Below are 65455 nucleotides of genomic sequence, written 5' to 3'. Positions count from 1 at the left end.
GAGCGGAGGTGGGTCGCCAAGTGCAGTTAGTGGCCTTGGGCCTGCCCGCACTGAGAGCAGCTGGCTCTCCGGAATGGTTGTCTGGAACCCGGAGAGCGGATGCAGCTGGGAGGCATCCCCCATCCCCCGCCAATCGTGGCACCCCCGGAGGTGGCGCAGTCTCGCTGGTGCGGAGCTGCGGAGGAGGTCGGGGTGGGGAAAGGCTCTGAGCGGTGCAGCAGGTGCTTGAGGAGCCAGGGAAGGACGCAAATCTGGCAGGACTGGGGTTCTGAGGAGGAAATCGCGGGAGGTGCAGATGACCAACTCCCGGCTGCTGCGTGTCTAAGAAGGGCAATGCAGTTTACATCATCTTAAATTGAACAGGTCTTGGGCGCTGTGAACTCATCTTGGACGTGGGGCGGTGTAGACCGTCCTGGACAAGGCTCAGCAGCCTTTCTTGAGAGCGCATTGTTGGCCAGGCGCTGTGCTAAGCGTTTTGCGCACATTCTCCTATTGAATTCCCACCAATTAGCCACTTTACAAACCAGGAAACAGGAGTTCAGACAAGGTCGATAACTTCCCCAGGATCACACAGCCCCTACATGTATATATCGGAGCTGAATGCAGACCCCAAGTGACCTCACTGCAAAGCTAAATTCTAGCTCCCGCATTTCACCTCCCTCCGCCTCTCTCCCACATCATCCGCCCACTAGGATGTGCACAGATGCCGACGGTCCTCTCTCCTAAGGCCTGGCTGGGGTGCTTCGCTTCCAGCTCACCCTGTCCATTCCCACCCAACCCTATGCGGCTCCTTAGCTTCGCGCTTAACCCCGCTCTCAGCTCTGCCTCCCGCTCTCCGCACGCTCAGGTCCCCCACCCCAAAAGTACTGAGGGTGGAGACGGCGCTCCCTACGCCCCACCCTGGCCCTGGGACACGCCTGCCAGCCCCTCCTAGGCTCGGCCCGGCCCGTCCGGCTGGGCCCGAGGTCGCCTCCAGCCAGAGTTTCCTCCGAGCTGGCGAGGCGAAGAGGTGGCAGGCTGAAACCGCCGCTCACTTTTAAGAGAGCACAGCGACCCCCGCCTGAATCCCGGAGAGCTGCAGGTGCTCCCTTCGTGCGTGTCTTCCACTCTGAAAAGTTAGTCACCGCCCTATTTCCACCGTCTGGAAAAAGCCAGGGAAGATGCACTTATGAGTTAAAAACTTCATCTAATTTATTTAAATTCTCAGCAAAACAAAACAAACCAAAAAAACTACCCACAGAAACCCCCAGCCTTCAGCAAGATTCTAAGGCAGGTCCCAGAAAGTTTTAAATCAACTAAAGGATGGGCACTGGGATGAAAGTCCTGTAGCCCAGGGATGAATAAAATGCGGAACCGATAAGGGGACTCCAGGGAGAGGCACCTCCACCCCACCCCTGGGAAGGCCGAGAGGTGCAAAGCCGCCTGGACAGGGCCCAGGGGTCGGAGGCTCTCGGGCACGGTTAGAAAGGGGAGGTTTTTGTGCCTGGGGGACAGGTCTCTGCTCCACAGCGTGGAGCTGACCTTTTACACATATTTGCCTGACATGTCAGAGAAGACGATTTAAAACTGGTTCTTTGTTCGTCTCCAAGTCCCGGCGACAGCAGCCCGGGAGGGTAACTGGGCCTGGCCCAGGCGCCCCAGGCCTAGACCCAGGACAATTCCATCTCATGGCCACGGAATGGGACTGGCACCGTCTCTGGGAGAGTGTGGCCCGAGGCCAATCTCCTCACCCTCACCTCCCTCCTGGCCAGGTGCGGCTCTGGGAGCCCCAAATCCTGTGGCTTCTTTTAAAGCTCCCCTCTAATTAGAAGCAGCGGTGAAATCACTTCAGTGATTTTATCTGTCATGGGAAAGCAAACCCTAAACCAAACCTCAGTTGCCCATCCCAGAGCCACCAACGCCCCCATTCTTCCTTTAAAAAGTTCTAAATGGAAAAGATAAAGCGCTGGAAGCCATAGAGGAGTGGGAGAGGGGAAGGGAACTGTGAAAGTAGGAAGAAGGGGGTGGACCTTTGTACAGAAGTGCCAAGTGAGAGTGTGTAAGTGTGTAAGAGAGAGTGTGTGTGAGTGTGTGTATGTATGTGTAATGTGTAGAGTTTCTCTCTTTCTCTCTACGATGGGAGGAGACTAAACCTAGAAGCCAGAAGTGACACAGAATCATGAACGTCTTCACCTATTGAGCAACAGTTTCATGTGGAATCTAACGCTGAAGTGGCCCCGGGGTTGGCAGAGTCAGATCCGCTAAGGCCAACCGTGCCCTGCACCTCGTGGGCGGGTGGGGAGGCGGGGACGGCGACCTGTCCCCACTGTGTCCAGGTGCGCGGGGATCATGGGGTCTGGACGCTTCTAGCAGTCTAGCCCTTCCCCAACCCCCGACCCCCACCCGGGAGTGGAGACTCCCCCAATTCGAAAGTTCCGAGGGGAGGCTAGCCATGGGTCGAGCTTGTCGATGCCCCACCACTGGAGTGCGAAAACACACTCACACTCGCATCGCACCCAGCACATCCAGCAGTCAGTCAGCTTCGGTTCCCGGGCCAGGGACTGACCGGGAAAGCGGGTTGGGGCTGTTGGGAAAAGCTGGAGCTGATGGCAAGATTGCCGCGGCTATAAATCCATCACTTCCCAGGTCAGCTCTGTGCGGCGCTGGGACTGCAGCTGGCGGAGTGAATTCCTGGGCCAGCGCGCATGCGTCGGCAGGTAGCAACCCAGCTCTTTATGACCAGGTGAGATGTTGGTGAGCAGGTAAAAAAGGAGGATTTGCCTAAGCGATTCCAGGGAGCTGGCCCGACCGAGCCCTCCAGCCCATGCCCGGCGGGGACCAGTCGCCAGGAGCGCAGAGCCGCGATGTCCATACTTGCCAAAATGGGGGACTGGCAGGTACGGGGGGTTTGCCTTGGCTGGGGTTGAGGTGGGCAGGGGTGGAGTAGGGGAGGGGGCCGGAGCGGGGAGGAGGAGAGGAAGCGCCGTGGCCCAGGGCAGGGGAGTCGTAGGTGAGGCGCGCCTGGCAGCGCCCAGGAGAGCTCCCAGGAGACAGCGAAGACAGGAAAAACGTGCGCAGGCAGCGACTGCGGTGCTGGGCGCAAAGCGCGCAGCCCGCGGGGCCCGGCGCCGGGGAAGTCCGGCGCACGCTCCACAGGTGGCCTGGTGGGTCACTTGTGGTTTGTGCTGTGGCCGTTTCCCCCACCCCCCTCCCACCTCAAGTAGAAACTTGGGAGGATGACTAATTCGGAAGGGGGGAGGGAGAAGGCCTGGGGTTGTGGTGCGCGGCGGTGAAGGTTTTCAGCCTGCTGCGCCTGCGGCCTCGCCCTAGACCCCAGGGTTGAGTGTTGGACAGGTTCTGGTGCACCTGTCTCTCTTGGTACCCCCAGATTTCGGGAGATCTAGGATGTGTGAAGAATGGAAAGGGGTCCGGATGGCTGGGTCGCGGAGGCAGCGTGTTTCTTTAGGAGATACAAAGTTTGCCTGAAGTTTAGCTACCAACTCACTCCACTTCCTGAAATGGGTTTTTGCCGCCTGGGCTACGGATGAGGGAGTGTGAGAATGGTGGGTGAGGAGGCAGGGGGGTGGTGAATTTGCCAAAACCAACGCCTGTGGAACTTGGCCCTGCTAGGCCGCGGACACCACAAGGCATCCAAGGCTTGGCTCCTGTCCTTCCTGAGCCCCGGATTCCGACCCTGGCCAAGGAAGCATTTGTCCAGCTCTCTCCTTCCAACTTCCAGACACTTTCCCTTCGGGAAACAGAGCGGCTCTGGCCAGGTTGGTGGCGGTAAAAGGCTCTGCCTGTCGCCGATTTCATCATCAGAACTGCGAGGCCCTGTTTTCGCCCCAACCAAGAGGCCTGGTTAGGGTGAGATTCTGTGTGCCCAAAAGCCCGGGGGACAATTCGAATCTAATGCCCTGAACTTCCCCCCAAAAATCTGAGGCCTTGCTACTCCTGGTCGAGTTCTTTCTCTTGTTTCAGATTTAGGCCATTAAAAGTAAAGTTCTGAGAAGTGCAGTCTTCACTAAGCTACCTGGAGTTGGAGAAAGAAAGGCCTTTTGCGTTCTGTACTTTTTTCCCTTGGATTTATTACTTTTATCAAGAGTGAGCTCTTTTATATTCTTCTCCCTAGTTAAGCCTCACTAAATGGTATTTCATCCGCAAGTTTAGACAAACCTCGTGGTTTAAGGATGCAAATCCCATACCAGAGACAAATCCCGGGAATCCACACCTTTCCCTTCCTGACCCTGTGGGCTAAAGGCCCTTCCTAACTCTGTTATTTGGAGGCTGAAGACTGGGGGAGTCCTTTCGGAGCAGTCTTTGGGTTTTCTCCTCAAATTCCAGTGAATTTCGCTGCAGAATTCCTAGGCCGTGAGAAGGTGCCTGTTGAGTAGGTTTGGCCTTGGGACTGGGCCTTCTGTGGGTTCGACTAAGGTTTGAAAGCCGCGAGACTGCCGCAGGAGGAGGAAGGAGGGAGCCGCGGGCCTGGCTCTTGCGGGCTCACAGTTAGGCAAGTGGCTGGAGGCCTGGATCTCGGGTGGGGCCAGCGGATTTGGGGCCCGGAGGGGCCGAATCTGCTGGGCTGGGCCTGTTGGGCTCCCGGCTCCCACTGGGCATTGACAATCGGAGAAAAGAGAGTCGTTCTGGCCCCTCACTGTCTCTTTCTCTTTGTGACTCTGTCTCTCACACAAATACTCCCTCTTCCCCGCGACGCCCTTTTTATGCCCCTCACGTCAGGCCTGGATCTCCGACCTCCAACCCCAGGCCTGGCGCTGCTGTCCCGGGGTTCTGGCCCCGCCGGAGCATTGACATGCAATGAAGCGACTTAGCGTGGTAATGACGCTGGCATAAATGCAGCTCGGCTGGCTCCAGAGGCGACCCTGGAGCTCGCCCGGGCCTTTCATCAGCGCCTACACCGGGGGCTGCAGTCCAGAGCCGGCAGGTCCCAATCTGCACCTCAATGGCGCCCTCGGCGGGAATACAACAACAGTTTAGCAGCCCCAGCGGGTGCGGAGCCGGAGATCTGTTGGGCGCGGGGCAGCGGGGAGGTGGAAAGGGGGGTTGAAATGGGGTTGCAGAGGATGGAGGGCAGCCTTTCCAAGCCCGCAGAGGGCAAGAAAGCGAAACTTGGAGTTCCCTTAAGCACACCGCGGCGACGTCTACGGAGTGTAAAAACCCATGCTCTCAGGCCTAGGGTTTGGCCTGCTCAGGCTATGGCCGCTGCTGGGAGGGTGTCGGTGCTCCTGGAAGCCCAGATCCTGACTTCAAACCACTGCACTGGCGACAGGCTGGGACAGCCCTGCAGGGTCTAGCCCTGGAAAGTCGACCATTTTCTGGACGGAGGGCGGTGCCAAGCCTCCAGCCCGGTTCAGCCGAGGAATTGTGCTCAGTTCAGGTAGGGCAAGGGAGGCCCAGAGCATGGGGAGGGCTTCCTGGGTCTGTAAGGCCCCTTGCCAGCTCTGGCTTCTCCCTAGCTTTTTTGAGCCTTCTGCCTACTCTGCTAGGTTTGGGGAGTTTGCTGAGGTGTTTGGAGGGAGAATTCCCCTTCTGCAGCCTTGGGTGGAATGGGGAGTTCTCCCAGCTCCTGCCTTCCTTCCACCTGTGAGGGAATGCTCCAATCTGCCACAGTTCCCATCCCCTTTTAGGAACGCCCGGTGGAAATATGGGAGGCCTGTAGATTTTCGAGAAACAAGCCCAGATGAATCAAAGGTCCTTACTAGAGCAACTCTGAGGCGGGACCTAGTGTAGTTAAGGAGTTTGTACATATAGCAGAGAGAAAAGACAGAGGTAACTTTCTTTTGGAGGACAAACGAGGAAGCTCAGCCAGGAAAATTAATTACTCTGTATTTCCTAGTGTCACATTAGGTCCTTTTCTTTTTTTTTTTTTTCTTTCTTACTTAAAAAAAAATCCCAAAAACGAAAGGGATAAAAGCCCCAGAGGACCCAGCAGGCCCCGGTGAGGAGTCCAAAAGCCCGGACTGACCAGTCTGGATGAGGAGGTGGCTCCCAGGCCTCCAGGTTCCGCGGCAGCCGGGCTCTGCCTCGCGAGCACGCCCGCGTTAGTAGCATCACCAAATCATGAAGGAACTCTCCCTGCTTTAATTAAAAAGGGGAATCTTGGGAAAACTAGAGCAGATTAACACAGCTAAAAGTCGGTTCCCGGTGATTTATTTTGATGCACGCACGAGACGGTATCTAGACTTGCAGGCACACACACGTCTGTATTTAGGCTCAACTTCAGAAGCGGGTGTGCAGTTCCATAGGAGTTCTGTATTCGTGTCCACGTTGCACCCAGGAAACCTTAGCCTGAACACCAATTTGAACTGTCAGTTGGCCCTAGCTTCACACAAACAGGAGGAAAATTGTTTAACCCCTGGAGCTGTCAAGTAACCTCTTCAGGGTACAACTTTTATTTTACACGCCGCAATTAAGGGATTGCAAACCCCAGCAGAGCCACCGGAGCCGCTTGGCAGAATCTCCAACCTGGGGGAAAGCTCAAAGCCAATAAAACTCCCAAGGCGCTGCGGCCCGAGGGGGTGGCTGCCTCGAGCGGAGGCGATCCCTTGTTGGGAAAAAATCCTGGAGTGACTTCGCCGGTCTTGGTTTGGTGGTTATGTTTAATTGCGAAAGGGATAATGATTTCTAATAAAATTGCACGGGGCCAAAAGGGCAGCTCGGATCGTGGTAGCAGGGTTAAGGGAGAAGTGCTAGAAGCCGGGCACCAGGCGTGGCGCTTGGACCTTGAGCAGTGCCGGGCTTTGCAGAAGGCATCTCTGGAGAAAAGGAAGCGGAGAAAGAAAGGAAGGGGAATGTGGCGGAATTGGGGTAAGAGAGGGGGTGTTGGGGCAGGGCCTCGCGGCGGAGCTCGAGGAAGGTTTTATCAGTTCGCAGGCTGGAGTGCGCTCTAGAAGCAAGTTCGCGGCGTAGAGAGGCCTTTATACCTGTGTCGGAGCGGCCGGCGGCAGATTGTGGTACTGGCGAGCAATTGGACTATTGTTGATATGCTAATGAGGCGATTAGGCTGTTGGTAAAGAGCTGGAAAAGGGAAAAGTTTCTACCATTAGAGGGAGATCTCCGAGCGCACACGGGAGCTCTTTCCCTTCTCTCCTCCTCCTCGCCCTTCTCCTCGCCCTCCTCCTCCTCCTCGCCCTCCTCTTCCTCCTCGCCCTCCTCCTCCTCCTTGCCCTCCTCCTCTCCCTCCTCCTTCTCCTCCTCCACCTCCTCTCCCTCCTCCTCCTCCTGCGCTCACCGCCGGCAGCCAGCACTTTGCGCTCACCCAGAGAGTAGCTCCACTTGGGTGCGAGACCGAGAGGGGCATATCCGTTCACGCCGATCCATGAAAATGCTTTGGAAATTGACGGATAATATCAAGTACGAGGACTGCGAGGTAAGCGCGACGCCGGCTCGATCATCCGTGCGGCCACAGGCTCCGAGCTTGACCCTCCCTCTCCTCCTCCTCTCCTTGCAACCAGCTGCGAAACGCGGGTGGGACAAACTTTCCCCAGCGCAGCGCCCGTCCCTCGGATTCCTCCGAAGAACGCGGGGGAGAAGCTGGAGAGGGAGGACGTGGATGCTCCCTTCTTTGGTTTCCCTACTTTGAAGCTCGTGTCCCACTTTACTCCCCTTTCTGACCAATTTTGGCTGTGCCTAAGAATGGGGCGAAGAGAAGAACATGGGCTTTTGAAGCAATTGCTAGCAACTGGGCACTTGCCTGTGCACTCCTCGTGTTATCTTCCTCGAGATTGAGGGCCCAAGTCACCAGGAACAGAAAGGAAAGAGAAAACTCTTTTCTCTCTTGAACTTCCTCTCCGATCTTTAATATTCCTTCTTCTTTCTATTCATTCATTCATTCTTTCTTTCTTCCCCCCACCCCCACTTCTAAAGCGGTTCCCTTCTCGGCTTTAGAGACGGCCCCCCCACACTTCGCTGTGAGCTGGGCTGCATCTTCCTGTAAGCGGGTTCAACTTAAGACCACTGATCCCAGCTGCGGGGCTCGCTCCAGATCCTCTGTGCTTCACGAAGTTCTAAGTAGCTTCTCCCTCTGAGCTACAGGATCGACGCACCCCACGGGGGTGTGTGGGGGTGGGGTGGGGAGATGTGCTGCGCCGAGCCTGCTGGCCGCTGGGTGCGGGAGCACCAGCTTCTGCACCAGCCCAGAACGACCGTGGGAATCCTTGCGCGGCTGCAGACCACCTCTGGTGCCGCGAGCCCGCTGGGCCGACAGAGCGCGCCGCTTTGGAACCCATTTTAAAACCCAGAGTCCCCTGAGCTCGCCTTCTTGAGGCAGCAAGGGAGACCCTAGCGCGACCTGTCCACCCGCAGGAGGCGCTGGGAACGGTTACAACCAACACTGTAATGAGCAATGAGTCCGAGAGAGGGGTTGGGGTGTGTAGGGCTGGAGATTACCTAAATAAATAGGTGGCAGTCCCAACTTTTGCTGTTTTTTTTTCTTTTTTGGCATTTGCAGCTGAGAATGTTAGGCAGGAGGTGTGTGTGCAGGCGCAGGGGCGGAGATCTTGACTTCACTCGAAACCAGAAATTGGGTTTATGTGAACGATGTGTCACCCGCTCCCTCCTCCCTTTTCTTTCTGAAGATTATTTTAAATCGTTCTCCTTTCAGGGCCCCCACCCCGGTAGATGAGGACGGGGTGACATCCCACGGGTACTGGCTCTTCCCTGGGGGGGTCCTGTCGCGCTGGAGGAGGGGCGCAGGGACCCCACGTCAGACCAGTCGCTTTGTTTTCGAGGCTGGGGGCGAGCTTTGCGGGCAGGTAGGAATGAAACCGAACCCCTCAGTCTCATAGGACAATTCATACTGTACTGGTCTGGGCTTTGGCCGGAGGCTTGGGCATTTCACTTTCGCAGAGGCCGAAACCCAGCTCCAGGTGTGGGCGCCCTCGGCGGGCGGGGTCCGAACCTCCGTGCGGGTCTAGGTGCCGACTGGACGGGGTGGGTGGCTAGGTGGGGGATGAACTTGCACCCCTAGAGGGATCCTGTGGGGGCAAGTGTGAATGCGTGTGTAAGCGAGGCAAAAAAAGATAAGGAGAGAGAGAGGAGAATAAAGTCAAAGCTGTTTCCACAACTTTGGCCGTGGTGGGCAAGCGCCGGAGCGGGGATTTCGGGTTTCGGAGCTGGCTTGGGGCAGTCTGATTGTGCCGGGGCTCTGTAGGGACACGCAGGAGGCGAGGTGCCGCTTGTTCTGACAACCTGGCGGGTAGACTGGCAAAGGCAGCACGCCGGGAGAGCTAGTCGTGTCATCTGGGGGGGCGTCAGGCGGGAGTGGCCCAGCCAGTCGGACGGGTTTTTGCCGGGAGCCGCGAGCCCGTGCCAGCGGCGCCCGGGCTGGGCCGCCTAGCGTCTGTGCGCGCCCCGGCCCGCATCCCGGCTCCCGATCCGGAATCCCCGGCCCCAGAGAGCCGAGGGCAGAGCGACGGTGGCCGGGGAACGCACGGTGCCCCTGGCCGAGGAAAGCTCAAGAGGAGGCCGAGGAGAGGGCCAGTGCAGCGAGCGGGCCGGTCCCGGGCAGGGCGCCGGGTCATGGAGGAGCCGCGCAGCAGCGGGCAGCCGAGTCCCGAGTCCCAGACTCGGCTGCGAAGCGGCGGAGCCCGCGGCCAGACAGGGCCGGGAAGCGCCTGCCGCGCCGAGAGCCCCACGAGCGCCCGGACGCGGTCCCCAGCAGCTCCTGCCCGCTACGCACGACCCCCGCTGCATCCCGAGGTCTGCCCCAGCCTTTTAGGTCTGATTGTCCTCGCTCGCTTCCTCTCCCCTTCCCCCTCCCCCGCGGCCTCCCCCTCCGTGCGCTCCGGCTGGGCCCCCTCCCCCTCCCTCCTCCCTCCCTCTTTCCCTCCCTTCCTCCTCTCGGGCTCTCCCTCCTTCCCTCCCTCCCCTCTCCCCACCCGGGGCTCCTCTCCCTCGCCCACACTTTCTTTCTCACACACGCACGCAGACACATTCTCCCTCTCTGCGCTCTCTCCTTCGGTCTCCCTCTCTGCCTCTTTCTCTTTCACTTTTGCATGCCCTGCAACCTTTTAAAATGTTGCCCCTTCCCTGTGATTCGCCAGACGCCGCGCCGCGGCCCCCCGCGCGCTCGCCCGCTCCCTCTCTCGCTCGCTTTTTGTCTCTCGCGCTCCCTCTCCCCACTCCGATTTGCTACACTGAGACTCCCGTCAATGGACTGCATTGAGAGCCGGCTCCGGCGCGAGTTGCCTCTCCGCTTCACGCTCGATTTCCAGGCATTCTTCCCTTATTAAGTATTCGTGTAATATTAATAGTCATGAATATCTGCTATTAGGAGGCTCCAGGAACGCTGCCCAGCGCGGTTATTAGAAGCTCAAGCGAAGCCGCCGCTAAGAAAAGAGGGGGAGACACGGATTAAGGAACACGCACGCACCCACACACTCACACATACTTTTTCCTTTTTCCTTTTTTGGGGTTTTTCATTTTTAAAGAACTTTGAATCATAACCAGTCGCGGCAGGATAGAGACCGTGGGTTCGACCAGCTGAAGGCGCCGCGCGAATCGGTGGTTCAAGTTCGGATGGATCCGAGCCGGGCTCCCGCGCTCCGGGGAGCGTCGGCGCCGTGACTGGAGTCCTGGGTGGCGCGGGGCTCTCGGCGCCTTTTGTGTGGGGCGCGCTCGGGCGGCGGGGCAACCGGGCGCTCCAGGCTTGCTTGTTTTTTTCCACCCTGACTCGTTACCCCAGACTCTTCGCAGATGTTAGTTCACAGTTTTTCAGCCATGGTGAGTCCCATCCCCACCCCCGTTGCTGTTTCTTTAGGAATTGGATTCTGGAAACCTGGTGCCGTGGAGCTGCCCGAAACCTCGGGTTTCACGCCCAGCTTTCCTTCAGGACACCCTCTCCATTTGCATCCCCCACCCCACCTTCCGCCTTTCTCTCGCTCTTTTTCATCCCTAAATCGAGTGCATTACCCCCTACCCCAGCCCCCGCTCGACCTCTCCGAGCACGCAGACCTACCTCGCCGCGGCTTCCCAAGGCGTGTTTCTCCCCACGTTCATCTTGATTTCCTTGAGTCTTCACTTGTCCCCGAGATGTTCTCAACATTTGATGCTTAAACTGTCTGCAGGAAAAGTGCAGCGCGGTGTGCCCCCTACCCTCGGGGCCTGCGGCCGAACCGCCGAGGGTTCGAGGTCTCTGGAATCAACTCTCTTCGCTTATTTTGCAAGGGAATTGCAATAGAGAAACCTAAAGTCAGGCGTTTCTTCTGCCCTTTGGGGCTGGGGTGGAAGGGGCGGGGGGGGGGGGCCCACAGCCCCGGGGTGCACCTCTCTCTTTTAAACCCAATAAGGCTGAATCTTTCTATTTTAAACCTTGACTTGACGTCCCCCTTTCCCTATCCAAACCATAAATCGACTCTGTCGAGAAAAAGGCTCCTAACAGAGGAAGCGAAAAAGACAGACCCCGATCCTGCAGTTAAAACCTTCTTTAAGCTGGTAATTTAAACGTGTGTTTTTGTTACAGCCCCTCTGCGAAATATGTTTCTATTTAAGTAGTCATGAAACGGTAACAGTCTTTGAACGTTTATGATTTTTTTCTCTCCAAATAAATGGAAGAGAATAAACAATAACGCAGTGGCAGACAGGTTCAAATCGGGGGAAAAGAAAAGGCCGCTTCTGCTGTTTAGTATTTAGGAGGAATTTTAATTTTGCTTAAGAGAGATTTCACGCTGCAGTTTAATGGACTGTGTTCCAGGAGAGCCTTTTCTATCTTTTCCTCTCTTTGAAAGAAACCCCTAAATAGTCTCTTGTGCCCCCTCCATATACAGTTTCTCTGCGTTGTTCGGTCTGTTTCACTTGAGGGTATTTCCTGAAAAGAACTTAGAGCTGATTTTTTCCCGGCGGCCAGCCAACGGGAACGGGCGATTTCCCACGCAGACTTGTCAAGTGGATTTTGTGTGGATAGTTGTAGCTCGACGCCTGATTCCTTGTTCTTTACCTTTTCTCTCGCTCTCTTCTAGGACCGTCACGACGGCACCAGCAACGGGACGGCACGGTTGCCCCAGCTGGGCACTGTAGGTCAATCTCCCTACACGAGCGCCCCGCCGCTGTCCCACACCCCCAATGCCGACTTCCAGCCCCCATACTTCCCCCCACCCTACCAGCCTATCTACCCCCAGTCGCAAGATCCTTACTCCCACGTCAACGACCCCTACAGCCTGAACCCCCTGCACGCCCAGCCGCAGCCGCAGCACCCAGGCTGGCCCGGCCAGAGGCAGAGCCAGGAGTCTGGGCTCCTGCACACGCACCGGGGGCTGCCTCACCAGCTGTCGGGCCTGGATCCTCGCAGGGACTACAGGCGGCACGAGGACCTCCTGCACGGCCCACACGCGCTTAGCTCAGGACTCGGAGACCTCTCGATCCACTCCTTACCTCACGCCATCGAGGAGGTCCCGGTAAGAGGCCGCGCAACCAGCGCGGGAGGGAACACAGCCCCCTACTTACCTACCCCAGAAAGGATACCTGGAACATACAGTCGGTGGGCCCGGGTTCTCCCTAGTATTTCCTTATAAAAACATTTTATTCGGGGGCGGGGAGTGAGGGACGTTTTGAGGAACCACACAAAGTAGTTGCGAGTTCTACCCCAGAACAATGGTTTCTGGAGCTCCCTCAAACAATGCCTGCATTACCATTACCACCAACACAGATAAATCAGACGAATGTCACCATTAAAAATATCTTCCTCTCGACGACAGTAAACTGTCTCAATTGCTAAAAGATCTACTTCCATCGCTGAGTCTGGCGTGGAGATTTCTCCCTGTCCTGGGAATGATGTTAAATGCAACCAAAAGAGCTCATTAAATGTCCTCAAAATGTAAAAGGAAGTGTAAAAGACACACTAAGATCATTTTAACCGGATTTTATAAGCACAAGTGAAACCTAAAAGTTATGTGTACACCCTATCCTGATTAAAGAAAAACTAAGTAGCAAATCCAAGCAGAGGGACATTAAAATGCAGCCTTCTTCTTCCTAGGGGTGCTAAGTGGTGACCTCATAAATCATTAGCTAGGTTCCCAACGCCTATCAGAACCTGCTACACTCCATATTAAATTAAATGTTTCGAGACTATTGGGTAATACATTATTTGAGTTCTAATTTAGTTATCAATAAATGCAGTTTAAAATGATTTCTAAATAAGCATGGCATTAGCACATTTACTATTTACAATGCAAACCAGGCTATTGATAATTTGAAAATACTTTCTGGAATTAAACTTAAACCAGTACCTCTGCTTCAATTCTATATATTTATGGTTTCCTCACAACCCTCCTGAAATGGAATTAGAGCAAGCCAATAATTTTATTAAAGCTGTAAAGGCTTCTGTTAAAGCTGCTTTTCTTTGGAGAGGAAATGTATCTGGATGTGATTTTTACTAAAATGCTATTTCAAATTATTGCATCAAATATTGCAGCAGTATGTCCGTTGACAGTTTAATGATTACTACATTAGATTGTAAGGAAAATGGTCAGATGAACTTACCTGCTTGCTTGGTGAATTTAAAACATTATTTAAGTTCCGTAGGAAAATAGAAAATTTATTACATCTCTCATTTGGCCCAGTTAGTCACTGAAATTTGTTGGTTATGTTTAGCAGCCCTTGCATGGAAGGCAGGAAAGTGGGCACTTGATCCAGTATAAGGTTTAGTGAGCACTGTATGTCTGTATGTGTGTGTTCATACTTACATGTTTTTAGAAACTGATACTTAACAGTGCATTTTTTTGGAAGTGAGAGGAGCACTAATTTATATAAGAGCAATTTAAACATGAACTGGGAGTTATGATTATTTTAGTTCCCTTTCCGAAAGCACTCTGAATCTTTTCCTTGCTTGTTCTTTGAAAATATTTGAATTGCAAAATAATGTTGCAAGCTTTTGGAACTACTGTGAATGAGAATTGCTCTACTTTGCAAAAATTTCAAGGTGAATTCTTAACACCTGTATACTCACTCTTTGTGGCAAAATTGGTCAGTAGGAGAAATTAACTAAAAGATTAAACAAAAACAAGGAAACCCAGTTGCTGTTTTTCCCTCTGCCTCCCCCATCTTTTAAGAAAAAAAATTCTTTCAAAGGAATTTGGGTCAAGAAAAAGGTTGTTTTCAATTTTTTCCCATTGCTGCAACAGTTAACCTTTAGTAAGTATAACTGCTAAATATTTAAGAAAATCAAATCGATGGTGAAAATTATTTAATCATTAATATCTCAGTGGGGTTTTAAACTTAACAGTCTTCCCTGTATGGACAAGGTCTAGAAATAACACAAATAAAAGTATTATGCCACACTACATTTACTTTATGGGTTTAGGGTGCATGCATAAAGGGATCATATTTCCCCATATAGTTAAAACACAAGAACTGCAGCAGTAGTCATTTCTGAACATTTCTCAATTTAATTATACTTAAATCCAGAAGCACTTTAGGCAAGTTACAAATGAGAGCATTGAGTATAATAAAACCTGTAATAAAGCAACTTAGTACCATCCACCCGGAATCATTGCGATCAGGCACAATTAACAGGAGCATAAATCCAAGACAGAATGGAAAATGTTCGAATCAGTATTATTGTTGGACAAAGACTAGAGAAGGAAGTAATAGTTTTTTAAATGGTAATGCCTGTGTTTGGTAATGATTGCAAAATCTTCTATCTCAGCAGCCCTGGTGCTAATTTGTAAACACAGCCAGACATTATATTGCCTGTCAGTTTCTGCATTAGAAAACATGATTTCATTTTACTTTCTAATCACGTTTTGACTCTAGTGCGCACACGTATACCCATCCATCTGTAAAAAAAAAAAAGGAAAGAAAAAGAAAAAGAAAAACACCCCACACTAACAACAAACCTGCTGTTGGACAACAGGAAAGCAAGCTCAAAGGTTTTTTGGTTTTGGTCATTTTCATATTCCTATCATACCCAGGCTTAGGCAGTAGTCTTTCTAAAAATTTATGTGGAGTTTTCCATAAAGGTGTGTGTGTTTGCTCTTTATTATACTACCTAAACCTTTTCTTTTCCAACACTCTCCTGTTACTCCCACCCCTGTCATTTCTATTGTGTTTCCCTGGCTTTCGCTGCCTGAACACTGGAATTGCTAAAGTCAGAAGCCGCTGAGGCGCCAATCTAAAGCTAGGTACATTTCTAAACGTTGAACTGAGAATGATTAGGTGCTCCAACACTTGATTTAATTTCCAAAGAAAGTTTTATTCCCCATCTCCACCCCTTTTAAACATGGATTATTTGCTGGAGGAGGAGAAATTGGCCATGGGTGTGCAGTGAAACCTCTTGAGTTGCAAAGCCCCAAATTCCAATAAGCCAAGATGAGATGTTTATATATAAATGTCATTATATGGGAGGGGGAATTTTGATTCTACACCTTCCCCTCCTCCCATCTTGCAGGGAATATTCATTTCCTTTTGTTTTGATGATACACTTACATCCATGTGTATCCTTTTGTTGCAGCATGTAGAAGACCCGGGTATTAACATCCCAGATCAAACTGTAATTAAGAAAGGTAAGCCATTTCCTTCTGCATTCCAAGCATGTCCTTACAGGCAGAGTGCTATTTAAAAGAACTTGCAGAGATGTGTTTATTTTTTCCAAATAGGATTTCCTAAAGGCTCAGAATTAGCAAATAGATAGGCACAGAACAGCAATGCTTAAATAATCAGCCTTCAGTATGTTGGTAATGCCAACAGGCTAGCTTTGTTCTGACTCATGATTTGACCATTTAATTTAGTTTAATGATATTTGGACAAACACACAAAATGTACAGTAGTTGAACTGATTTGGACGTGGCATTTCAATTTTGAAACAGTTTGATAGTTTAATCCATTGCCTGGATGAGGGTTAAGAAGTGTATAATGCTAAAATAGTACAAATAATTTAACATTAATGTAAGAACAGATGATAAAAAGCACTCTTTAGTAGAGGAAAAAAACATTCATGTTCTTCAATTTAGTTTCTTGTTAGCTGTTTAAGGGTCTCAGAACTTTGTGAATTAGGTTAACAAAATTTTAGCTTTTGGTTAAAATTAGTATCTTGAAGATGGGAGGAATATTAGCATACTTGTTCAGAGGAGAAATTGTTAGAAAAGTGTCAAGTGATTTGCATGGATTTGTAATCTGTATTGTGTTTAGTGAGTAGAAATAAAGTTTACTGAATTAAATGCTATTCACTCTTGGTAGCAGCTTTTTTTTTGGTTATGGTGGCAATGTTACATTTCAGGATTCTAGGCACCACCAGAGGACGATGCTATATAAAACTGTTCTCATTTCTAACCCCAATCAGTATATTGTTAGCTAGTTTAAAGTTTCATTTTTGCATCTGTGAAGTCTTTGTCACGTCAAATTAGATGTGCAAGGGATAAATCTTAAGAGATGCTCTTTCCAAGTCGACATGATAATTGGCTCTTTTATTAGTAATCTCTCAAGAGTTCGTTTAACTCCTATTGTCTCTATTAGCCTCCCCAGAGCTATTAATGTCACAAGTGATCTATCCAAAACCTAGAGCCCCCCACCTCCCTATACCTCTAGCATATCCCCATTGAAGAACGCATAAGGAACACTGTGATGAGATTGTGTGCATATGATGTCTCCAAATGGAATTTTAAAATACAATGCATACTGTACTTAAAATGGTTGTGAATGCATCTGAATTACACTGGTGCTGAGAAACGTAATGCATTAGTATACTTTCTGCAGGTCTTCTATTTTTTTTTCTAACAATGGTGAGTCCAGCAATAAAGAGCTTATGGTTTTAACTAGGAAGTATATATACCCACTTTCCCAATAAAGGCGCTTTAGCAGAGAAGGACTGTTAAGTATTTACTTAACAAAAGGGCACATTGCTAGTATTCCACTGTAGGCCTGTTCTTCCCTCCCCACTCCGCAGTTCAAAACTGGCCTTGGAATGGATCTCCAAAACTGAGATGTTTTCAAAATTGAACATAGGAAAGGGCCTATTTATCAAAAAGACGGGACGTGTGGTGTGGACAACAAAATCCACCACTTCCCAGCGTGGTGCCTCAATTAAAACGCTCGTTTACAGGGTGCTTTAGCCATCTAAATTGTCGGCTGATTTTAATAATGGGTCTTTGAAGCAGTTTTTCCCCGACACTAAAACCCCACCCAGCAAAACCCCTGAAGTACAAGTAACTTGCTCTCGGTTTGCAAATGTAATTCCCTCCCCTGCACCCTGAACCCGTGGTCCTGGACCTCATCTGGGGCCCACTCCGCTCGGATGCTCAACGCCTCAGGGGTCACCAATTTCACCACCCATCTCTAGAGAGCACCCTTGACGGCGAAGGGGAAAGGGTCAAGGCAGAAACGCAGGCCAGGCTGGCTGGGGGAGGGCAGGGCCGCCTCCCGGCCGCCGGGTGAGGTAGGGAAGGGCTCGAGCCCGAGGAAGGGAAGCAGCAGAGCCACAGAATTTCAGAGCCGGACGGAAAAGCGGGGACTGTGGCCCAAAGCCTGGGATCCGGCCCTGGCCGGGATGAGGGCCGGGGTCGGGCAGGATTTGGGGGTGATCCACGACGCCCAACACGCGGCCTCCCCTCTGTCTCCGCAGGCCCCGTGTCCCTGTCCAAGTCCAACAGCAATGCCGTCTCCGCCATCCCTATTAACAAGGACAACCTCTTCGGCGGCGTGGTGAACCCCAACGAAGTCTTCTGTTCAGTTCCGGGTCGCCTCTCGCTCCTCAGCTCCACCTCGAAGTACAAGGTCACGGTGGCGGAAGTGCAGCGGCGGCTCTCACCACCCGAGTGTCTCAACGCGTCGCTGCTGGGCGGAGTGCTCCGGAGGTGAGGCCCGGCACGGCCCCGCCCGCCCCGCCCCGCGGCCGGGGGAACCACTGCGCTTGCGCCGGGGCGGTGGCGGCGACGCAAACCGGCCTCGCGCCGCGGCCCTCCCTACGCGGGAAAGGAAAGGGGGCGGGGAGAAGAGCGTAGAGCCAAGTGGGCGGGATCTGGGGGCGGGGGAGCGGGCGATGCGGCGCGCGCCTGCGCTCTCCGCTGCCTTCCCGCGAGCGAGTTCTGGTGCGCGCCTCGTTCGCTGCCGCGCGCTCGCGGAGTCCTCCGCTCCGCCCTCCTCCTTGCGCAAGCGCAGCTCGCTCCGCCGCGGGCTCAATCCCGGCCACTGCAGCCGCGGGGCGCCGTACAGCCACCTTTTCCCTCTTCGCGCACACCTTGCAAGCCCAGGAAAAGTTCCTCTCAGGCTCCTCGCTTTGCCTTACCTCTCTGAGTAGGGTCTCCGAGGGTAACCGGTCGTGCCTTGTATAGGGTTTTAATAGAATGGCTTTTAACTAAAGGAAGAGAATGGTTGTCCTCTTGAGTCCGCACGCCATGCCTTCCGGTCGCTGTCACCTCCAGACCCCCATACTATAGGCGTTTGCATATGATGATGATTCCCAATTTACTGAGGCCCTGATGTGTGCCAGGCTGCGTGCGAGCATGTTTACGTGCATTGTGTGTAGTCACTACCAAGGAATGCATCTGTTACATACATAGCCAGGGATTCTTACCTCACCCCTGCGAGGTCTGAGTGATTCGTTTAGTAGATAAGATTTTATAAGGGTCAGCAAGGTAAAGCACCTTCCCTTAGGGCAGTTTTCTCCCTGCTGTGGGCTTCCTACCCCTAGGATTCCACTGCACGTTGTGAGTTGTGGGGCTTGTGTGGAACTTACCCGGATAATATGTTTCTTCTCTTCTTTAATAATACTGAGAACTTCATTGTTTTGACTGTTATTCATTTACCTATGTGTTGATAGACCCACAGTTCCTTTCTAGTGGCTATATCCCACACAAAGCCTATAAAGATCATTTTTTGGAAGGGTTTAACATCAGCCATTCTAGTCTTTTCTTCCTCCTGCACAGTCATTTTGCTTTCCCTTTGTAATCTTTCACTGACACAGATCTTTTCCTTGCCCTCTGCTTTTTCCTTCCCTTCCCCCATCCCCAATATTGGAGACTGTTTACCTAGGGGAGTATAATCTAATCCACACAATTAAAGAGCACTTGAGTAGGGAATAAAATCTGAAATTAATTAATTTGCTGTTTTATTTAAACAATTTATCTTAACCACTTTCTGATTATGGGATTCTATTTAGACATCTGTTTAGAACTGCCTCCATTGTCTCTGAAATCAGTGAAACTTTTAAGGGCTGATATCAGCTTTTGACATTTCCAGTTAGGCTGGTGACATGGCACGTAAACAGTTGGCGAAACGAATTTCCCTTTGGGGCTAGAGCCAGAGCAAGAAACGTGAGAGTGATGATAACTTTGGTTACTCGGAACAACCTAACAGCATATCTTGCAAAGACAGTTTTAAAGACCCCATTGGGATTGGTGTGATTGTAACAGCAGGGAAAATATACAGGAATCAGTTGAACTCAATACCTCAAACCCTAGAGATGGGGCTGTGTTTGTTTGTGGTTCTTCTTTAGAGAGTTGGGAAATCAAAACCTTCCAACCTGCCACAAGAGTTGCAATAATAACTGAACATAGGGGGTGCTTTACAGTTTAACAGGCGTTTATCTCCTACGAACTTCTGTACTATTCCTAGGTTTCCCTCCTTTAAATGTCTTGGGGCCAAGCTTCACAGTTTTTGAAAGCACATTTTAGGAAGCTTTCAAAATGATTTTAATGTGGCGCAGAGCAACCCAATGTTTTCTAAATCCCTTTCTCGCATGTATTTGTGAAACAGGGCGAAGTCTAAAAATGGAGGAAGATCTTTAAGAGAAAAACTGGACAAAATAGGATTAAATCTGCCTGCAGGGAGACGTAAAGCTGCCAACGTTACCCTGCTCACATCACTAGTAGAGGGTAAGCGAATCCACTTGCTAACTAGAAGGAACTTCCTGCTTGGAAAATGGATAATATTTAGTGGCCAGATGTTTGGTTGTATTTTATGTCAGTTGGGCAGTTTCATCTTTGCAGAGAATATAGCCAGATGTGAATGGAATTATTTCATGGCAAAAAGAAACATTTGCATGTACTCCTATACCTCCATCCTTCTTCCTTCTTTTCCTCTACCATAAAGTTACACCTCCCCAGCCTAATTCTGAGCTAAACAACGCACAAGTTTAAGAACTGCACATTCTCCAAGTTTCTGTCTCCTTTAAAGGGCTCAGCAGTAAATAACTTAAGTTATTCTGACATCTGCGTTTGAGAAATGCGTGACCATTACTTCCTGAATTAATTTGGGAATCTTTGACCTGCGTCCTGATTTAAGACCATCCTGAAAGCTCAGGGTTATGTGCCCTTTCAGGTCTTTGTTTTCCAAACATATGCTCCCTTATCTCTTTAATTGTGCTTTTCTCTTGGAGAAGAAGAAAAGTGAGCAATTTTTGATTCTGGATGGTGTGGATATGGAAAGATAAATATAAGCATTGCAAAAAGTTTCTCCTGGTAGCTTTAAACATACATACACCCTTCCAAATGCCTCAAAACAAAAAGCCAACCCTTATCCTCACTCCCTGCTCTAGATAACTGCCACCGGAAGCCACTCATATTCCTGCTGCCTCTAGATTAAGTTTTTCTGATACAAGATTGGCCTAGGTTTTGGTGTACTGGAATGAATCTATAGCTCTCCTGTGTTTTTCTTTGTGTCCTATTGTAAATATCTCATGCTAACAGGGAAAAAAAAGTTACTTTAATTACCAGACAGATTTTAAAACTAGCATGTATATATATTTAAAGAAGTCATTTTATTTCATTCACATCTTGTATTTGAGGAGATATATTACAATTGAATTTAAGTTCTGGCTTTGTAAATTATTTTTAAAAATGTTTAAAACCATATATTTGAGGAGGAATCCTATGAATTCTCTTTGTTGATGATGTCAGAGATTGATAGTAATATAACTTTAGAAAATCAGCAATTGTTCAGTGCCAGAAACTCAACTACAGTACCATTACATTAAAAATCATAACAGTCCATAGAGAACCCACTATTCATACTCCAAAAGAATTATAAGCCAAGAAAATGGTAGTGGTGGCTTAAGGTATAGCGTGGAGTTCGTCTGGGTTTGGGGGTTGAGTTCTGTAGCAGGGAGGCAGTTTCTGGAGAACTGTTATTGTTTGTGATCCGCTCCATTTTATGGAAACAAGCTCTGCGGAGAGGGCTTTGATGCTCTAATTGGCGCATGCGTTCTTCCGGAGCTGGAGCTAATGGCAGGAAGCCCTGCAGTAAAAACCAACTGGTTCAGGAAATTAAAACCAAAGATTCGAAAATCAACAACACAGACAGACTCAGTGGAGTGACCCTCAAATCCTCTTGGTTAATCGGTTTGGATGAACAGATAATTTATGTGATCAAGTTAAAATGTAACCCCTCAGTTGTTCCCTTGCAGAAAAGCTCAAAGAGTAATTATGAATATCATTTATGAATGTGTTGATAGGTGTGAAGTTGGAATACAAGAAGCATTTTAAAAGAGAATTTGGAGAAGTGTCATGTAGGGTGGGGGATGGGACTGGAGGTTGGTGGATGAGATTTTCATTCTCAAGTCTTCTTGGCCCTCTAGGAGAAGTGGTCATTTTTCCTGATAAATGCATCCACCAGATCCTACAGAGAAGGAAATAAAATGCCTGAAATGAGAAAACAAGTAGTTTGTGTTTCCTGCAACATCTGGGGTGAAGGGAATTAGGGAGTTGGGAGTGGGGAGGAAGTTAGGATCCCCACTCTTCATTCTCTCGCACTGGCTCCCTCCTCTCCCCTCTTGCCAGGAGAAGCTGTCCACCTAGCCAGGGACTTTGGGTACGTGTGCGAAACCGAATTTCCTGCCAAAGCAGTAGCTGAATTTCTCAACCGACAACATTCCGATCCCAATGAGCAAGTGACAAGAAAAAACATGCTCCTGGCTACAAAGTAAGGCATTTACCTCTATGGGGTCTCTGTGTCTCGTTGTCAAGAGAAACAAAAATCGTTTTTGCTCTTCCTTCTCCCTTGTTTTCCTTTTGTGTTAATCAGCTTTGTTGCAGTTATAACACCATCTTATATATAGTCTATGTTAAGGAAGAAATACAGGTGGGATTCTTGGGCGCTCCCATCTTTTTCCTCTCATCTGTCCCATTTTCTCATTTTTTTTTTTTTAATGAGTGTGTATGGGAGTGGGTTGTAGGAGGGGTTTGACTGAAGTTAAGGGTGGATTTGTGACTATGTTGTTTCAGAAAGACCAGAATCAAATCCTCAAAGGGGTAACAGGCTTACCTATATCAGTTTTTGTATCCTATCAATATGTTCTCCAAGGGCAAAGATTAAACAGTGGCCTGCAAAATGTGCAAGCCAGAAGCTGTCCTAGTTTCAACCCTAATCCGTTATTCCATTTCTTACCTTCCTTTCACAACCCCTTCTCGAAAGTGACACACACACACACACAGACAGAGAGAGAGAGAGAGAGAGACCCACACCCCACATAAGTTTTAGCCCACAGGCGAGAAGTCAAATAGATTTCAAAATGGCCCAAGTTATATTCCCATCGGTGCCTGGGCTGAATAGGCTTCTCCAGGTGATGTGTGAAAAGAAAATGACTGTTTTGATATGTTTTCTGGAAATTAAAAGGCTTGTTTGGAAGCCCTTAATTATCAAAGTTGATGTCACAGGAGGGCATGGAAGCAGAGGGCAGAAGCTGAGGCCTTGGGTGGGACGCTGTTTCTGGCCTGGGGACATCAGCTGGCCTTGGAGAAGGGAGCCAGCCCAGGCTCCTCATTCATCCCCCTCCCCAGCCCCCCAGGCCAGGCTGCTGCTGCCCCTGGAAGGCCCCAGCTAGCCCTTGCTTCCCCGATTCAGAGACAGAGCTTCCTGAGCGCAGGCCTCATCTACCTCTGCGAAATTTCAACTTTCTCTTTCCCCAGGCTTCGTAAGCACACCCATCTTCACAATTTCCCTGCAGTATTTTTATTTTGAGCTATGTGGGGAAAGAGGAGGAATGGGAAATTGAAATGTCTGTTTCTTCTTCCCAAACACTACTTTGAATTATCTCCAAGTAACAGGGCTTGTGTGGGCCCGTTTTGTTTTTTTGTTATTGTTGTTTTTTAAAGGCAAAATAATCCCAAGTAAAGTTTTGTCTCTCTGTCCACATTCACCTGAATTTGATTTGAGGGTGAACGAGTGTGGACTTCATTCTAAAACTGCTGCTGAGGTCTCTCTAGAGGAGCAGGGAAGAGGGTCTTTATGACATTTTGAATAGGAAGGCTGATGGCTGCAGCATAATGTTGGCAAGATGCTACTGTTTCTGACTTCCGGTCTGCGTGACTCCTTTCTTTCTCTTCCAATGTGTGAAATGGTTTCCTATGTCTAGGATGTTTTGTGTGAGGGAGAAAGGTGGGAATAAAAGTTTACCATATCTGAGAGGAAAGAGAGAGAGAGTCATTTGTGAAGGTAGGAAGGGCTTGCATTTAAGTAAAGAGAGATGGTTTAGTGGTCACTGAAAGGTGGCTGGATCTCCCAACATGTGGCCACACTGTCTGTCTCTGGGGTCTTGGGTCATGTCAGGTACCGGCTGGATCCCGGCAGAGGTAGCTGCAGGGAGGGAGGTTTTCTCTTTGCTGCTAGTGCTGCCCAAAGTGGAGCCTTATGTCTCTCTCTCTGCTCCACTTGTGCTGCAGACAGATATGCAAAGAGTTCACCGACCTGCTGGCTCAGGACCGATCTCCCCTGGGGAACTCACGGCCCAACCCCATCCTGGAGCCCGGCATCCAGAGCTGCTTGACCCACTTCAACCTCATCTCCCACGGCTTCGGCAGCCCCGCGGTGTGTGCCGCGGTCACGGCCCTGCAGAACTATCTCACCGAGGCCCTCAAGGCCATGGACAAAATGTACCTCAGCAACAACCCCAACAGTCACACGGACAACAACGCCAAAAGCAGTGACAAAGAGGAGAAGCACAGAAAGTGAGGCTCTCCTCCCGCCCTGCCCCTCCCATGCCTCACCAGCCCCCGCGCGCCCACCCTCCGGCGGGTGACAGCTCCGGGATCAGCAACCCTTCCTGCTGCTGCTACTGCTGCTGCTGCTGCCGCCGCCGCCGCCGCCGCTGCCCTTGGGTCCCCCCGAGTCTCCGGGACTGCCCTCTCGACTGTCAGTGGGGCAGCCTCTCCGACTCTGCACCCGCCTCGACCTCCCCACCCGCTCCCACACCCCTGTGCCCTCATGTGGAGCCTAAGAGAACAGAACAGGCCGTGAAGCCAGCAGAGAAAAGTTCTGCCAAGTTTGTGAACCCTTTTCTTTTTAAACAAAACAACAAATCAACAACAGCAACAACAACAACAAAAATTAAAAACTTTTTTCTAAAAAAAAGTAAAAATAAAAAAAATTATATGCGCTTCATGGGACTGAGTCACCACCTTCCCTTACATACTTCAGTTCAGATTGTAGCCATACTTAAAAAAAAAAAAAAGCCAAAAGGATGATGACAACATTTTTATCAGTATTGTGAATAAACTTGAACACAAATACACGAAGTTCCATGTCATGTCTTCAGTTGTAGAAGTTTTTCCTCTTTAAGGTAAAGCGACCAACTTGAACTTTCTCTGGCAACACGATTCGCAGTTATATAAGGGAATCAGTGTTCACGTCTCTGTATATATTTATTTATGTGTAATTTAATGGGAATTGTAAATATGGTGAGTCTGTTTTAAGCCTTTTTTTTTTTATTTATCTGATCTTGTTTACCTCTTGTTTAGTGGGTTTTGACTCTTCCCTATTAGTTCTTCATGTGGTTCATGGTACTGATTTAGAAATCCAGTGTTTGGGGGATTTTTTTCTCTGGGATTCATGAATTTAGCCCTGTTGTAGCATGTTAAAGGTGACAATGAAACAGCTGGACAAATTTTTAAAAAGTAAAATAAAATTTTATCTATAATTAGTATTATTACATTTAGCTTTTCATTGAACTGAAAGAAAAAAAGTGATATTGGACCCTGGAAAGATTTTGAAACTTGAGTGGTTTGGTAACCCTTCTATGTATTGTAGGGAGAAAAAAAAAAGTTTATTTTATTCCACTGTCCTCCCTTAAAAGCATCATTTGAGCAATAAATGAATATTGTCTTTAAACCAAGGGTTAGGGAATTTTCCTCTCTCTCTCTCTCTCTCTTCTCTCTTTTTGTTCAAAGAACTTCAAACATTTGGGACCACCTGGTATTCTGTATTTTCACTGGCCATATTGGAAGCAGTTCTAGTTGCATTGTATTGAGTTGTGCTGGCAGTAGTTTCCATGCCTGTCAATGTATCATAGTCCTTTGTTGCCCAGATAAATAAATATTTGATACGCTTTATGTCGATTTTTTTTTATTCAGTGGCTGTCTTTACCCAGGCGTATTTTTGTTCTTGGCAGTATTTTTTATTCAGTATGGTTACAGTAATTGAGTTTAACTCTCCCTTGGCAATTGCTCCTTGCAATAAGCAGCTGAACCCATTGTTTCCCTCAAGTATAATAAAAACTTACTTTCAACTTGGAGTTCAGAGCAGGGTATCATTTAGATATTCCACTGTGTCTGTATTCAGACAAATGACACAATAAAACCCAATGTATTCTTTTGGATAAAAGATTGTTTGTACTGCTAAAGGAATGACATACTGTCTTTTCCTTACTAGAAACATTAATTTTATTATTAAAAATAAAGTTTTATTTTATTTATGTTGATCCTTTAGGTTTTCATTTGTGTTTTGGAAACCAAAATATAAAATCTCCAGGACCAAATGTTAAGGATGACAAGGAAGATGGAGAAGAACAGAAGAACCTTCCCACCAGCAGGCCCCCCGCCTAACAGCCCGCCCCCCCATAACTGCTTTGGAATTTGTCTCAGAGGATAACTGAGATTTAAATTGTTAGTTCATTAGCACAAAGGAAATACCGACTTCAACCTTCACTTGCTTGCTCAGGGTAGTCAGCGGCTAAGACGGGCAAATGAGCTCAGACCAGCTCTAGATTTCTGGCGGGAGAAAAGGAATAGTGGCAGAAATATACATGTAGCAGGGAAAGAGAGGGCAAATTGTCTCCCATTTATTTTCATATTTTATTTAGAGATGAATTTACTACTGTGCTGTTCTTCAGTAGCTCTGGAGGTAGAGAGGGGAGTGGGAAATGATGTTGATCCCTGGAATTTTCCTGCTTGCCCCTAAATGCCAGCCCACCCCTTCCTATCACCACAGGGCTCCTCTTAGAACCTTTTAGAAATACAAAACGTTCTCTGAGGTGGGGTGGGGAGGATGGGGGAGGGCTGTGAAGCCTGCCTCTCCAGACCTCTCCTATCTGTCTTCTACAATAAGAGGACTGTGTGCTGAGCTCTGAGAGAAGGAAAGACTTCCTGTGCATAAAGATGGCGAATCCAGAGCTTTTGTAAACTGATTTGGAAATTCTTTGCTTTGGAAGTGAAGAGGATTTTTAACAAGCAAAAGGAAGTGGTTAACTGGAAGGTTGAGAGGAAAGGCCACTGAACAAGTGTCTAGGTAGACAGACTGGTAGGATTTCACATTTCTTCCTGCGCTCTGACATTCCGAAGGACCAAGGAAGCAAAGCATTAGAGAGTGTCCATTTTGCAGCCTTTTGCTTTCTAATCTCCTTATGGAAGGCAGTGTAAAATCAATCTCGACAAACGAACGCGAGTTGGTGGAGTCTAAATTCTATTTTCCGAAGCCAGAGAATTCATAACAATGGTGGGTTTAAAAAAGAATTCAAATGGAAAGTGTATTCTCAGAACGCAACGCGGCAATTGTTTTTTAAAGCGGTTATTTATTATTTCCTAGAGAGACTGGTTAACTGTAACGTAGATGTAACAAAATAATGAGGCGAATGAACCCTAACTGTACATACTCTTGACAGAAATGAAATGCACACAGCATTGTAGCAGGTGAAGTGAAGCATTGTCTATCAGGGCTGTTTTTCTTGGCTGCATCTCAGATTGTGTGGGGGATCCTAACCTCAGGCACAATAGCATTCATAAACAGCCATACATTGCTGCTCTGCCTCCAACGACACATAAATACTCATTTTAAAACGAAAACAATCTTATTAAATACCATTCATTCATATCTGGATTTACAGATGCTTGTTATGTTGGAAAACCTGAACCCAATATAATCCTTGCATCCTGAGAAAGACAGAAAGGAAATAGTGGGTTAGAACATTACAAGGTCATAATAAACAATGGTTTCCAAATGCAGAGAATTAGTTATTTTTATTCGGTAGGTGGACATTTTGAAGATCATGATATTGTCACCCTTTTTCTTTTTTTTAAACAAAATTTTAAAAAAGTTACATATATTTTTAAGAAACGGGAGGATTAGAGAGATTATGTTAAAAATAACTTTTATTGGGCTAACCAAAGGCTAGGTGGATTTTGGTTTTCTCTGTGGTGACCAATGTATACTTTCTAAAACACATGGTGATTAGTTGACAGGACAGGTGTTTGTAAACTAACAACAGTGATTTTTTTTTGACTAAACTAAATTAGGATACATAGTTGAATTATAAGGATGCTTGCCAGGCTATGCTAATTACCACACCCAGTTTTTATGGAAACACAATGCTCCTTCGAGTTTGGTAGTCATCATTACCCCCTCTATTCTCTAACACCCTTTAAAAATTACAGTCCCATCCATTCCTCCCCAAAATCGAATATTAATACAATTTGCGTTCTTGATGGAACTACCATCAGGACTGCAATGCCCCGCAGCTGAAATAATATTTAAAATAGAAGGGATTTGACATTTGAGAAGTCAGTGGCTTGAAATACCCAGTTGTACTTAGCTAATTCAGTCCTTAACCTCTGGTTTCAAATAAATCAATTACAGTCGATTCCACTTCAGTTCAGAAGTGCACAGGGTTTTAGTTAATTGAATACATTTTATTCACTTGCTAGGAATATTCATTTATCAAAATTCCAAATTTAATGTACATTTCTTTACAACTCAGGTTATGTTAGACTGCACAGTCAGATCAAATTTGCCCTGGTTTCCCCAAATCCTGCTTAACATATACATTTTACCACCCTCTGAAAGAGACGATGTCTCCCCATTCCTTTTGTCAGCCAAAAGTAAATTCACAATAATTCCATGTCAGGCAGGAGAGCTACTTTCTCCCACAAAGAAAAAAATCATCTGTGGTCATCAGCCTTGCCTTAAGTGTAAATAGGTTAAGAACAAAGCTGGATTAATTAAGTTTTTTAAAAGTATAGACTTGAAATAAAAAAAATTATGCATGGTTTCCATGAGAGCTTAACTTTGCTGCAGCTGACAGGTATGATAGCATTTCGTGGTCTTAAAGCCACAGGCTCCTTTTCTTAACCCTCTCTCTTCCTCTGCTTCCCCCTTTGGCTTTTGGAGAAGTACTTGAATAAATACCCAATTGTTAACTGAAAGCAGTACAGTTAAATGTGCCCAAATGAAGTTGTGCTTTAAACAGATATTGATGTATGCAGTGTTTTATATTTATTGTTTGTAGCATCCTGCTGGCAGCAGTTTACTGTTTGGAAAGGAAAGGGGTTAATTAGCGTCATTATCAATCACTAACGCTTGCCTAACGTGTCCAAAGAATAATCAAGTTAGAGGACGGCATGAAGCCAACAGCTGCTTCATCCCAGTTACAGATCTCCTAAGCCACTCAGTTATAGGGTTGAGGGGTGGGGGGAAGTAGAGTGGGGAAGAATCCTCATTGCTTGGGTAAAAGGGCTGTAAAAATCGGGTCAACTCACAAGATATCTGAGAGGCAGAAAGTACAAAATAAATAACCAGCGTTTTCACTGTCTACATTACAGGTGCAGAGATGGCAGCGGTTCTGAGGCAAGAGTACTGAAATTTGCTCCATAATTTACTTGATTATCCAAGTTGTGCATTTGAAGAAACACATCCATGTTTCCGTAGTGCTTAGTGCTATGGGTGAAAGAAATCTTAAAGTCAAGCAGAGAAGAAAAAAATAAAACCCACGCATACCTCAGAAAAGCCCAATTCAACTCCTAACATCACCCAACCACCCCATCCCAGAAGAATGAAACCATGGAGCACAACAGGTAATATCAGTTTTCACACCTCTGCATCCCCTTTTAGGATGCTCCGGGATATTTTTCCTTGTGAATTTCAGTGAACGATTCTTTTCTATATTAAACTTGGTTTACTACCTGAGTTGCACAGGTATGCCATCTCAGCTTCCTATTATTATTACTACTCCCCCGCCCCACCCCAACTGACGGAGCCTGGCTCTGTCACCTAGGCTGGAGTGCGGTGGTGCGATCTCGGCTCACTGCAACCTCTGCCTCCAGGGTTCAAGCAATTCTCCTGCCTCGGCCTCCTGAGTAGCTGGGATTACAGGCACACACCACTATGCCTGGCTACTTTTTGTATTCTTAGTAGAGATGGGTTTCACCATGTTGGCCAGGCTGGTCTGGAACTACTGACCTGGTTATCCACCCACCTCGGCCTCCCAAAGTGCTGGGATTACAGGCGTGAGCCACTGTGCCTGGCCTATTACTACTCTTAATGATACGGTCCTCCCTGTGACCCACCTTAGGTGGGAAACTGAAAAAGTTTGACCCTGTTATGGATTCCTTCTTTCAATGTCTTTAAAAACATTATTTGCCAGGTTAGCCATGAGTTCAAACTGATGATCCCATTAATGATCAGAATTTGGTCAACGGTTTTTCTGAAGGCAAGGATGAACTTGTCTGAGGTGAAGTATTTATTCATAGTGAGCCCTTGTTTGATTGAACAAGACATTGACTTCTTTCTGCAAAACCAGTAGCCCAAACTCATCTTTGCCTGTGTGGACACAGATGAGAAATATTCACAATCACATTATGCACCGAGTCTTACCCTCAAAGAAGTAACTGATGTTTCCCATGGAAGGCATGAGAGTGGAAAGAGAGAATGCTGGGATGGAAAACTAGATAATTCATGTATATGGAAAGTTCCTGTGTTTAAAAAAATAAGGAAAGGAGGAAAGAAAAGTGATTTCAGGCTGAATTTGGGAGGCCTAAAACGAAACTTTGTGTGATTCATGTGTAAAATTTTATTCCTTTTTCATCTTTGATGCCCGAAAAGGATAGCGCAGAACCAACTTAGTTTTCACAGAGATGTTTATTTCTTAACAAAAGAGCAACACTTAATATATTGCTGGATAAGTCTGTAGAGAAGCAGTGGCCCAGGGAGATGACCTCCCCACATTGGACACTTGCAACAGATCGCCTTTTTTCTCTCTCTCACCAAAAAAAAAAAAAGGGGGGGTCTCTAGGACTTTGAGGAAACTTCCTAGTCTTACTTTGACTTTCCTTTAACGCCCATTTAAAGGGGTGGGAATATTTTCATCAGCAGGGCGGGAGCTTTAAAAAGTGACCCAACCCATGCTATGCTTTTGCTGCACGTGATTTTTCTATGGCAATAAAGATCACGTCCTTTAAATTCCAGTAACAAACCTAAACACACGCCCTCAACTGAAGGTGGTCCACAGCCCCTGTATGAGCAATCGATCTTGGCGTGTCTATCATGACTCTCAAGTTTTACAAGTCAAAAAGCCCAGGCCCTCTGGGTTTTTGTTTTGTTTTTTTCTTTTTTGTTTTTGGACTGGGAACAAATCTCTCCAAACTCTCTCTAGAGTTGGTCTCATCACCGTTTTAAAATCCAGCTTATCCTCAGGATATGGATATACACACACTTGTGGGGTGTGTGTGTGTATGTGTGTGTTTGATCAAACTAAATTTAGCTAATATACCTTAAGATAATTTTCCCCCCTGGGGCACCGAGTTAACGCTAGGATCAAATTTCCTTTTGCTTGGTCAGCTACCATATCCTATTTCAGGATTCCCCCCTGTCTTTTTGGAGTCCCCAAGTCTGGGTTGCGCCTTTGTCCACAGCATGGAGTCAGTCCCCAGCGCCAGAGCTCAGCTCTGGTCTCCTGGACCCCTGCCTGGGAGGAGGCAGCGCGGTGCGCACCCCCTCACTGGGTCCCACCTGCCCCACCCAGGACCCCACCCACTGGCAGGGCGCTGCCCTATTTGAATTCCCCGAAAACATCCTGCCATGCACCCCTTTGTATTAGGAGCTATTCGCTACTTGATTTGGACTGTCTGGCGTTGGGCGTGGGGGTGGGGGGATGGTAGAGATTGCGTGGGACGGGAGGTTCGAGTCTTGCCTGGGCTTGGGCGGCGGGGAGAGGAAGGACTGGTAGGGGCTCGAAGGACAGCCAGGGAGGGAAATGCGGACGGCCTGGGCAGCGGCCACCGGCACTCGCGTCCAGGATAGACCCAATTAAACTGCAGTAAAACCCAGAGAAAGAGGTTTGGGACTTGCTTGTGCCTCCCGTCTCCCTTAGCGCGCTTGCGGGTGCAGTGAGGAAGAGCCGGGAGGCTCCAGGTCAGAGTTTTAAGGGCCTTTTTTTTTTTTCCACGGGAAGGGCGCTTTAATTAATGACTGGAGGCAGGGTCTGGGAAACTTTCTGGCTCCAAACTCCCAAAGCAGCGCGAAGTTTCAGCATCCCTCACCCGGGTGTCTAAGCAGATAGAGCTGCGTGGGGATCCGACTGCCGCACCCGCACCCTTTCTCTCCCATGCGGCCTGTCCGAGCTTTCCAGCCCCGACCCATTTCATCAAATATCTCACTGTGGGACTCGTCTCCCGAGGCCTTCCCCGACCTGGACCCAAGGAATGGCTGGAAACCCGCGCTGCCCTCCAAGCGCCTCCTGCCCAACGCAGCCTTTTAGGCACTTGCATCTTTACAGTCATTAAAACCTTGTTTCATTGCAACAATTCGGCTGACCTTCCAATACGCGTTGAGCGGACATCCTGGACCGAACTACCTTAGCAGTGGGAAATTCCATAGGGGAGCATTTATTTGACCCCCTCTGGGTTTCCACACCCAAGGACGGACGCGCCCTCGGGATCGCCAGAGAGGAGAGCCTGGAGGACCGCTCCTGGGGGATCCCAGGGCCATTTGCACCTCTGGGCACCTACTCCCCTCCCTGGCCGCTCCTCCCCTAGCCCTCTCTTCTCCTCTCCTCTTTGTAAAAATGCACTCCGACTTTTCCCGGGCGGGGGCGGGGAGGCTGGCGGGGTTGGGCTAGAAGGGGGGGCTTCGCAGATAGTTGATATTCCGGGTCCAGCCGCTCTCCGCGCTCCCATTCTCTAAGCTCAGCCGGGGGGAAGTGTCGCCCCGGGCCAAACATATGCTTCTTTCCAGCGCGCTAATCCACCTTCAGCGTGGAGGCATAATTGCTCGAGTGTCCATGGATTCTCGGCGCTTTGTCCCTCGCTAGCTCCCATCAGCCCTGGCACACGCCATTTCAATCAAATCTTTTCAGAAAACTGTCTCCTTTTATCAAGTCCCAGCCCCTGCGAACGACGGGAGCATTTAACAAAACACCCTCCGTGTTCCGCCCGCCTCCCTCGGCCCTGGCGGAGCAGAGAGCTGCGATTATTGGAACAACTTTTCACTTAGTTCAGTCTCCGAGAAAGGGGGTGAGGGGGATGCAGAGAGAGAGCGAGAGCGAGCGCGAGCGCAAACGAACAACAAAAAAGCAACATCAGCACCCCGCACCCGAAACGGGTCTTTTCTAAGCCCTTTGTGTCAGGTGTATTGGAAAGAAAGGTCAAAGGTCACCCTCAAAGAGAAAACATGTTTCATCTGTTTTTTGTTTTTTTTTTTTTTCTTTGAAACCACAGAAATCGACTGCTTATGTGGAGTGTTTGGGCAGTCCAGTGGGATAAAAAGACAGGCAGAAACAAGCTCTGTGAAATGGGCCTAGCACCCAGAAGGGTCCTGTCTAGAGGATATTATTGGTGGTTTCTGACTCAAAATGCTGTGACAAAAAATTCCCAGCGCTGATTTCCACGTACATATCCGATCTCTCTTTTCTTGCTGGCGACAGGCGTAAATAAAAGTTGGATCGGAAGATTTCTGCCTCGGTTAATGTGGAAGTCTCACACACTCCTGATTTGATATTTTGGCTGAATTCCTAGCTTCAGGAGAAAAAGCTTTTAATTGATTAGGAGAAAAAGAAAGGAGGAATGATAGTGAAAAGATGGATTCTCAAAAAGATCTTAGAAGCACATAGGAAATATTTTTGACGCTGGAGAAAAAAAGTCAAATGCAAAAGACTGGGCGTGAGGTTTGATTTTGTGTAGCAATTATTATGCAAATAACACACAAACAGAAGAGATTGTAGTTCCATTATGAGAACACAGCCTTGCTGCTTGTTTATAAAATGAGAACGTCAGGGTAATATACAGTTTTCTTCAAATCCACAAACACTCCATATTGAGACCGATTTAAGTGACTTAGGTACTTTCTTCTGCAGCATTTTCTTTTTCCATGATGATCAAGGGGAGGAAGGCAATGTAAATGGACATGGTTCCTTGTTCTACAGTCCTAGAGCATAGTGGGCCTTTATGGCATAAAGCTCCAAGTAGCTTCTTAATTATTCCCCTCCCTCCTCAGATGTCCAGGCTAAGGAAGACTGTGAAGGGCTTGAAAGTGATCAGTTGTTTCCTGCTCAAATGGACCCTTCAGTGCCAACCCTACCGGCCTTGGTCCACTTTCAGATTCAGATGAAATCATTGCAGTCTCCCGGATTAACTAAATGGATGAGCCAAATTCACTGTTGACATTGATGCCCAGGTGTTCAAGTCAAACCTCCATGATCACAGTTTTAAGATGTGGTTGGCAACATGCTGCCTTAAGTTCTCTAAAGTGTTCAGGCTGTGGGATGAGAAGTGATAGGACTTTGGAGCAAAGGCTGTCCTGACTCATCCTGAAAACTGGAAAATGGGGTACATTTCACAGCTCAGTAGCTTCATGTCTTAAGAACGAGAAATCACTTCGTTATGGTTATAAAACAGTAAAGGATGGATAACATCCTTCAAAACCCCAACCACAAGAATTGCCAAGAGAAAGAGTGATTTTTAAATTTTTATTCATTTGCTTATATTATGATCTTTTTGTAATTACAGAACAAAAGAAAGACTCAGTAACACCAAGACCTCCTCCAGCCCTCATTTCCACATCCCTATAGTTACCTGGGGGTGAGGGTGGGAGTGGGCAATGGATTCAGAAGGAAGCAGTAATCTTCAAAGGAAAAAAGAAGTTAAATACTAACCACCAGAATGGCAAGGGCTATGAGAACCCTCCGCTGGGGGAGACTATACTCAATATAATGTAGTTGTTGCATATTCTGTTTCCTACCCCCATACTCCATAGCCAGTTGAATGGAAGCACCCAAGATAATGGTTCCAAAAAGGGTAACTATTTCCATGGAATATCAGGGAGCATGGGCGTGTTGAGTCTTAACCTTGAGGATGTTGCTTCAAGTCAGAATGATCTTGGAGGTTCCCATGAAGTTCAGAGACTGGGACACTGAGTGGGTTTCTCTTCTTGCAACACGAGACATGATCAGGTGGTTCCAGCTTCTTGGATCCATGAGAACAAGGTGGGCTTGGGGGAGACCCATTATTAGGAGATAATGAGTTATAGGGAACCTCTAACCAGTCATGGGACTGCACCTATTAAACCATAGGTTAAAGTTCTGATGAGAAACTTCGAAAATTAAACCAGCCTCATTATTAAATGAGACCATTCTTGGAGGGCTTTTTCTTTTCAAACACTCAAAGAGATGAAGGTCTCTCCAAACCTCACCTCCACCACTGCTTTCCGTCTCTGCACTCTATAAGGTTCTGCAGCATCTTGCTAGTTTAGCTCAGGTAAAGCCAGGGGGAGAGCTGGGAGGGAAGGCTGGAGTGGCAGTCCCTGACACGCTCTGGGAAAGCCTGTGTTCCTCAGTGACATAGCTTAGAAGTGGGGAGAATCCACCTGCCTGTTCCTGCAGGGACCTTTTGCAACTAACTTGATCAGGAGATTTGAAAGGAAGGCTGGTGCTAACTGAACAGGGAGGTGCCTTGGGGAATCCTGGGACTGGAAAATCCCTTGCTATACCCTCTAGTATAACTCCCAGCCCTTGGAAATTAGTGCCATTTCAAGAGAATCAAGTCACTGGCCTGTGACTGCGATGCTGGGCTACTTAGGAAAACCATCTCAATTGGTGTTACTAAGTTTGAAGAAAGCTCTTCTAAGGAGAGGAATCTAGAAACAAGAGTTGAGAGAGCCCTCTTGAATTTCCCTCCTACCCATCATCTCCCCTCCTCGCCTTACTGAGCATTTTGGCTGAACTTACTGTTTCTTTGTTTTTCCCTCTTTGCTGAGAAAACTTTAAGAACCTTCTACTCGGCTTAGATTTAACCACAACCTTTACTGAATCTGGCTTATGAAAACCAGACTTCTCTAAGAGACGGGTCTTCTGGCAGCAATTAGTCTGACTTTTCTTTAACAAAATTCTTTGTAATGCCATTCAGAAAACAGGTCAGTTGGTAGGAGTTTGTGGCAGGGAGTGCGTATGTGTGTGGGTGAGTACAGGAGGGAGTAGTTGGGGTGGGAGGATGATGTTACAGAGGGCCAATTTGTATGATTTGGTGGAAAAAAAGTTCCAATGTTAACACATTAACTTTGGGAGCTGTGAAATATTTAATTAGTGCACGGGTTGGGATCCTATTAAAACTGGCTCTATTTCTGAAGGCTGCCCTGAAAATCTGCTTGTCCCTTTTTCTATGTGCAAAGTGTAAAACAGCATTGCCATCTCTCCTTGCCACAGAATTATTTCAAACGGTTTACTACAGCAGTTTGTCTTTACATGCAGAGCTGCCTAGAACAAACAAAAGAAAGATCCAATGAGTGAATTTTCCAATGTAGAGGATTCCAGGGGTAGATATGAGGGAAGGGAGAGAGAACTTGGAAGAGTAAGGAAACAATACTGTCATCAGCCCAGAAGCAGCTTCTCAGTTTCTGACTCCTGGGGCAGCAGCATAGCCCTAGAGATGCCCTCCTCCTCCCCACATGTATTTAAAAATCCAACTCCACAACACACACACAACAAACAAGAGACCTATTCATTGAGTCTGCAAAGCCACCTTCTTCTCGTGGTTATGCAAATACTAAATTGAATCAACCAGCTATAACTGTTCAGTCCATTGCTGAAATATGATAGAAAAAAAGTTGAGTATTCCGAGGAAATTGATTCCAACAGTTCATTTTCAGTTAGTGTGGATGTCTGTGTGTCTGAAGGTGGAGACACAAACACATTTTTTTTTGTTAAAGTTGAGGCTGCCATTCTGAAAAGCAGCCTACAATTTTACATTTCCCCTCTGCTTTCTCTCCTGGGGAGGTAAGAATTTGAGCCATTTGAGATGCAATGCAGCAAACTCTGGGCAGCCCATCCCTGGGGGAGAGGACTCCTCCCTGAACTCCCTCCTCCTCCTCCTCCTGGTTTCCTTTCCTTGACAGGACCCGAGGTCCAGTTGAATTGAGAGCCCACCCCAGGCGGGAAGACAGCCAGCTCCTGCATTCAATTCTGCCTGTAGGAAGCAAGGGTTGTGGAGACGGCCGGCGACCCCGCTGGGAACAAACACAGGCTCCCCTTGGCTTTCCTACCTGGGGCGCAAGGACTTTCTTTAGGCTACGGAGAGATCTGGGTCTTGTTCTGGAAAACCCAGGGCGTTCCCTCCCTTCTCTAGGCCTCTGGAGTAGCTGATTTAGCAAACGTATGGACAGCCATGCCAGCAGTACCTCAGTTTCCCTAATGCGGAGACCAAGGAGGGAAGTTTTTGAGAAGACCTGGGACACGCTTGTTTCTCGGGAAATCAACGTGGGGGCCGGCAGGAGGAGGGAGATCAGTCTCTTCCCTGTAGTCCAAGGTGGTGTTTCCTGGCGCGGGACCCTGGGCAGTCCCAGTAATCCAATCCCAGCCCAGAACAATCAGGGCAAGACGCGGCGCAAGCTCTCCGCCACCATCTCCATTTTACACATTGTCAAAAAAAAAAAAAAAAATCCAATCTTTCTGCACACCCAATACATCATTTCAATAAGAATGACTTCACTTTAATAAAGATTTAATACGTTAAATCTGTCTTTGTCGCTGATTGATGCTCCTTTGTCTTGAAAACGATTTGGGTTTTACTGATCAGGAATTCTGGGGGGAATGCTGTAATTCGGAGTCGAGGGTAGCTATTACTGTTTGATAACACTTCCCGAAGAGGAAAACACCCCCATGTACGCGCTGACACGCACACGCGCTCACACGCTCAGAGGCCTGCTGGCTCCTTCTCCTTGGGCTTTCCGGCGTGGAAACCTAGCAAGCTTTCCTGAACTGCCCGGGACGTGGGGGCCGGGGAGCGCGAGGACCGGAGGGGGCGCGGGCTGGGAGGGGTGGGATGTGGAGCCCAGCGTCTGTCGGAGAATCATTTGCCCTGAATCGCAAATTTTCACGGCTTAAAAAGAAAAGGTAAAGCTAATGTCTGGCTCAATTAATAAACATGGTAATTTCACACCCGGAGAAGGACATAATTTCATCCGAGCGCTATCGGCGCCATCACAAAGGGTCAGGGCGCAGCTGCGGCGAACCCGGGTCATTACGGAGTCGCGGAGCGGCTCCCGCGCCCCGGCCCGGCGCGTGCCTCGAGGCGAGGAATGGCTGCGGGCGAGGCCGGGGCTTCCCCCGATAAAGGACTTACCCACCGTGCGGGAAATGGAGCCGCTTTCAGACGGGGAGTAATCAGCTCGCAGACGTAGCGCCCGCCACGGCTCCCCCTCCTTCCCCCTTCCCTATTTACTTTTAAAAATAAAAGATGAAACAAGCAAATACCATCTCCCCATCATCTCAGTCTTTCTCTTCCCTTCTTACGTCTTTTTAAACAAAACCACGACCAACGCAATATGCAGAAGCACATATACCTATTTTTATTTTTTAGAGGTTGTCTTTGATTCGCTGTCAATAGAAACCTATTGTATTTGTAAATTTCAGGACAGTTGTAGTTGATAAATTTCTGGTGTCAAGACTTGGGGCCAGGAGCTGGGAGACAAGATATTAGCTTCAATCTCATAATCTCTTAATCACATTACACTTTAAGTGAGAATGTGTAATTTCACCCATCAATGATTTATTTAAGCATTTGCAACACAATTACTTGTCTCATACACAAATAGTGACTGGAGCATTGTTTGCTAGAAAGACACCCTGAGATTTGGGAAACAGATCATATCTTTTCCGTTCCATTACGTACCCCACCTCGGAATAAAAATTCATCTGTAATCGAGACCCGCAGGGCCAGTCTCCTCAAAGGAAAGGGTCCCAAAGGCAAACCCACCCGAATCACAAGAGGGGCGCCCCTCCCCCCTTCTCTGGGTTCAGATTTTTAAGCAGATCTTCAAAGCTAAAATAAATGCCCATTAAATAGCCTCATGCAAATAGGATGGAGCCGGGCAGCTAAACACACAAAGCCCATCTCACATAAAACAAAAGCATGATTGATGGCAACCCGGATGCTCGTGTGTTTGGAAAAAAAATTATACTTGTCCAGTCTCCCAGTTGTCTAAATTATTGAATAGCGATGTGCATATTTCAACGGGAGAAGGTGGCTAGGTTAGGGACCCATGGTCGGCGCGAGGAACGCCACAGTGTGGTATATTTGGGCTGGGAAAGGCTCCCGTGCAAAGAATTTTAACACATTCTTCTCTGGGCGGCCGAGGAGGCCACGCTAACCTGACAGCTCTGGGGCAAACGGTTAGAGAAAATGGATCGCTTTCCTCGGCCCAGGATCCCCCACAGCCCCACCCCGTCCCGGCCCGGGGCGGCGTGTCCCTCGGTAAGGCTGACCGCGACGCCACACACCCCGCCTAGGCTGCAGAGGGCGGCGGGCAGGGCCTGGGTGGTGCAGCCTCTGGGCGGGGCCTGCGCAGCAGGCGGTGCTGATTCCGCGGTGCCCAGCCCAGGCGGGAATATCCACCCGCGACGTGGCTGGGAGCCTGGGGAGCTGAGCTGAGTCTGGGGTTTGCTTCGTCAGCAGGGCCCAGGGTGCTCAGTCCCCGAGGGAGGCGCTGGGGGAGTCGGCCTTTGTTCTGGCACTTTCAGGGCCTAGGAGTTAGGCAACTCTGGGGAGGTGCGAGGGGACGCCCCGTCGGGCGGGGGAGGCCTGTACAGTGGGGGCCGCGCTCTGAACTCGAGGCACGGCTAGGGGAGAACGTACAGGAACCTGGCAGCTCTTGGGGATTTACTGAAGCAGAGTGTGGTAAAGTAAGTGGAAACTGAGGGAACTTTGCAGTATCTCACTTTAAATCTAAAAGGAAACATTTGAAAATAAACAATAATCTGTTCTCTCATTCTCTCTTCATCTTTGTGTTTTTCTCTGAGCTCTTCCTTGTCCCTCTAATTCCGTTTCTCCTCTATTTCTGTCTATTCTCAACTCTACAGCCCATCTCTCTCTGTGTATCTTTTTTTTCTCCCTCCCTTTCTCCGCCCCTCTCTCTGCCTTTATAAATATGCTAGAGAGGAAAACAACCTCGGCAATTCATGCTCGCAGCCACACGGAGAGTGGATCTGTTCTGCGGGGATCAGGCGTGGCCGCCTGTTATCCGCCAGGGCACCCCCGGCGCCCCCTTTCTTGCTGGGCTGCGGGGAAGAGACGCGTGGGCCCCTATATTGTCCTACGCATGGGGAGATGCCAGTTTTTCCCACGCATCAAATCCTATCTTCAAACTTGAATCCATCTTGCTGCTAAGAGTCAAGCTCGGTGGATTCATAATAGAAACGACAAAGAGTAATTACATATTAGAAAACAAAACAATAATTACACCACCAAGTTGACACACCAGTCAGCGAAGCACAGTCGCTTGTGCTGGAAACACCAAAGCCCGCGGCGCCCGCGGCTGACTCAGCAAATCGGAAAAGCCCCCAGCCCACGCCCACGCCGGTCCAAGCTGGACAGCCGATGCGCCCCTGCCCCTGCCGCAGTCACCTGCTAACAGGCCTTCGAAGTCTCCCTTAATAAGATGTGATTTGGGAGCTGTCTGGCAGAAAAGCATCTCACAAGTACCATAGAACCTGTTTCTTGGAGAGATGTTTTGTTTTTTAATCAAAATGGACACCCAGATTCTTGAGTTTGAACTCTTGTTTTACATATTCACATTTAGAATAGAAAAAGCTGGTCTTTTTGCATGTTAATTTCTCCCGGCACCTGTCACTCGGTTCCTGGTTACTTTATGGAGCCCTCAGGCAGGAGTCCTCGGGTTTCCTCTTTCTCCCCCTAAGAGTCAAGGCGGCAGGGGCGTTTTTTAACTTCCTGGGTGGGGATGGGGTCAGAGGGGAAGGAGGTTAGAGGCTGGTGATTGGCCTGGGTGATTGGGCTTGGGACCCAGCGAGAAGAGCGTGTCCCTAACCTAGGCCCCTCGCAATCGCTGCCACATCCCCGGTTCCTTTGGACTGGCGGTCGGGGAGGCTCCCTTTTCGGGCATTGTTCCCCCTGACCCCCTTCAGGGGCTCCAGCGCGTCCTCGGGGTCTTCCCAGAGCCCGGGCCTGGACGATGGATTAGAGATGGGGGCGGCTGGCGAGTGTCTGGGGGCGACACCCGTCCGGACTGCGCAGCTCGCTGCTCACTGAGGCGGACTCCGCTTGCCGTCCCGGTGTGAAAGCAAACACATTCTGTTTGGGCCAGGAGCCCGCGGCTGGAAGATGCAACTGAGCTGGAAACACCAGGCCTCCGTCTGGGAAAGATTGAGCCGGAACCTCTATTCGGGCCTCTCCTCTCGCTTCCCCCAGGCCTGTCTTCCCAGGGTTGAAGCCCGCCCCAAAGGCAAGGGGGGTTGAGCGGAGGGCGCCAGTGCGCTTGTGCCAAGGGGGCGTCGAAGGACAAGAGCCTATCTTGGGACTGTGCCTCGAAAGGCGCTAGCATGCCGCGCACTCTGGGCCTGGGAAAAAGCCCAGAGCGTCCTCTCAGGCCCCAGATAGGAGGAGTGCTCAGGCCCGGGGACCTGCCGCAGGCTGCCCTTAGCCGGCGATGCCATCTGCAGGCGGCGAAGTAGTCGGATTTGGCCAAGAAGGGGAAAGGCCGCAGCGACCCACGGTGGGCACCTGGGCTTTGGGGAGGGTGGAAAGCCGGCGGGGACAGCCAGGAAAGCGCGCGGGGCCCAGCGCCCTCTAGGGCACACAAGCCCCTCGCTGGGTGGACGGCTCTCCTTTCATCCCCCAGGGCTTAGGGAAGGACAAAGGACCTATAAAAAAAATCTAAGAACAAAAAAAAATCAGCTTGACCCCCAAAAGAACACTGTTTAATGAGGTGGAAAATTCTTCCACACAAATTGCTTTTTCTACTACTTTATGAGAGTTCATAAATGTTAATGAAATCCAGTTACCAAAAAGTAACATACATCATTGCAGCTGAAGGGAGGCAGAGGAAGGAAGGTGGTGGTTAACGTACAATCATAATTAAAATAACAGCAGCGGCAGCAACAATGCTGCCCATGGCTAATGTGGTTGGAGGCTCAGTCCAGAGCCGCACCATTGTATCCGATCTGGGTTGGCCACCGGTGTTTCCCTGGACAGGAACAACAGTGGCAGCAATGGCACAACGACAAATGTAGAAGTGCAGGAGCCGCTGGGTCAGAGTGGAAATAAAATCACAAAACGCTCCTGTTTCTTTTCTTTTGAAATAGAAAGCTTGTTACAGACTCAAACTTCTTCAAAATCTATGCAGAAAGAAGAGCCCAAGGCAATGCCTGGGAGAAGCGGAGGGGAGGGGCAAGCTCATTGTCCTCCACACCTGCCCTACATGTTTGCTTTTTCCTTCCTCTCTGCTTATCAGAGGTACACTCCTATAGCAGGTGATCTTATTCTGACAGTTTTTTTTTTTTTTTTTGAGACGAGAGTTTCACTCTGTTGCCCAGGCTGGAGTGCAGGGGCACGATCTTGGCTCACCGCAACCTCCACCTCCGAGGTTCAAGAGATTCTCCCGCCTCAGCCTCCTGAGTAGCTGGGATTACAGGTTACTGCCACCACGCCCAGCTAATTTTTGTATTTTTACTAGAGATGGGGTTTCACTGTGTTGGCCAGGCTGTTCTCAAACTCCTGACCTCAGGTGATCCACCCGCCTTGGCCTCCCAAAGTACTGGGATTACATGCATGAGCCACCACACCGGGCCTTCTTCTGACATTTCTATGCCCAGCACCCAGCCCAGAGTTGGCACATAGTAGGTGCTTAATAGGTGTGTATTGAATAAGTGAATGATTGAATGGACCAACAGCAGAAAATTACTCAATGAACAATCTCCTTGATAATATCTGAAGATGAATTAAGATGCTCAAGCACACGCCTGTAAACCCAGCACTTTGGGAGGCTGAGGCGGGCAGATCACGAGGTTAGGAGATCGAGACCATCCTGGCTAACATGGTGAAACCCCGTCTCTACTAAAAATACAAAAAATTAGCCGGGTGTGGTGGTGGGCGCCTGTAGTCCCAGCTACTCGAGAGGCTGAGGCAGGAGAACGGCATGAACCCGGGAGGTGGAGCTTGCAGTGAGCCAAGATTGCGCCACTGCACTCCAGCCTGGGAGACAGAGCGAGACTCCGTCTCGAAAAAAAAAAAAAAAAGATGCTCAAGCACTCAATATTTTCAATATTCACCAAACATTTTCTGATAACATACTATGTGTCAGGAACTGTTCCAGGCCCTGAGGATACAGTAAGTAAACAAAACAGACAGAAACCCATCTTCTTATGAAGCTAATATTTTGAATTGGCCTGTTTTGGCTGATGTATTATTTTACATGGCTGGGCAAATGGCCTCTTACCTAACTTTGGGAAAATAACTGTTACCCTCCAGATTCCTCTTTATGAAATGGAGTTGAGGAAAGGAGATGCGAAGTCTGTTGATGAAAGTCATATAAAGAATATGGTTTTAAGGAAGATGTTTTATATTTCCTTAATGGGATCATTTCTCTATGTCTTTATTTGTTAGGAGTCAAAAATAGATATATTTTTTGTAAATAGCTAGGACAATTTGAATATTTTTCTTTTCCCCTTGAGAGCTGCTGGAATTGAATCATTTTAGCTTTGCACATATTGCTTAATATTTTATGTAATCTAAATACAAGTGCTTTCTTTCTTTCTTTTTTTTTTTTTTTTTTTGAGATGGAGTCTCCCTCTGTCACCCAGGCTGGAGTGCAACGGCACGATCTCGGCTCACTGCAACCTCCGCCTCCCGGGTTCAAGAGACTCTCCTGCTTCAGCCTCCTGAGTAGCTGGGATTACAGGCGCGCACCACCACTCCCGGCTACTTTTTGTATTTTTAATAGAGATGGGGTTTCACCATGTTGGTAAGGCAGGTCTCGAACTCCTGACATCGTGATCCACCTGCCTTGGCCTCCCAAAGTGCTGGGATTACAGGCGTGAGCCACTGTGCCCGGTCACAAGTACTTTCTTAACAAAATAGGGAATAAAAAAATAAATACAAGTACTAATACTAATAACTATTTTTTTTTTTTTAGCTATTATCTTTTGCCAGTTACTGCACTTAGTGCCACATAGGCTTTACCTCATTTAAACTCTTGGCAACCCTTTGAGATACGTGCTGTTTTTCCTATATTTATTTTTTAAATGAGGGAAACAAGGTTGAGAGCAGGTAAGTGATGGGGCTTAGGCCACCAGTGAGTAATCGGCAGTGCCTCATCTGGAACTCAGGTATCTGTTACACTAGAATGAAGAGCCTATGACCCTAGGAGTTCCAGTCATTTGCCTTCAGCTTTCTTGTCTATAAAATGCAGTTAATACCCATCTAGTCTCTATTGTTCACGGTGTGGTGAAATTAAAATTCCATCTATTTATGAAAACACTTTGCAAATGTTAGATTGCTTCATGAATATACTATTGTTTTTGTTGTTATTATTATTATATGCTGTTTCTTATCTGTAATTGTTAGTAGCTACAATAACCTACTCTGCAGCAGCAACCGCTGAAATTGATTGAACTTTGGCTGAGTGATTGTTTTGGAACATGAGCGGTGATGGATCTGTTGAGAATGAGACAGAGAGACTCCTGGTTTAATGGAGGAAATACTGTTGGAGAAGATTTGGCTGTTCCCAGTGAGTCTCCCTGCATCCTGTGGGATCTCAGGGTCTGGCAGGAGTGGGTTTCTGGCATCCCCCACCACCATCTTCTTTAGGGATATCCTTCCTCCTAATTGCAGGGTGCCCTGTTCTGCCTTGCCTGGACCATTAGCCCTGCTCTCGGCCATCACTCTAGGCAGCCAGTCCAGGCACAACAGTGAGAAAGGTTAAGTGTTCATTTTTGTACGTAAACTTGCAATGCTGCTTTGAGACAACATAATTACTACTTCCTATACCCTATTGTATCTGGTAGAGAAATGGTCACAAAGACATCAAACAAACATCAAGTCTCTGTCACTGCCTCCTGCACCTGTTATCCTCCAAAAAGTGGGCAAGACTTTGTGGATGTTTGGAAACCTAGTGCCATTTCACAGTAGTCACTTGTCTGAGGCAACACCTGCAGATGCCTTTATTGTTTGAACCTCAGATCAGTTAGTCAAGGAATGAAGAGGCAGAGCTATTAAGAACATACTGGCTTCTGGATTGTGCCAATCAATCTTTACATTTCATTTATTCATCTGTTCATTCATTTATTCAATCCTTTTGAGCTCTTTTCTAGGAAGTAAAAAAAAATCCCATTGAGAATTTTATTGCCTGGTGGGAGGCAGACGAATACAAATATAATTACAGAACAGTGAAGTAAGTTCCAATAAAAGATTTATACACAGAGTGGGGCTGGACTGGTTACTCATTTTGATATACGGAATTAGGCCACAGCATGCATTCTCAACTGGGGTGATATTGTCTTCAAGAGGGCAAAAATTGCTTCCTGGGAGATGAAACAAATCTCAGATGTTACAATGGTCTGTGGTCCTTCAAACTAACCCTACCTGACAAAATGTAACTCCTTCGTATTCAATTTCTCTTGTTAGACTTTATATTGAGGGAGTGATAATAGTGAGAAATTGAGAACCACTGGGCTAGGTAGGAGAACTTGACTCACTAACTCAGGCTGAGTGTGCTTAAGACTACTAGTTTAGGCTGGGCGCGGTGGCTCACACCTGTAATTCTAGCACTTTGGGAGGCTGAGGCGGGTGGATCACCTGAGGTGAGGGGTTCGAGACCAGTCTGGTTAACATGGTGAAACCTGGTCTCTACTAAAAATACAAAAATTAGACGGAAGTGGTCATGTATGCCTGTAATCCCAGCTACTCAGGAGGCTGAGGCAGAATTGCTGGAACCAGGGAGGTGGAGGCTGCAGTGAGCTGAGATCTCGCCACTGCACTCCAGCCTGGGTGACAGCAAGACTCTGTCTCAAAAACAAACAAACAAACAAACAAAAAAACCCACTACTAGTTTAGCTATCATGGCTGACTTGCTCAGTTGGTTAAAAAGCAGCAACTGGCCTGGCGCGGTGGCTCACGCCTGTAGTCCCAGCACTTTGGGAGGCCGAGGTGGGTGGATCACGAGGTCAGGAGATCGAGACCATCCTGGTTAATACAGTGAAACCCTGTCTCTACTAAAAATACAGAAAATTAGCCGGGCGTGGTGGTGGGCACCTGTAGCCCCAGCTCCTTGGGAGGCCGAGGCAGGAGAATGGCGTGAACCCAGGAGGCGGAGCTTGCAGTGAGCCAAGATCATGCCACTGCACTCCAGCCTGGGCGACACAGCTAGACTCTGTGTCAAAAAAAAAAAAAAAGCAGCAACTACTTTGGCTGCTTTGTCCAAAAATCTGTTATTATTTTACCGATTAAAAAAATCCCCGTGATTCATGGCTTGATGTAGGGAAACCCCACACCCGGTGCCTCATAAAACAGGGAAGTGAATTCTCAAATATTCCTTTAGTTCCCTCAGAAATTAGTTAAACCTGGAGAAGCACGGAAAACCAACATTTGGCCTCAGTTTCCCTGCTTCAAATCAAAGCTGCTAGATAAAACGACACCTCTAGAAGGGTGAGCTTTTGGACAGATGAATTTCCCTATTATTAATTACAAGTTAAGAATATGTTGATTTATTGTTGAATTTGCAATCATGTTTCCTTTTATTTATGCAGAGGTTAAGATATCTACTTTTAAAACACAGAGAAAGCAATAAAATCCCTTCACAAGGTTGTCCGTAATTTATTCTTTTGGTTTGCAGTTTTTATCCTTTGGACTAACTATAATTACCACTTCTACATCTTGCCCAAAGCTTAACCTGAGAAATTGCTGAGCCCAAGATCTGAAAATTTAGAGACAGCTTTGGAAGGAATTTTTCACTATATAAAGACATTTAAACAGTAGAACATAAGACAAGTTGGAAAATATACTAATAGACTCTAACAATCGAGAAAGCAGAAATGATCATAATTACTAAACGAGTGAGTGAAGAGGGGAAGGAAAGGTGGCTTGAGGGAGAAAAGGGGGTGAAAATGGTCACAAAAATAGCTTTACCTGAAATGGCCTCATTTACAAAGAATAGTAGAGCCCCCTCTTCCCCCTTCTACCAAAATTTGAAAAATAAAAAGCACTGCCACCCACAAAGACACCCTGGGTAGTCCTAAGGAGCCAGTGAGCACATTAGGGTATGCTAGCAGAAAATCTGGCTTGGGACTCATTGCCAACAAAGGGCAAAGCCCAGTCAGCTGGAGTTAGTGACTTCCCAAAACAGGGCTAAGGGGGCGGGGGTGGGAGCCAAACCACAGTAATTCTCAAATAGCATTTCATTCCATCTGGGGCAGAAGGCTCTGTCTGGGGCCATGGGTAGATATAAACCTTTATATATAAACCCTTCTTGTGTGAAGTAGCCGCTTGTCCAGTTACATACCATAGTCACATAGACAGGGACACAAAAGCCATTTGTTAATGCTTCAGACAAGGCTGTAGGGGAAGCATGAGAAGGTTGACCCACATTCCTGAGCGAATGTAACAAACAATTCTTCTCATTCACACCATATAAGTATTGACTGTTTTATTGTAGTCTTGTTATTGTGGCTGTTATTCCTTTAATGACACCATTTCCAAAAGTTTAAAAGTTGACTGCTAACATTTGCTTCGCTCTAAATCTTGGTGAACAAGTTTTGGTGTGTGTGTGTGTGTGTATGTGTGTATGTGTGCGTGTAAAGAGGCAATTTTGTGAAAAGGAAACTAGTTTTTAAACTTCCAAATATTTCTATCTTTTCATCTAAAACATTAGATATCTTCAAGGAAATAACCCCCACTCTAAAGTAAAGATGGACATGCTTGGAGTTGGCTGTGGTTTAGTGGAAAGAGGAGTGGGTTTGGAGGCTGAGGAACTGGCAGTGTTGTGCTGTGGGTGAGCCACTTACAATGGGTGTACTTCCATTTCCTCATCTGTAAAATGACCATTGTAATATGCACACACACACACACACACACACACACACACACACACACACACAAACCATGGGAATTTTGGGTGGATTAGGTGAAATAAAGGCTACCATAAAACTACAGAGTGCTGGCCGGGCACGGTGGCTCATACCTGTAATCCCAGCACTTTGGGAGGCCTAGGCAGGCAGATCATGAGGTCAGGAGATCGAGAACCAGGGTGAAACCCCGTCTCTACTAAAAATACAAAAAATTAGCCGGGCGTGGTGGCGGACACCTGTAGTCCCAGCTACTCGGGAGACTGAGGCAGGAGAATGGCGTGAACCCAGAAGGCGGAGCGTGCAGTGAGCCGAGATTGTGCCACGGCACTCCAGCCTGGGCGACAGAGCGAGACTCCGTCTCAGAACAAAACAAAACAAAACAAACAAACAAACAAAAAACTGCAGAGTGCTTTGACAATGTAAAGTGGTTTTATAATCAGGCTGGAAATGAGCTAACACCAAGACTTTCCCTCTGAGAGCCTCATATCCAGGTATTCTTCCCTCCAGTCCGTTTGCCACACTGGGTTAATGCTGAGTATTTCATTGTGGCCTAGAATTATATTCCTAAACATGAGTCCACTTATATAAGTTGCCTCCCCGAAAAACTGCAGCAGTCCTTCTTTTGTAAAAATTAACCTCCTCTTAGCCTGGCAGGTAAGCTCTTCCCCAATCCTACCCCAAACTGCCCTTCTAGACTTTTGTTCCATTAAATTCCTGCAAACACCCTGTGCTTTGGCTGCTCCAGGCTTCCTGCTTTGCCTTGAATATGTCAGGAACTTACAGGACTCCTGACCTTTGCTCAGCCTAGAATGCCATTCCTCTCACTCAGAAAACAAAAAAAACTTTCTTACCCTCTAAATCCCAGCTTACAAATTCATCTCATAAAGCATCTCTAATCTCCCCAGTCAGAAGCAATTGTCTCTTCTCCTGACTTTTTATCGCATATTTCTTGTAACTTTATTTAACCCTGCTATAACTCTGTTTAACCTCTGCTGCTGTGATCCTGGCATCATCATCATTGTTTATCGAACATCCTTTATAATAAAGTTAATAAATGTAATGTTGTTCATGCTTCAGCTACAATGAGGCCCTGTTTAATAAAGCGTGGGGAAAAATTCTCGTTCTGTTTTGTGTTGGGTTAGTTGTTTATGTCTGTTTCCTTTACTGGGTGGGATGACAAGTTTATTGAGGGTAGGGCCTATGCTTTATTTATATCTGTGTTCTCCATAGTGACTGGCAGGGGATGTTGCATCTAAAGTAACTAAAATAAAATTAAGTTAATCAGATACATTTTGTGAAGGTTTAGATCTCTTGGCTGGAAAAATGTTAAACAAGAGACAGTAATCAAAGGAGATTTGGAAATGGGTGCATTTAGAGAGAAAAATGTGTTCTTAAAAAGCAGTGACTAAATTCGGTCTCCTGATTTTTTCATTTCAATAGATCTTTTTAAAGAAAACCAAGTGTTGAATTTCTCTGTCAGTGAAGACTTTGTGCTGAATTTTCTTGATGGGTTTTCTGTGAGCAGAGAGTCCTCATCAGCCTTCCCACTTCCCTGAAACCCCCCAAAACTCTGAATTTTTGCCAGCAAACACATTAACTGTTTTTTCATTCTGACAAAGCAAATCCTCCAGAATTTTGCAGTAGAAATATCAGCCACTTCGTGGATGATGGCTTTTTCGCCCTGAAATCTCCTATGGCTTTCTAAGTGAATGGGTGTCATCTGAATTAATGATGGTGCTGTTAGGTTTTATTGATTAGTTAATAAATGCTGGGGAGGGGAATCCTGGGTGATAGGTATTTGCTCCTTCCTATATTTGCTGGACAGAAACTAAACCCAAAATGAAGGATGCTTTGTGCCAGTTGTGTTAAAGTGACTGTGTCAGTGGGATCCCACTATGACTGTCCCAAGGTAATAAAAATATCAGGGCTTGGGCCAGGTGCGGTGGCTCAGGCCTATAATCCCAGAACGTTGGGAGGCTGAGGCAGGAGGATCACGAGGTCAGGTGATCGAGACCATACTGGCCAACATGGTGAAACTTCATCTCTATTAAAAATAAAAAAAATAAAAAAATTAGCTGGGCGTGATGGTGCACGCCTGTAGTCCCAGCTACTCGGGAGGCTGAGGCAGGAGAATTGCTTGAATCCAGGAGGTGGAGGTTGCGCCACTGCACTCCAACCTGGCGACAGAGTGAGACTCCGTCTCAAAAAAAATAAAAATAAAAAGATCAGGGCTTGTGTAAACACGTGTATATTTATCTTTCATATTTTTTACTTTCCTTTTGTATGCTGGGAACGTGCTAAAAGTAAAGTCAACCCCAAAGCAAGCACACCCAAGTGCAGGCAGAATTTTCCACAATAGGGTTTCAGAATACAGCCTGAACACAGAATGTCCCTTTTCCAACCATGCACTCATTTGTGATGGCAGTCTTTTAAAAATTTAAATGTTATGCATTTCTTTTCTGCACATGGCATGAAAAAATAAAACAGTGTAAAAGGAAACCCTGCAAAAAATTTCCGCACCCTGTTTATTACAAGTTGGATGGTGTCTCCCCAAAAGATAGGTTGAAGTCCTAACCCCCAATGCCTCAGAATGCAACCTGATTTGGAAATTGGGTTGTTGCAGATCTAATTAGTTAAGCCAGGGTCATACTTGAGTCGGGGGTCCTTGATGCAATACGACTGCTGTCCTTACACGAAGGGTGGAATTTGGACACAGACACAGACCTGTTAAAGACAGAGGCAGCGAGTAGAGTGATGCATCTGCAAGCCAAGGAGCCCCAATGACTGCCAGCTCCCCTGCCACCACCAGAAGTTAGGAAGAGGCAAGGAGGGAATCCACCCAGAGTTTTAGAGGGAGCATGACACCTTGTTTTTGGTCGTCTAGGCTCTAGAACTGTAAAATAATAATTCTTTTTTTGTTGTTTTGTTTTGTTTAGAGACAGGGTTTCCTCTGTTGCCCAGGCTGGAGTGCAGGGGTGGGATCATAGCTCACTGCACTTTTTTTTTTTTGAGTCAGAGTTTCGCTCTTGTTGCCCAGGCTGGAATGCAATGGCACGATTATGTCTCACTGCAACCTCTGCCTCCCAGGTTCAAGCGATTCTCCTGCCTCAGCCTCCCGAGTAGCTGGGATTACAGGTGCCCACCACCACGCCCAGCTAATTTTTGTATTTTTAGTAAAGACCAGGTTTCACCATGTTGGCCAGGCTGGTCTTGAACTCCTAACCTCAGGTGAACCACCCACCTTGGCCTCTCAAATTGCTGGGATTATAGTCATGACCCCCCGTGCCCACTTTTGAACTCCTGGGCTGAAGCAATCCTCCCGCTTTGGCCTCCCAAGTAGCTGGGACTACAAGTGCATGCCACCATGCCTGACTAATTTTTCTATTTTTTAAATTGTAGAGATGGGGCCTTGTCATGTTGCCCAGGCTGGTCTTAAACTCTTGGCCTCAAGTTAGCCTCTTGCCTTGGCCTTCCAAAGCACTGGGATTACAGGCATGAGCCACTGCTGCCTCCAGCCTAAATTTCTGTTGTTTTTAGTCACGTGATTTGTGGCACTTGCTTATGGCAGCTGTTAAGAAACAAATACATCATTTTTCTACCTTTTGGTTTCTCTGCTCAGAGGCAATCAATGTTAATACTTCTCACGGTTATACATATATAATATACACATATATATAATATACACATATTTTTTTTTAATTTAAAAATCAACCTGTTAGATTGGTTTTTTTTGAGTCTCGCTCTGTCGCCCAGGCTGGAGTGCAGTGGCTCAGTCTTGGCTCACTGCAACCTCCGCCTCCTGGGTTCAAGCAATTCTCTGCCTCAGCCTCCCGAGTACCTGGGATTATAGGCACCCGCCACCATGCCTGGCTAATTTTTTTGTATTTTTAGTAGAGACAGGGTTTCACCATCTTGGCCAGGCTGGCCTTGAACTCCTGACCTAGTGATCCACCTGCCTTGGCCTCCCAAAGTGCTGGGATTACAGGTGTGAGCCACCACGCCCAGCCTAGATTTTTGAATAGATAATATATTCTCATGGGTCAAAAATGAAAATATACAAAACATTACACCGTCAAAAGTCTCTCTTAGTTCATCATTTATCTGCATATTTATTTATTTATTTATTGAGACATGGTCTCGCTTTGTCACCCAGGCTGAAGTGCAGTGGTGCAATTATAGCTCATTACAGCCTCTAACTCTCAGGTTCAAGTGATCCTCCCACTTCAGCCTCTGGAGTAGCTGGGACCACAGGCGTGTGCCACCACGCATAGCTAATGTTTGTATTTTTTGTAGATACAAGGTTTCCCAATGTTGCCCAGGCTGGTCTTGAACTCCTGACCTAAAAAGCAATCCTCCCGCCTCAGCTTCCCAATGTGCTGGGATTATAGGCATCAGCCACCATGCCCGGCCTTACTATAAATTTTTTATTATACAAACCAAAAAAGCTTTTTTAACCTTTTGGTCCCTTTGTAGTAATACTTAGCTTAAAAAACAAATTGTACAGCTGTACAGTATCCTTATTCTGTAAGCTTTTTAATATTTTTATAATTATTTACTTTTTTTTTACCTTTTAAAACATCGTTAAAAACCTTAAGACACAAACACACACATCCTAGTTCTACACAGTGTCAGGATCATCAATATCAGTATCTTCTGCCCCCACATCTTGCCCCACTGGAAGGTTTTCAGGGGAGCTGTCATCTCTTGTGGTAACAATCTCTTCTTCTGGAATCCCTCCTGAAAGACCTGCCTGGGCTGTTCCACAGTTGCCTTTTAAAAATACAAGTAGAAAGGTGCACTCTAAAATGACGATAAAAAGTATGGTACAGTAACTACATAAACCAGTAATATGGTCATTTATTATCACTATGGAGTGTTGTGAGTCATAATTGGATGTGCTCTGCTTTCATATGACTGGGAGTTGAGTAGGTTTGTTTACACCAGCATCACCACAAACACATGAGTAATGAATTGCACTAAGACATTGCAATGGTGACAACGTCACTAGGCAATAGGAATTTTTCAGCTCCATTAGAATCTTATGGGACCACCATGGTATACGCAGTCTGTCATTGACTGAGCGTCATTTTGTGTCACATGACTGTACATGCTACAGATTTTTATCTTCCTTTTCATAATAGAAATCTATTATACACATTGTTCTTCACCTTGTCTTTTTGTTTTGTTTTGTTTTTGAGTCTTGCTCTATCACTCAGGCTGGAGTGCAGTGGCGTGATCTTGGCTCCCTGCAACTTCCGCCTCCTAGGTTCAAGCAATTCTCCTGCCTCGGCTTCCTGAGTAGCTGGGATTACAGGCACCCACCACCACGCTCAGCTAATTTTTGTATTTTTTGGTAGAGATGGGGTCTCACCATGTTGGCCAGGATGGTCTCAATCTCTTGACCTCGTGATCTGCCTGCCTCAGCCTCCCAAAGTGCTGGGATTACAGGCATGAGCCACTGCGCCCAGCCACCTTGTCTTTTATTTTATTTTTTTTCCTGACGGTAAAAGTATTTTTCCGTCATTTTCTGTTCAAAATTTCTCTAGCATGGAAACTGATGAATATAGTTTCTGCTTCATGGTTAACGAGAAAGGAAAGTGAGGCCTTCGTCAAGATCACCCTCCATCTCAGTCTCAGAATTAGGCTTACTTTCTAGGTGTCTGTACTTATGGGGTCATAAGTTGTGAAAGAAATATGTCAGCCAAGGCTGGGAATGCCTAGAGCACTGCTTCTTGTGTGGGAAGATTCATGGAAACAGATTCATGGAAACCAGGGTGGCCTGAGACTGAAGCTTCCAAGCCCAGGTAGCCTCCTGGGGTTGGTGGCATGGAAAAGGGTGAGTGTAAATGGGTTGGCCTTTTGTGTCTCCATGATACCGAGGAGTCTTTATGGTCCGGTGGGGTGCTCAGAGGGAGATGGGCATCTTGATATCTGATAGCCATGCAATTCTGGTGGGCTAGAGGTTTTCTGATTTATGGAGGAATGGTTCAAGAGAGCATGAGGTTTAATTAAAAGCACTGGCTTTGAAGCTGGTTGTTTGGATTGGAATTCCTGTTAGCAGCTGGGTGACTTGCCCTTGGTACTAAACCTCTCTGTATTTCAGATTCATCATCTGCAAAATGAGGATTGTGATGAGGAGTGAAGGAAATCATTTGCTTGAGTGTGAACAGCCTGTCTGGCACTTTAATGTTAAGATGGTGATGAGAAGAGGAAGGCGAGGCCAGAGATGATGGATTGAGACCCTTGGCAGTGCTGCAGAATGAACTTAGAGAACTACTGCCTTAGACTGGGCTAAGCAGGGATTTTTTCTTTTTTCTTTTTCTGAATGGGTTAGCCTGACCTCCTTCAGCAGAGGCTGATGGGAACTGGGGATGCATAAGATGAAAATACACGGGCCGAGGGGAATTTATGTTCATTTTGACCTCAATTAACTTATAAAACATATAAGAAATTATATGCAAATAAGTACCAATTATTTTCTGTCAGGATCTTGTGTCATTTTTTGCAGTCTTGGCATCTACATTATGCCGGGTCACTTGATCCTCAATTTTCCACGCCGGGCCATAACCCCCAATTCATTTTGTACCCACCAATTTCCTGACAGCATTGCCAGTTTCAGACTATCTTTTTATTTATTCTTTGTTCAGATCCTGACTGACCTTGTAAACTTCTTTATTGCCTAGAACTGGTAAGACAGCACTGCATAAATTAATAACAATGTTGCCTTTTAATATATCAGCAAAATGACTGGAGAGCTGTTGAATTCATAATATGTATTCTTAGAGATTTTCAAAGCATCTCCTAGGGTTTCAGTGCACAATCCCTATTAAAGCTAAATACGATTGGAGAACATCGCCTCAAAAATCCTTACCTAACAGTTCTCCTTGGATCTCTATTAGGACAAGAGCCCTCCTCGAAATTCAGATATTTGGAAACATCAACTTGAGCGAAGAACTCTAGAAGCACAAGCAATGTTTTATTTGTCTGCTCTTCCAACAACTGTTCACAGACTCTCTACTGTGTGCCAGGCATCTCAACGACAGCTATATGGAGAAAAAGCTACTGGCATCTCTGATAAATAGAATATATTAAAATAATATATTGTTAAAATGAGCATACACTCATATGGATGAGTGTTTTACGTTGTCAGTGTAGCGTGCTTCTATCCCATTCAAGGTCGTAGTTATCAACACCATAGGTCCTAAGGTGTGGAGAAATGGAGGCATTTTTATGTCAAATTCATCTTATTGATCTCAATTAACTTATAAAACATATAAGAAATTATATGCAAATAAGATGAGAGCATCTCTGAATGGGGTAGCAGAGACAACGTAAATAAAAGTTGAGCCAAGAAGCCTCTTTCTGAATAAGAATGTTGAGCCTCCTCTTGGTCAATAATGTTGAATCAAGAAGAAACTGAGGCTGGCAGCAACCCTTAGCCAACTGGTGAAGGCTGAGGGGGTCTTGTGTACCTCCAGGGACAGTCTACCTACGGGAAGTAAGTATTCCTGGGTAAGTTGCTCAATGAAGTTTGACTCACCTAGAACTATATTACCATCCAGCTTGTAATTCTTCAATGCCACAAGAATAAAATGGATTTTCTTAAAAAGCTTTTAAAAAGTAAAGATATTGATGTTGAAAAGATTTTTTAGGCTGGTAATATTTTGTAAAAAGGAAATGAATGTAGTCCTCTCTTTGATGTTGTTAGTGGGCCCTTACTGACTTGCAATCTCATCTTCTTTTTCTTCTGTCCACAAGATTTTTTTTCTCCCTGTGTTGACTCTTCTAAAATTTTGCCAATGAATGATGTCAAATCGGCTGATCTAAAATGTTCAGAATGTCAGCTTTGGTAAAAACCTGAACTACGTTTTGATCTGAGCTTCCAGAATCTCATGTAATTTGCAGTACTCTTCAAAGGTTACCACCTGACCTTCTGATGGAAATTTGTTGCCTTATTGTTTCATCCTTGCAACTGACTTTCTTTTCTTTTCTTTTCTTTTTTTTCTTTTTTGAGACGGAGTTTCGCTCTTGTTGCCCAGGCTGGAGTACAATGGCATGATCTCGGCTCACCGCAACCTCCGCCTCCCAGGTACAAGCGATTCTCTTGCCTCAGTCTCCCGAGTAGCTGGGATTACAGGCATGCACCACCACGCCCGGCTAATTTTGAATTTTTAGTAGAGATAGGGTTTCTCCATGTTGGTCAGGCTGGTGTCGAACTCCTGACCTCAGGTGATCCACCCACCTTGGTCTTCCAAAGTGCTGGGATTAGAGGCATGAGCCACCGTGCCCAGCCATGACTTTCTTTTTTTTAAGCCACAAAACAGATCTCAATGTTATCCTTATAAAGAATACTTTTGACCACAAATGTCACTCTTTGGGGTATGACAGCAGTAACTACTTTGAAAAACCACCAAATACACTAGAAAGATGGCAGAGCAAGAGCAAAGAAAAATTCCTTTGGTTCCAGAAAATCTCCTGAAAAAGAGGAAGGCTTATTAAGCCCTCAAAGCCATTCAGGCAACTCAGGCACTTTTGGCAAAGGAGGAGCAGAGGAAAGAAAAAGGGCTCAGGTTTAAGTGACTGGAATTTTTTCTACATGATTCCTGGTGGCAGAAACGTGACAGGGTGCATCTCAGACAACTAGAAGTGAAACCTCATGCCTTGGAATTGCCAGATAAACATTCCTTGGCCTTTCTCTCTCCTTCCTTCCTTCCTTCCTCCCTCCCTCCCTTCCTTCTTTTTTTTTTTTTTTTGAGACAGAGTCTCACTCTGTTGCCCAGGCTGGAGTGCAGTGGCACGATCTCGGCTCACTGCAAACTCCTCCTGGGTTCAAGCGATTCTCCTGCCTCAGCCTCCCCAGTAGCTGGGATTACAGGCACGCACCACCATGCCTAGCTAATTTATGTATTTTTAGTAGAGATGGGGTTTCACCATGTTGGCCAGGCTAGTCTCAAACTCCTGACCTCAGGTGATCCTCCCACCTCGGCCTCTCAAAGTGCTGAAATTACGGGCTCCTTGGCCTTTGTTATACTCCTTGAAAGGATTAATGGTGTGAGTTACCTGTGCAGAGAACCATTGCAAGACTTTACCTGAAGAAAATTTTTAGTGGTGTCTTTGTAAAAGTTACCCGCTAGAACCTAAAAATGCCGCATATAGTGGAACCTTATGTGACCCAGGGATTTCCAAATGTGAAGTTTGTCTGGGATCTCATTTTGAAATGTTGACAAGCCACAGTCAAGAATAAGGCCATCCCTCTGACAGACAACACAGTGATTGAGGAGTACCTGGGGAAGTTTGGTGTCATTTGCTTGGAAGAGCTCATTCATGAAATTGCCTTGCCCAGGAAGTATTTCCAGGAGATCTTATGGTTCTTGCACCCTTTCCACCTCTCGATGGCCTGTCCACTGCCAAGAATAGAATGGGCTTCCTCAGGGAGATGGGCTTACCTGGCTATCAGGGTGAATGCATCAATCAGCTCATCCACCAGTTGAAGTAGAGCCAGAATATCTGAAAGCACAGTGCAGGGGAAGCACGTGTTTTTGTTTTTTTGGGAATTATTATCAAGTATCTTCGGAGAAGATTATTTCCTGTTTTATCTTCAAAAATGGAAAGGAAAGTTCAAAGAAAAGACAGTAGGTTATGTTCATGGCAAGCACCTCTCATTGCAGTCCAGTTCCAAGGAAAAATTCCAGTGTTTTCTACACTGGCTGCTGCCTCATCTGAAATCAGCACATGCCATGGAGGAAGGAGTCCTGCTTTGTCGTATCTTCTATCCTAGGGTTTAATTGTTGCTGAATGAGTAACTCAAGCATTTGTACAGGCTCCCTAAGACTCCTGTAGCAATGGACAAAGCCCAGGGACATAATTGAATCTGGAGATTTCTGGAGCCTTGTTTTGAAAAGACTTGAAATGCATGTAGGAAGAAAGGCACAAAAATAAATGTTCAGGTGTCTCTGCTGTGGGAAAGAAAAAACGCACACCAGGTTTGGGGGTTTTAGGATCTACCAACAAATCATTATCTTAAAGGTCAAGAGCCTTGATCTAAAAATCACTAGAAAAATGAGATCAATGAACCAGTAAAATGGGCCAGATTCTTTCACTGTGAATATGAACTTTCAATGTCTCACTGAAACATGAGATATTTTCTGGCTCTGTCCCTTCATGTTCTAAAAGATACGAAGTCTTTAGCACGCAGAAGGTAACCTAAAAGCCTGAACCATTGAAGAATAGTCCTGGAAGTAGCCTCCTGCCTTAAATCACAGATCACAGCTATCAATGAAGGCTTTATTCTGTACCTGAGCCTTCACTGGTAGAATGTGTTATACTCTTGTAGGCACCCAATAGTCCCATAGATTTTTTTAAAATATATATATAAAAACATAGAAATTGACCCTTCTGGTGATAAAGCTTGAAACTTAATTTGTTTTATCTGAGTTCCTTTCTCAGGAAAGGATCCTCAGGCTCCTCAAAAAAAGTATCAAAGAAATGAAACTCACCAGATCACCACAATGAGATGCCAGACCCCTCATTTATCATGATTGCTACCTTGCCCCTCCCTAGTTCTTGTTTTCTTACACATTGTAACATTTCTTCCCTCCTACACAAATCTCTAGTTTTAGTAGTTTAGTTGGTCAAGGAAATGGATTTGAGACAGATTACCCATTTCCTTGGCTGCAACACCCAATTAAAGCTTTTTTCCTGGGCAATACTATTGTCTCCACCATTGGCTTTCTCTGCGGCAAGCAACAGGGGTTTTGGAAACACAAAGAAGAAAACTTCCCAAGTGTATTGTTACAGGACTGAGTACCACGGGAGAAATGGAAAAGACAGACATCATCCCTGGATGAATCAGAAATGACATGAATCACATCGCCAAGACCTGTTGGAGGAGTTTGGGATCATGACAGATGAACTACTCAGAACCTTGGGAAACATACATAGACGATGATGAGCCCAATTTCTCCATCTCTGGCAGAGGGCGATGGGGTTGTTACAACTTGTGCTGACAATGAGGAAAAGTCTCCCCTCCTCATCCGCCCCTCAGTGAAATTATAGCACATTTAGTTGCTGTTTTAACTGGGGGCTTCTGTGTGGTGGAAGCATTGGAAACCGCCACAGCATGTCTGTTTGCTGTGCCTTTTCCTTTTCTCTTTGCTTGTGCTGGTTTTTGTTTTTGTTTTTGTTTTTTTAGATGGAGTCTTGATCTGTCACCCAGGCTGGAGTGCAGTGGCTCAATCTCAGCTCGCTGCAACCTCCGCCTCCCAGGTTCAAGTGATTCTCCTGCCTCAGCCTCCCTAGTAGCTGAGATTTCAGGCGCACGCCGCCACGCCCAGCTAATTTTTTGTATTTTAGTAGAGACAGGGTTTCACCGTGTTGCCCAGGCTGGTCGCAAACTCCTGGGCTCAGGCAATCCGCCGGCCACGGCCTCCCAAAGTGCTGGGATTACAGGCATGAGCCACCGCACCCGGCCGCAAACTGTGCTCGTTTTAAAAGATTCCTCCCAATCCATAATCTCGTACATGAATATTCCAGCAGCTATTGATCTTTCCCTAGTTTGATTCTAGAACTAATGATCATGGTACCCCTCACCATGGCTGTCTGTTTTACCATGTGTGTGTCCCATCTTTTCTAGCCGGTTTGCAGTTTCTACTGGTAGAAACTATATTTAATTTAATTTTTGCTTGTTAGGTTTTCCTTTTAGGGCCTTTCCCATAGGATGAGTAAGTTAAAGAACTAATACATGTTTGATTTGTTTCTATATATCACCCTTGGAAATTCTATTTTTTTGATGATGTGAGACAGTCCCCACTTCCTCCCTTGAATGTTTTTTTGAGACTCTTTTAAAACAAAACAGAACAAAACTCATGTCCCAGTTTTTGTTTTATTTTGTTTTGTTTTGAGACAGTCTTGCCCTGTCACCCAGGCTGGAGTGCAATGGTGCCAACTCAGCTCACTGCAACCTCCACCTCCTGGGTTTAAGCAATTCTTGTGCCTCAGCCTCCTGAGTAGCTGAGATTACAGGCATATGCCACCACGCTTGGCTAATTTTTTTTGTATTTTTATTGGCCAGGCTGGTCTCAAACTCCTGGCTTCAACTGATCCTCCCTCCTTAGCCTCCCAAAGTGCTGGGATTACAGACATGAGTCATTGTAATTAGCCAAATCCCAGTTTTTGATTCAGAAAGCGTGATCATGGTGTCTTTTCATAGCAATTCTCCAATATATCAATTTTTATCAAAGGATTGATTGCTGAACAATTTCCAAGTGTGTTTTAACGGCCAATAGCTCTCCTCTTACAGGAGAGGCAAACACTATGGTCCACACTGACCCTTGCTCTCCTAGTCAGCAAATTGTATTATCATCATCTAGAAAGGTGAGTACCATGATAATTACTTTCTAACAAGAAAAGCCTGAGGTCGTCTCTCTTAAAACACTGTGCTACTTTGTTGGTTTCTGTCGATCAGCAGGACATGCATTTTCAGTTGTTCCCAGGAATGTTGTTGTTTTTTTTGCTGATGTGGTTTAACTTATCATCAATGACTCTTATGTCTCAAGGATACAGCCAGAGTCTGGGGTCTGGAGCTTTGGGTGACCCCACCTTAGGGTGAGGCCCCTACTACTCAACTGAAACTTTGACCTAATTTACACTGACCTTTGTATAAAGCAGAGGCTGCTGCTGGCTGCACAAGAGAATGCAGGAATAGGCCAAGAAAGCATTTCTTCTTGGTTCAAACGTCTTGAATCCACCTGGCTGTGAAGGTAGACATGTGGATAAAGTTTTATACAATGGGCTTTAATCTTGTACAAACCAGAATCCTTTTGAGAGTGAAAAGAGATACTAAAAACAATTTTTTAAAAAATTAATTGACCTACAATAGGAGCAAGCTGAGACTATCCCAGGAAATATAACATTTGAAAGCTCGGAACCTTCTCTAAATAACAACTCACAGATGCATTTGCTCACAGAATTGTGCACAGAAGTCTTGAGGTTTCATAGAGACCTCCTGAAACCAACGGAGGAATCCAGCTGGACTGGAGAGAGGAACCAAAGACAGAAAATCCCCGAATTGAAAATTCTGTAATTTACTTTGTGCCAGAAATCTTGCTATCTGTAAACATTTTAGCCTAGGCAACATAAGCAAGACTCTGTCTCTACAAAAAAATAAAAACATTGGCCGCATGTGGTGGTGTGCACCTATAGTCCCAGCTACTGAGGAGGCTAAGGAAGAAGGATTGCTTGAGCCTGGAGGTTGAGGCTGCAGTGAGCCATGATAGTGCCTCTCGCTCCAGCCTGAGCAACAGTGCAAGACTCTGTCTCAAAACAACAACAACAAAAACTTTTGCTCATCCTTTCCACGACTCAGCATATATTTATTTATTTATTTATTTACTGAGACACAGTCTCACTCTGTCGCCCAGGCTGGAGTGCAGTGATGTGGTCATAGCTCACTGCAGCGTGGAGTTGCTAGGTTCAAGCGATCCTCCTGCCTCACACTCTCAAGCTAATGTTTTTATTTATTTTTATTTTGTAGAGACAGGATTTCCCTATGCTATCTAGACTGGTCTTGAACTCCTGGGCTCAAGCGATCTTCCCACCTCCACCTCCCAAAGTGTTTGGATTACAGGCATGAGCCACCGCACCTGGCCAACATACATTTACTGATCGCCTGCTACTTAAGCATTTTTCCGGATCATGGAAAGACAAAAATCATTAGAGTCCTTTCCCTTGCGGCACAATCCTTGTTTGAAAGGCGGATAATTGCAATGCTTCACTAGGAGTATTAGTAAAGTACTGCCATGGCTTAAGGAAGAACATCCTTCCTTAATTGAATTTCTGGATTCTCTTTTTGAGCCCATCTTATTTCTGGGACTGGCAAAGGAGATGACACCTGAATTGAGTTTTGAAAGTTTAGAGATATGGGCCGGGCGCGGTGGCTCACACCTCTAATCCCAGCACTTTGGGAGGCTGAGGCGGATGGATCACCTGAAGTTGGGAGTTCAAGACCCCCCTGGCCAACATGGAGAAACCCCCTCTGTACTAAAAATACAAAATTAGCCAGGCATGGTGGTACATGCCTGTAATCCCACCTACTCAGGAGGCTGAAGCAGGAGAATTACTCGAACCTGGGAGACAGAGGTTGCGGTGAGCCGAGATTGCGCCATTCATTGCACTCCAGCCTGGGCAACAAGAGTGAAACTCCATCTCAAAAAAAAAGAAAAAAAGAAAGAAAGTTTAGAGATACATTGCTAGTGACAGAAGACTGATAAAAATATCCAACGGGTGTGAAGCAATCAGTCCTTTGCATTTGTTCCAGATGCAGAAACGAGACTAAATCTCACAAGCTTGAAGACCAGTACCATTGCTAGGCAGCATAGGACAGGGGTTAGGAATGCAGCTTCTTCTTCTTCTTCTTCTTCTTCTTCTTCTTCTTTGAGACGGAGTCTTGCTCTGTCGCCAGGCTGGAGTACAGTGGTGCGATCTTGGTTCACTGCAACCTCTGCCTCTCGGGTTCAAGCGATTCTCCTGCCTCACCTTCCCGAGTAGCTGGGACTACAGGTGCGTGCCACCATGCCCAGCTAATTTTTTTATTTTTAGTAGAGATGTGGTTTCACCATGTTGGCCAGGATGGTCTTAATCTCTTGACCTCATGATCCACCCACCTCTGCCTCCCAAAGTGCTGGGATTCCAGGCGTGAGCCACCGTGCCCAGCCAAAAATGCAGCTTCTTAATCCAGTGACCAGGTGTAATGGTTAGTTTTATGTGTCAACTTGATGAGACCATAGTACCTAGCTATGTCATTAAACACTAGTTTAGATGTTGTTGTGAAGGTATTTTATAGGTGTATTTAACATCTGCATCAGTTGACTTTAAGTAAAGCAGATTATCCTCCATACTCTGGGTTGGCCTCACCCACTCATTTGAAGGCCTTAAGAGCAGAAACCTCGGAAAGAAGAACTTCTGAGCCTGGGCAACATAGCAAGACCCTGTCTCTACGAAAATTAAAAACGAAAAAATCACCCTGGTATGGTGGCATGCACTTGTAATCCCAGCTACTCCAGAGGCCGAGGCAGGAAGATTGCTTGAGCCCAGGAATTCAAGGCTGCTGTGAGCTGTGATTGCACCATTGTACTCCAGCCTGGGAGACACAGCAAGACCCTAGGAAGGAAGGAAGGAAGGAAAGAAGGAAGGAAGAAAGGAAAGAAGGAAAGAAAGATGGAAGGAAGGAAGGAAGGAAGGAAGGAAGGAAGGAAGGAAGGAGAGAAGGAAAGGAAGAAAGAAAGAAGCTATAGGACTGTAGCATCAACTTCTGCCTGAATTTCTAGCTTGGTGAACTGCCCTACAAATTTCAGATTGTCAGCCTCTACAATAGCATGAGCCAATTTCTTAAAATACATCTTATCTATATCTATTTTCTATTGGCTCTGTTTCTCTGGAGAACCCTCTGCTACATCAGGGTTGGGGATTGTGTTTGGATCCTGGATCTCAATTCTGATTTCCATACTTCCTAGCTGCATGACTTTAGACAAATTACTTCATTTGCCAAAATATCAATCTCTTCACATGTAAAATTAGATAATAGTAATTCCCTTACAGGGTTGCTGAGAGGATCAAATGAGCTAATGCATTTAAAGTACTTAGCAAATTCCCTAGCCTGGGTTAAGGCTTCAGAAATGTTAGCTCCCATTCTATTTTTGGTTAAACTTTTTTTTGGCCTTATTTTCATTAATCAGAGGTATGGAGATAATACAAAATTGTGCATCCTCAGTCCTAGGGGGCAGAGTGTCATGTTTGTTTTTGGAAGTGCCTTTGACCCAGCATTTTCCATCCGCCATATGAACAGCCACAAGATTGTTCTGCAGCTGTCACTTCACCAGCAAAGTGGGTCACCCCCAAGTGGGCTGAGGAAGTGATTCTGGGAAGCACAGTCTGGACACCGGGACTGGTCACTGGGGAGCAGCAGCTGTAGAGAGATTGCTGCAGTGACCCACGGCTCAGGGGACACATTAGGATTCTGTTTGAACCCACACATTGTGTAACCCAGGAAGCAAGAAGTGGTGCCCAAACAGCACTGGACTCAGAATACATTAAGGCTACTCACCATCAGCTGTCCCTTGGCTGAAATGGACTGCTTTGCAGAGGTGCCCATCTAATATGTACTGTGTTGAGCCATTCACATATTGGTGGGTCACCTTGGTGCATTTGTTTGTGCATATGCTTGAAGTGTACAGAAGGGTCTGTATGGCATAAGTTCGCTGAGTGAAAAAGCCCAGTGTCCAGTCTATGATATCAAGTGCTGTGCCATTCCTGGTCATTAGAGAGATCTATGCCCATCGGGAAGATGGAGGGGCAGGCCCCAGATGTACATTTATACAGAGTAGAGTGATTTGGTTGGAATGGAGGCTTCGTCAGAGAGGAAAATTAGAGAGGCAGTTCAGTTCAGTGATGCCCCTGCATATGTGCTGGCTAATTAGCATGGCCCTGGAAGGGGTGGCTGGTTGTTTTTGACAGTGGTGATATTTGTTTAAGGTTGCTTGAGTATAGATCAGGGAGGCTGTTGTTACCTGGAAAGGGAACTAGTGAAACCACAGTTTTCAGTTTTTGGGGGATGGTTTTATATAACAGGGACTAACTTGGCAAAAATGGGAGGCCAAGTCTCTCTTCCCCAAATACATTCATTTATTTATTTATTTACTTACTTATTCACTTATTTACTTTGAGATGGAGTCTTGCTTTGTTGCCCAGGCAGGAGTACAGTGGTGCAATCTTGGCTCATTGCAAACTCCGCCTCCCAGGTTCAAGAGATTCTCCTGCCGTAGCCTCCCAAGTAGCTGGGTTTATAGGTGTGTGCCACCGCACCTGGCTAATTTTTGTATTTTTTTTTTTTTTTTTTTTTGAGACGGAGTCTCGCTCTGTCGCCCAGGCTGGAGTGCAGTGGCGCGATCTCGGCTCACTGCAAGCTCCGCCTCCCGGGTTCACGCCATTCTCCTGCCTCAGCCTCCCGAGTAGCTGGGACTACAGGCGCCCGCTACCACGCCCGGCTAATTTTTTGTATTTTTAGTAGAGACGGGGTTTCACCGTGTTAGCCAGGATGGTCTCGATCTCCTGACCTCGTGATCCGCCCGCCTCGGCCTCCCAAAGTGCTGGGATTACAGGCGTGAGCCACCGCGCCCGGCCCTAATTTTTGTATTTTTTAGTGGAGACGGGGTTTCACCATGTTGGCCAGGCTGGTCTCGAACTCCTGACCTCAGGTGATTTGTCTGCCTCAGCCCCCCAAAGTATTGGGATTACAGGCATGAGCCACTGCCCCTGGCCCTCAAATACTTTTAAAAGCACAAATGCCTAGTAAGTAAGTAAAATTATGATTAGTGGAAAATCCTTTTTTTTTTTTGATACAAAAAGTTGAAATAAGGTCACCAGGTATTTACTTTTGTTTGGGGGGGTGGGGGACAGAGTCTTGCTCTGTCACCCAGGCTGGAGTGCAGTGGCATGATCTCAACTCACTGCCACCTCTGCCTCCTAGGTTCAAGTGATCATTTTGCCTCAGCCTCCCAAGTAACTGAGACTACAGGCATGCACCACCACACCTGGCTAATTTTTGTATTTTTGTAGAGACGGGGTTTCATCATATTGGCCAGGCTGGTCTCAAACTCCTGACCTCAGGTGATCCTCCCACCTCAGCCTCCCAAAGTGCTGGTATTACAGGCATGAGCCACCACACCCAGCCTAGGTATTTACTTATATTCCAGCCCCCAACTCCTTCTGGCCTAGAGCCTGGCCTGGTACTGCTCAGAATCTGATTGTGATTGAAGGGATCCACTCCAGTCTGTATGGGCCCAGGGCCACACATCCTCCTGGGTCAGACTGGACAAGCTTAAGATCAGTCTTGGGCCAGCAGGTGATTTTAGGCCTGTGCATCAAACACTTCAGCTCTCCTACTATTTGAATACACAGTAGGATTGCACTTCTCAGCTCCCTTGCAGTTGGAGAGGGCCATGTGGCCAGTTCTGGCCAGTGAGAAGGAATGGAGGTGACCTGAGTCGCTTCTGAGCTGGGCAGCATAATTACCTCTGTGATACCCTCTGGGATTCACTTTTCCTCTGGAATAGCCACTGGCAATGTTTAGGATGGTCACTTTTCCGTTGGCCTGTGTTCCTAAGTGGTTACAGTGAGAAGACCCCATCGGATGACCAGAAATGGACCTATGGTATGCTC

The 65455-nt window shown here is 46.9% G+C and overlaps 1 protein-coding gene, 1 long non-coding RNA gene and 1 pseudogene across 4 annotated transcripts; 2 read left to right on the top strand and 1 right to left on the bottom strand.

Annotated features, from left to right (window-relative positions):
* Positions 1 to 6580: 6580 nt before the first annotated feature.
* LOC130541578 (uncharacterized) lies at positions 6581 to 7981 on the bottom strand. The gene is made up of 2 exons (XR_008955644.2): positions 7256 to 7981; positions 6581 to 7014 (listed from the first exon to the last, which is right to left on the bottom strand). It is a non-coding gene; the product is annotated as an uncharacterized LOC130541578 (long non-coding RNA).
* TFAP2A (transcription factor AP-2 alpha) lies at positions 6986 to 24802 on the top strand. Of its 3 annotated transcripts, none has more exons than XM_034961423.3 (7): positions 6986 to 7366; positions 11955 to 12389; positions 15443 to 15494; positions 17549 to 17780; positions 19681 to 19799; positions 21702 to 21843; positions 23583 to 24802. In XM_034961423.3, exons 1-7 carry the CDS (start codon positions 7316 to 7318, stop codon positions 23869 to 23871), a joined length of 1320 nt encoding a protein of 439 aa, XP_034817314.1. In that variant the 5' UTR covers positions 6986 to 7315; the 3' UTR covers positions 23872 to 24802. The 3 variants fall into 3 exon arrangements, with proteins under 3 accessions (XP_034817314.1, XP_063461213.1, XP_034817316.1); XM_063605143.1 differs by lacking the exon at positions 6986 to 7366 and adding an exon at positions 7981 to 9696; XM_034961425.4 differs by lacking the exon at positions 6986 to 7366 and adding an exon at positions 9137 to 10719.
* Positions 24803 to 55666: 30864 nt separating this feature from the next.
* On the top strand, positions 55667 to 56738 carry LOC100981826 (large ribosomal subunit protein uL30-like 1; annotated as a pseudogene).
* Positions 56739 to 65455: the final 8717 nt, after the last annotated feature.

The sequence above is a fragment of the Pan paniscus genome, chromosome 5 (genome assembly GCF_029289425.2).
Source record: "Pan paniscus chromosome 5, NHGRI_mPanPan1-v2.0_pri, whole genome shotgun sequence".
Classification (NCBI taxonomy): Eukaryota; Metazoa; Chordata; class Mammalia; order Primates; family Hominidae; genus Pan; species Pan paniscus.
Note: the sequence above shows the minus strand (reverse complement) of the source record. Positions and strands in the feature narration are given on the sequence as shown.

What these genes read in the sequence shown, in the direction of transcription:
- TFAP2A (XM_063605143.1), top strand. Translation starts at nt 9,517, where the DNA reads ATGGAGGAGCCGCGCAGCAGCGGGCAGCCGAGTCCCGAGTCCCAGACT. An exon ending in ACGCCATCGAGGAGGTCCCG is followed by an intron (nt 12,390 to 15,442) that starts GTAAGAGGCCGC and finishes CTTTTGTTGCAG; the next exon opens with CATGTAGAAGACCCGGGTAT. An exon ending in CTGGGCGGAGTGCTCCGGAG is followed by an intron (nt 17,781 to 19,680) that starts GTGAGGCCCGGC and finishes TTTGTGAAACAG; the next exon opens with GGCGAAGTCTAAAAATGGAG.